General features: G+C 39.3%; 1 protein-coding gene across 1 annotated transcript; it reads right to left on the reverse strand.

Moving 5' to 3' along the window:
• Positions 1-599: 599 nt before the first annotated feature.
• Positions 600-51220, reverse strand: CPPED1 (calcineurin like phosphoesterase domain containing 1). The gene is made up of 4 exons (XM_075719186.1): positions 51157-51220; positions 39641-39859; positions 16598-17020; positions 600-832 (listed from the first exon to the last, which is right to left on the reverse strand). Exons 1-4 carry the CDS (start codon positions 51218-51220, stop codon positions 600-602), a joined length of 939 nt encoding a protein of 312 aa, XP_075575301.1.
• Positions 51221-56090: the final 4870 nt, after the last annotated feature.

Below are 56090 nucleotides of genomic sequence, written 5' to 3' on the forward strand. Positions count from 1 at the left end.
TGTTTGCTCTGCTGTTGCTGCTGGCTCTGAGGAGCTAAGAAAATAAAGTATGGAGAATGGAAGGAAATACAACCTCTGGGTAACAAGATCTGATCCAAAGGTTGCTAAAAGTCAGTGGGAGTCTGTTGATTTCAGAGTTTTTGAGATTTGGTTTCAGAGAGTAAAAAAATGCTACATTTATATTGGCCAGAATGTAACAGAAATGACTAAATTCGATTTTTAAAATACCCTCTCAAATATAAAACTAAAAGAGACTTGAGTTAAAGGGTTATCTAGAAGCTACAACTCTCACTCTTTGATACACTTTCTCTCTAATAAGAAAGTTTTATCTAGGAGCAAAGTAAAAATTCTCAGAACAGTTCTTTTCAATGATACATTACCATATTAGTTCTGCTATTCTTCCATATTCCTCATAGGTCTCATTTTCAAAAGGAGAAACATGTCAACAACTTTCTTGTTATTTAGGATAATAACAAATTAAGAGCACAATCAGAAACAAATGGTACACAATCAGAAATCTGTATCTTCAGCTTGGGGAAGCTTTCTGAAACTGTTTCTCTTTGTCTAATACGGAAAAAAATCACATCATTTGACATAGCCTAATTTTGCTTAGCAAGCATATCTAGCAGCTCTTTCTCTATGCCTTGGCTGCTCAGTTCATTTAAACTGTAGTATCTGTGAACAATCTTTTCATCTGTGACAACAACCACTCGAAGCCCATGTGCATCTTCTCCCAGCTGACATCCTATTGCTGATGAAACCACCATTTCCAGTCCTCGGTAGGAACCCCCAGCATTCCTGTGGTAATGTCCAGAAAATACAGCTTTAACGCCTGTTTAAAAAAAAAAAAAAAGAAAAAAAGAGAGTATGTATTTAGTTAGCAGTTACAATTTATGTATAAAATGTGTTTACAGTAAAAGATACTGCTGAGGTTATATACTGAGGCTTACACAGCTGCTGGGGTTGTAGAGAAAGTTCTATAGCAAGTACAGCTACAGGTGTCATGTTTACCTTGATTCTTTAATGGTTCAGAAAGGATAAAATTAAAAATAAATAATTTACCTGAACGTTCATTTTAAAGAAATAATTAGTAAACAGCAATAAATAATTCTAACAGTAATAAATAATTAGTGAAAACTTTATTCTGCCTCACTAGCTCTGTTTAGGGTTACTGGACTCTGACTTCTTCATGCTTACTGCAAGGTGTGTTTGTCATCTTGCTCCTCCTTCGGCTATAAAGAAGGAACACTCTAGAGAAAAGTGATTAAAATTATAAAAAATTTTCAGTAATAGATAACTGCCTAAAGAATGATGCTACTGAAACATGAGTTGAAAGCCAAGGATTGTGGAGCTGTATTTGTTAATTAACATGCAGAAAATTCACTAAGGAGAGCTTAAACCTGTCTACCCAAAGCTGGTGACCTTAAAAAAAAAAAAAAAAAAAAGGCAAGACAAACAAATAAAAAACATAAATAATGAGAAGATAATTTGTAATCTTTTCTCAAAGACATTGGGGGTTATCACAGATGGAATAGAGCCCGGTACATCAAAGAAACCTAATAAACAGAAGAGGTTCTGAGTTATAAGAGGGGAAGAAAGATGAGAGCAGCCAAAAAAAGAAAGGTTGACAACCTGCAAGAGGAGTCAGGCTTGGTAATGACCTGAATTAACATTTTACCTATTACCTATCATTTACTGATTTCCTCTGTATTTTTAATGACTTAAGGCTGTTCTGTTTGTTTCTTTTTTTAAAATAGACTACTTATATTTCAGACTGTATTGGGGTAAAAAATCACTCCATTATGAACTTGAAAAGAAATAGATACATTTGATCTGTTGCAGGAGACAACAATATGCTATATCAAAAATTTCTGCGTAGGTTGCATACAAGTATCATCCAAGCTTGGTCAGGAGTAGAAGAAAAGCTAAATGACAAGCAGCAGCAGGTAAACAGAACAAACATACTTCATAGTTAAGTCTTCATAATGTACTTTGAAATCCTTGGCTGAATCATTGCCTTACTAATTAGCCAAATGAATGTTTAAAGAAGTCCAACCATTCTTCACCTACTCTCAGAATACAATAATTTAAGAAAAAATTAATTAAGTTTGCAAACACTATCTGATTTTTACCAACTTCTAAAGATGATACATATGCCAGGTCTGCTTTCCTGCCACGCTCCTCAGTACCTAAGGGATTTTTGCAGAAATTTTGAAACAATTTCAAATTAAATGAAATTGTGTCATCCTCACCTCTAAACCAGTAATTTCTACTTTTTGTTTCTTCTGCCTTGCAAAAATAAACAATGAATTGGTAGAAGCGGTATTCACTACTCTGAATGGCCCTTCTGATTGTCTTTACAGGTCAAATTCATGCTACCAAATAGATTATTTTCCCCTCCGCATTTGATGTTTTATAAATTTTAATCAAATGTTTTTATTACCACAAAATAATGAAACCTTGTTTAGTCTCACGAGTGAAAAAAGTAAAGAAAAAGTCATTTTGATGCAAGTACTTATCTTTCATGTCAGTTTGTAAAACCATTAACAACAGAGTTGAGAACCTAGCTTCTTCCTAAAAGAGAACATGCTACCATAGACAAGCATTTCATTTCCAGGTTATGCCAGCATCCTTCACCATTTAGCCATTCTATGCACTGTTGATAGATACAGCTGAGCAGCACAGTCAACAGCATTCATAGCTTGGCAAAAAATTATTCATCAGCTTTCTTGCTAATTTAAGATGGTGCATATTTTATTTTGAATGAAAATGTGGAGTTAGTATAAATAGCTAATTTTACAAACAGGTTTTGGGATTAATTTTTGGCATGCTCAGTCTAAGATCCTTAGATTTCAGACTATTACAGCTTCTTGAAGCTGCATCTAATGCTATTTTATACTGTTGTGAAACAGAAAAATTACTGGACCAGATGGCTGAAAATACTGGGAATTTTGTTGTTTATCATCAAGTGCAAAACGTGATTAATTTTATATTTTGTTACAGAAAATGTTTAGATCTTGTGTTGATTTACAATACTATGAATGACAATTCAAAAATTTTCAGGCCCACCTAAAGGATTCAGGTGCAATTTCTCTATTGAAATATAATAGGTTGTGTGCTCCTTAATCATAATGACACTTAGATGGTTCTACATAAAGCATCTGAAAATATATTACGTTAATACTGAGTGACTCAAAAAACACACTGACAACTAGGACTAGAGAGCCAGCAGGTATCAAAATAACTGGCTACTTTATGAAGCTGAATCTTCCTATTAGTTTGCTAAAAAACTGCTGTGCTGTAATAGAAAAATATTTTGCTGGCACTGTTCTATAGATACTGTACCTTGCTGAACACAATTTGTGTTTATATTGAAAAATAAACAGCCAAAGGTCTAGATGTGTGCCTGTTCCTGAGGAGGACAGCAGAGAAGAGTGAAGCTTAGCGCACGTGGGACCGAGTGCCAGCTATTGTGGGCCACGTGAGGTGCTTCCCGATGGCATTCCTTTCCTCCACACACAACCAGGGTCTTCTCACCACCCCAGGCTGAAAGCTAGCCTTAAATATGCAGCACTGATAATTACCTTTCCAACCATGTTTGTTATCATTACAGAACAATGAGCAAGCCTATAAAGATACACAGGGATGGACACTGATGACACCACCAAACTTCATCTGTTATTTTTCATATATTGCAGCACTCTGCCATTCCATGCTTAACACTTTAAAAGGTAACATGTGCTTAGTCCTGTTCAAGTGGTAGGCCAGAGAAGAGGTAATTTGTGAGATACTATAACCTTAAATGACATTTAAAAAGAAAAGCTAGCAACAACTGGTTTTTACCTTCAGACAACAGAAATTCTGGAAGAGTAGAGGCAATTTAAAGGCAGAAGGCTGTGATTAGGAACACACTGTAACTTCATAAGGAAATCCTTATTTCTCTAGCCAGACAAACCTTCCGCCCTTTCTCCTGCAGTAGATTTAGACTTCTTTCACAGTGATTAAATGAAAAGGGAAGTAGGTGAACCTGTCTTAAGACAGTTGGCTACATCAATGCTTTGCTTTTGTGAGAGTGAGATATTTGAAGACTGATATAAAACACATAAACTGGGCTCACAGTATAGTTAAAAATTAAGCAGCTTGGAAAGCAAAATATAAATTATTCTGCTGTGTGGCTAGTAAAAGCTACACGGGCTTTTATATTTCAAAATCCAAACCCTTCTCAAATAGCAAATGACTCAAGGTAGAAAACAAAGAATGAAGTTACCTTTATGTTGAATAGTGGTATATGGTCATTGTCAGCTAGAACTTGTCTGTTATCCTATTTTAGTTTATTAGTAGTAATTCTCTTTGCTCAGCGTAACTTGCTCATCTATCTGGTGTATGAGTTACACTTGTAAGTCAGCATAATAACTTTGAGAGCTTGCTCTGACTCAGCTGCAGGAACCTAGCAAAACAGTTGGGGTTTTTTTTGTTTGTTTTTGGGTTTTTTTTAAATCTTGGGAGAAACCCAATCAGAATACTACAGAAGACGATGGTGGAATATAAAAGTCCTGTGACATAACGGGCTCTTTGCAGAGATTCTGTACTTTCTAGGTATTATTCTGGTCCTTAAAATCGTAATACAAAGATGTTTTACAACTGATGCTACAGTCAGTTTGAGAGTGAGCAGTCATTTGTCAACTCTACCCATGTTGCAGCTTATTGTAGTGACCATCTAATGTAACATACTTAAGCAATTCAAGCAGCAGAACTGTGTCTTCCTTTCTCATTATATGCACACTTATCCAATCCATGATGCCTACACTCAAGAAGGTATTTTGGTATGGAACTGAAATAAGAGTGATTTGTAAGCAGTTCAAATATGATACCTGACACCAGAAAGGATGTGATTTAAAACCTCTTTTATCTCCTGTTGGCTATGGGAGGCAGATTCTGCCTAAACAAGCTGGTGCTTATGGGTGCTGTTCATCCAAACGCCCCCTTTTAGCATATGTATGTCATTCAGATCCTAATTGCACCTGACGGGTCTTCAGTGCTGAAATGCCCTTGTGGATCTAGCTGCTCCGCATCAGCCTCTGCTAGAATTTAGTACCTGCTTTAGATACCTCCCAGGGAAAATTTTGCCCAGACTTCAGTTTTCAGGTACTCTTTATTTCCAGTGCTAGTATTAAATCTTGTTATTCTTGTGTTACAATATGTTACATCTTGAACAACGAAACAAACAGGTCACTGCTGTGTATTAATAGAAGTCTAACTGATGATGTTTTTTCTTCAATAGCACTTTTTTGTTCACTCAACTGCATTCCACTCACTTTTGTTAGTTAGCATAAGAAGGAAAGCTGAACCAGTCAATGCAATAATACTAAGATGACAAGCAGGCAATTTACTTTGCTCTTGCTTTTGATCTTAAACATAAAAAGAATCTTAGAGATGTATGCACTCAAATTTAATTTATTCATTTCAGATGTTTTTCTGAAGTAATACTGTCAAGTTGCTAGCAACCCCTCCCCACCCCACCCCCCACCCCTTTTTTTTTTTTTTTCCTAAAATCTGTGAGAAAAGAACAGTGTCCTGGCAGGCCTCATTTTTATAGCCCACTTTAAGGTATTCTCAAGTCAGTTAAATACATCCAGCTATACACAAAAAGGTATAGTCCCATCCCACTACAAAAGGAAGAAAAAAAAAAAAAAAAAAAGGCAGAGCAGTGATTTGTTTTTAATCCCTGGTTTCTGAAATAGCAGTTGGGAAAAGCTTTGATATAAAAGCTGTATGAAACACTAAAAAACTACTGTGTAAATAAATGTCCAAAGGATGGCACCTTCACAGGCATTCATTATTTCATTTTTTATGAAATACATACTGATTTGAATTTAAATGTGACTGGAGGTTTCACGGTATCCATTAAACCAAAAAAAGCAGGATCCATTACTGCAAGACACTACTCATACCTAATGGATTATTCATTAAAAGAAAAAGAGGGATTAAAAAACTGTGCAGATAGTTGCTATAAAAAAAAACCCCAAACAAAACAAACCACACGCACTGTCTCTGTGATCCTCACTGTCTGCTGTCAGACTGCGTAACAATGTAACAGTTACCGAGAACCTGCTAGGGAAAAAAGGCCTGAACTGCCAAATTCATTTTTGATGAGAACACGACTGGAAGTCAGAGACTCAGGATGGGCACCATCCAGTGTTAGACACCAGATCTTGCTCTGTCTGTTCTAAAACTGTACTTGGACCATGAAAACACCTACAACCAACGAGCTTCATGCCTGCACACCAAACACGAGTTTTCAGAATCGATCCATCTGCAAAAAAATCAATGTCTTTTTAAAATAAGGTTTAAATACAGGAACTGATTCTGATTTTAGTAAACCAAAGATGCCCTCCTGCCAGCGTGCAATTTACTATCATTTTCTGATCAAGCACAAAAAGTTCTTTTTAGTTCTGACCTGACAAAGCTGAATCTGAAAGACAAAAAAGATCTACTGTTTCCAAAGATTTGATCATAACTCCTTTTCCCTGTAGAATAATGCATTCCTACTAAACAGTGAAATACCTATTATGGCACAAATTCTGTGAGCCCAAAGCAGCCTATTTAGCATAAATAATTCATGACATAACAACCAACCAAAACGTGGATTGTTCAAGAGTCATCTGAAGAGATGTAATTCTTACATATGTAGATAAGCCTTAGACTCTTCATTAGCTTGACCATGAAATGAGTTAATAAATACTTTGGTTTTATACTAATTCACACAGTGCGTTATGTCACTTCAGACTGTAAGGCTACACAGTGGCTCTGGCAAGGCAAGAAGTGCGTGCTGAGGAGGGTAATTAATAGCTCACGTAATTCAGCATGCTACCTTTGATGCTATCTGTATGTTCATTCGTAAGCAGAATATTTCAAGCACAACTCACTTTTTAAAAAATTTCAAACAAAATTCATATTTTAATTTGGATACTTTTTTCCAAGTCAAAAACATGGTATGAACACTTTGCTTGTGGTTTCTATTGCAGACATTTCTCAACGGAAAATTCAAAAACACCTCTGAAGACTATTTCCCCCCTCCCTTATTTCCAGTGTCTGCTTTCTAAAGCCAGCTCACCAAATAAGTAGTCATGGCAAGAGCTTCAGCAAGATCTTGTTGATTTGCATCTTTCTCAGTTTAACAGGTCTGGTAAGACGGACAATTTTTACCGTCATTTCCCATTTTCTCTTTTTCTCTTGGCTCTCTCTTCAAGCTTTGTGAACCAAACCAGCACACTGTGTTAAAAAGGGCTTTTCTTACAGAGATGGTGTAACAGGTATTGTTAAACTGATCTCACCGGCCTAATAGCGGAAGAGATCTAAACAAATATCTGAGATTTGCTTTGGATGCTTCATGGAAAAGATTGGTACAGAAAGGGATGACCAGGCCAACCAGGCTCAGGAGCAACTGCATGTACACAACCATCACATCCTTGCAGACTGCAGTAGCTCTGATTCAGAACAGATTATTCTTTGTAATGATAGCCATCCTACAGCACTTCTGACTTCCCAAACAACCAAAGCTGAATAATGCTCTGAAAGAAACTGAGTCCTATATGAAATATTCACCACCTCTTTCACGCCTGGTGATACTGAAAAAAATTTGAAAGAAAACTTTAGCTACCCTGGTGTTGTTAGCATGCTGTTGATTTTATTTCTGACAAGAATCAGATGAGAAAATAGTCCATTACATGAAAAGAAACTACATACTGAATATCATGCAGAAGGCAGTTTGTCTGTTCACAAGAGAAGCTAAGGTTATTTTACAGAATTTTAAAAGTGCAGCATCTTCTTCCCACAAATCATAGTTTATCACTCAGAGAAACCCTTCTAAACAACAGTTCTGTGGCACCAGAGAAAAGGGTCAGCATGATTTTGACATAATTGCACTGTAAGAGAACAAAGGCATTTAACTGTGTCTCCTGGATAATTCCCCTGAGAGTGATTACAACCCAGCCTTAGCTTATTGTGCAGTTGCAGTCCCATAATTCCCAGACTCTTCTCCCTTACTTAGTACTGTGTATTCATAGCACAGAAAAATGCAGGGACATGGAAGACTGAGCATGTTTTCAACTCCATTTGGGGCAGGAAAGAAAGGGGACTATGGTTGGTCCTTCTCCATGTGGACCAACAGGCAACCACATCTTTTTTAATCAGTGTTTTGACCAGCCTTTCTGTTTAAAGGGTAGTTAAGTCATTATAAAATGTCTCTATTTTAAAAGTGAAATGCTACCCAACAGGCATATTCCATAATATTATGCTACTGAACTGTAATGTGATTTTAAAAATTTTGTATTTTTTCCCTTTTTCTCTGTGTTCTTTTCTTTTACCACATAAACGTTACTATCAGAAATACAATGGCTGGCCTTTTACCATCCCCATTAAGGAAGGACTGAGGGGAGAGAGCAGTTTCATGTGTGAGAGTGGGGGGGTTGGCCATGTCCCTCTCTTTGTGGGAGAAATCCCCCACCCTAGGCAACCAAGACCATGTCTGTGTAGGGGCATTCAGGATAATCTGACACCTGAGCCTGGCAGAGGTGACAGTCAGCATGCATAGGATGCATGGGCTTTCAAGGACCCTGGTTTAAAAAATAACTAAATAAAATCAAGTGTGCCCTTTGGAAGATCACTCAGAAAGCTTATGGTGTTAAAGCATTGTCATAAGCGTCAAATGTCTTCCCACAGAGTGGTATTTCAATAACAATGTGAAGGAGAGACTTGCTTTTTACTGGCAAGATTTCCTCTACCAAATTGTGAATGTTGTGATAAATCTCCAGCTTCTGGTAGTCTGAGCTCTTACAGTGGCAGAGTTCAACAGCTTAGAAGAATAAAAGAACTGTAGTGGAACATTGTACATGCCATAGTAATGAGATCTGAAGTGACAGTACACACTAGCTTGCTATACAGAAGACTAGGTAACAGAGAGGAAAAAATCTCCAACGCAAACGTAAGATTTTGTGAAATGCATGTTTTCCTAACTTCTTGAGAAATTTGATGTTTGCTAGTTTAATTCAAGCAATACAGACTGAGCCCCAATCTCTAAGGAAATCCAGTTGCAACGATTATAGAAATCCAAGTAGGTTACAACAGGATGGAAAATAACACACCCACATTTATCTTGAAATATTAAAAATAATTTCATAAAGAAACATGCACCTAGAAAACATTTTTTCTCACACAATCAGATGATACTGGGCTGGAATTCAGGCTTGATCTAATTTAAATTCCAGGGGTGTCTGACTCCAATTTCTATAATTATACTCACTTCCATGGCTTGCTTCCAAAAAACCCTGAATTCAGAAGAAGCTGTTTTCCAACTCTAGTTTCTAATGTACAAAAACCATTTTGAGGCAGGTTTGCTATGTCCAAAATGCGACTGGCCTGGCCTCAGTTGGAAATCAAACTGCTCAACCCAGCACTAGGGACAGTGTAAAAATATAGGAAGAAAATTACCAATATAAAAATAAACCAAAGAAAAGCAAGCAGATTTTCCAAATTAGGAAGAGAATGCCTGGAATAATCAGCATAGGCAATCAGTATCATACTTTATTTAGCCTGAGCCTTCAATTAAATAAATGCTTTTCTCAGCAAAAGCAAATGAGACTGTAAGAGAACGAGAAGGCTAAATTAGTGCAATATGAATGACATAATAAATATGTAATGGGTACAGTACAGACCTTGCTTCTCCTCCCATGCACTCTGGAGAGAATTTTGGGAAAAAAAGTGGTACTGACTGAGCAATGAAATTTATCACATAGTCCATATTATCACCCTTTAAGTGCTGATTAATGAACTATTTTTTACAGTAACTGCAGACATGAATCAATGTTCACTGCATTTCATTTACAGATTTATGGCCCTCACAGACTACAGGTGAAGCTGAAAGCAAACAAAAGAAGGCTTTTCTTCACATAGCTGTGAAACATGAAACTCGCTCCCGCAAACCACTGTGAAAACTGAGTTTTCAAAAATCAATTGAACAAATCTATAAAAGAATCACTAAATTGCAGTATACTGATAACATTAATATGATACCGTAAGTCCCCGAGAGATAAATTGTTGGACATAGGAACTTGGAAGAAATACAATTATACGCTTTGCTGTCTTGTGCTCTTCGCAAGGGTTTGGCCACTAGGACAAGCAGGAGACTGGGCTATAGGGATTGTCATTCTGGTGTAGTTACTCTGCTTTTACGTTAGCTGTTCAAGTTTAATGATAAAATTAGGTTTAAAATAGAATTATGCTTATCTAAAAATCACTGCTTCACTGGCCAAACCTCTTGCTCAATCAAGAACTGAAGAAAGAGGATATACTAGCAAAAGCTGAACCTATATGTATTTGTCCCCAAAACTGCAGGAGCTAAAGAGGAGCAGCAGTAGAGCCAAAATGGAAGCAAATAGGTGGAGCAGCAGTTCTGTAAAGAAATGAAATTGTACTGAGTGAAAAACCTGAACGTTATCAATACTCTAGTACCCTTTCAGAGTTTTCATAGGCAGGAGAACAAAATAAGTAGTATCCAGACACAGGGGGATGCTACTGTAAGAGACACGTGTGTGTGTGTGTGTACACCTACACACATGTATGTGTAGATACATATTTTTTAAAAGGCAATGTTTCTGGCAAATACAACCGTTTAAGTCACAAGGATAAATTGATCTTGAGCACTTCCCCTGGAGTATCAGGCATAAACTGGCTTTTCTTTCTTCCTTTCACTTGCAGTGTACAGCTGCATTTTGAAGTGCTGAACAACGAGGTCGGTTCAACAGGTAATACCTGTTCTCAGAACAATTTTGCACTCCAAAATGATGTTCTTTCAGCTTCCCTACAAGAGCACACATTAACCATAGGCATTTTTTGCTGTACCTTTTTTCTCCTCTGGGCAGGTGGTGTACATCATTTTTTCAAAACTCCAGTGCTACAAAGCGAATGATAATATTTAATAGCCATTGTAAACAAAATCTCTCATGTGGAATTGAATTTATTTTATCTCATTGCAATTTGAGAGTGCTCACATCGCCCCATTTGCCAAGCAGGTGTTACAGCAGCAAAGACGTGAAAGCATCAGTCACAGCACTATTAATAGAACTGTTCAGTGCTCAGGCAGTTCTCAGACACTGTTCTCCAAACAAAACCCAATCATTTCCCACCAAAAAAGCTCCAGTAGAAGGAAACAGTCCCACTAGTAAGTGCCAGGGATTGTCACCCTCCTCCATTTCATAACCTCTTCACTCAACCTTAAATAACGACATTATAGAATTATTTTGTGTAGTCCTTTAGAAGCTCTGTGTTATCCCACCTTCTTCATCAGACAAGTTGTGTGAATAAAATAGAACTGAATAATTACAGTTTACAGCGCATAGCACCATAAGCATCTTAATAAAAATATCCCGTGTACTGTTGTTTGCAAACATGATCCTGCAAACTTGCAGGAAAACTCTTCCTTAAATTTGCTTTGTAGACTAAAGAATCCAGAGCTTGATGCAACTGGTGGTCATACTGTGTAAGTGGGAGACAAGATATTAAGTTTGCAAAGTATATCTATGTCAAAAGTATTTTTATATAGAACAACACTGAATACAGCTAGACAGATAAGGATCTTGGTCCCACTTGTTTTTCCTGCATAATCAGAGGAGAAACAACAGGCACAGCCAGAGGGTGATTCCAGATCACCTAATTAGAGTGCTGGTCTAAATAAGCCTTTAGAGGTGCTGTCTGTAGAAAGTCACTCTGTACTTCAGCTTAATTTTTGTGAATGCCTCTTGTGACCCTTCAGTGGAATTTATTTCCTGGTCTTGCTACTTTTTTCCATTTGAAAGTGAAGCTTTCTCATAGACCTGACCCAAACAATCTTGGCTTGCTGTGTGCTCTAATGATCAAAAAGCAGTTTTTATCAACCAAAACTACAGCCCAGTGGAGAAAACAGGTTTCAAAAATGTATCTAAGAACAAATATTAATTCATTTCATTACAGACCATACTAAATAAATGTATTTCGTACTTGCTGCTGAATTTCTGAAAAAAAAAAAGTCTATGTGTATCTACATGCTAGATTACATAATCATACCTGGGGAACAGTCTTAAAAACCACTGTTCTTACACAGTGACGTAGAAGACACCAAATTTGGTCACTCTACCTGTACTACGACTGCATAGTTTCAAGGTTGAAAGAGGTTGATCTAAATCACTTAAGTTGAGAGTATTTAAATCTAAACTATCTTAAATACTGAAAAAGCTACGCATAAGCAAGCACTGAGATTACTCACTTGGTGCATGGGCTTTGCCAAAATCAAGGTCTCAATGGCAGGAAGAAGAAAATATTACTCCCTTGTCAACTTTGATTACACAACAAAAGAAATAACGAAACACAGCATATGTTGTCTGGTAAATTTTAGAAACAACAGCTTTCAGCACTCCATGCTTTAATTTTGTGCTCAAATATATCTCAGCTGTGGATGTTCAGAAAGCTGCTTCTTCCTTTAATACTACTCTCCTGTCATAACATTTCTAAGAGGAGAATGTAGGTATCACACTCTCTTAATGAGTAAAGGTGTTAGAAGTTACAGCACCTATAATCACAAATATAATGAAAAAATACGCCATTTAATAAAGCTAGGTTGTTATTTTTCCTCGTATGTACAAACTAAGTATTTTTAACCACATCTGAAAAATTGCTTTGAAGACATTTAGATGAACTTAAAACTTTTTAATTAAAAGAAGCTGGAGACTGCAGGGAATTTCCTTCTATATTTTATATCTATTATCTAGTGATTCTCTCTTGGATGCAAATATCTCTCACCTAGATCGACCACCTATACTCTTCATCTCACTCTGAACCAAAAATTCTTTTCTCAACTTCGTTGGTGAAAAAACAGCTATTAACTTAGGTTTTATTCAACAGAGCTCTTAAACAAGTTCAGACATTTGCTTAAATGTTTTAGTTCATTAAGGCCATATTGTGTTAAGTAATGTAAGTAATGTCAGTGTGTCAGTGATGGTTCTCAGGACAGAAAGTCTTTAAAAGATTGTCCATAGCTCAACAAAAATACCCATACTTTTCAGGTCATAGAAAAAAATTCTTTAACATCCTAAGAAAATTATACTGGAATAAGATATGTAAGGAAAAGTATGTCTTCTATTACATAAACTGCTTAATTTAAAAACTAATTTATTACTTATGTTTATCAAAGACACATGACATGCAGACCAGATTTTTGGCTAGACCACTACCTGGATTCTTTATTTTCCCTACAAAGCTATGAGCAAACCTATTTATATCAGCACTATAAAATTCTTAAAAGCTGAATATGCATTTCACGCAGCAGAGTCAATTGACTCCAGCAGATCTCACAGATGACAACATCAGGTCAGCTCATTCACAGTTCTTGCACGCAGGTTTTTTCTGTACTTAGCTTCTGCATGTAGAGGAGACAGAGCTTTCACAACTGAGGCTAAACTTTCAGAAGTTATACAAATATACCTTCAGAAATATATTTTCACTTAAATGACAAACTATGTTTTGAACTGAGCTGATTTTCACTGTCACTGAAATAACTTTTTCAAGGACAATACTTGTTACAATGCATTTAAAGAAAAAATGGGCTAGGAGGATTTCTTAGGCACGCAGCTTACAAGTATGGTTTAACTTTGCATAGTAGTAATACATATTTACAAGTGCCAGATTTTCAATTTATAAATATTTATCATAAGGACATGATTTTATCTTTAATTAGCCCAACTGTTAAGGACACTTCTAATGTGAGAAATGTAATTCACTATTTCATACCAGATGTAGCCTCTATAGCTAGTCTGTTATCTCTGCTTGTAATGAGCAGATACTTAAACCAAAAACATTATGTAATATGTAAGTGATCAGAAGAGAAGAACTACAGAAGATCTGGGCTCTGAATCTAAAATAATAATTTTCTGAAGTTGCATACCTCACTTCAAAGCACCTGTGCAATATCACCATACTTTAAGTATCTGATTATTTCCTACATATACCCATATGAATTTCTTTGTTCAGGGAAAGACCTGAATTACTAGGTTGTCCTTCCTTTCCTGTCTCTCTCTAACCAGGTGAGTTATGGCTATGTGTTTGACACTTTTAGAAAAAGTATAAATATGAAAACTGGGATAGTTCCAGGTCTGATCCTGGGTTATCAACAACTGAAATGTGAAGCCCATCTAATAACACTGCATTGCCAAACACAGCAACCCTTAAAACATGCGTGTTATACTGAAATTTTTCATAATTACACAACAAACCTTTGGAGTGGTTGGAAACACTGAATCAGAGCACAAGAGAGCAGAAGGAAGGAAGGACTGGTGATAGGCTGTGGGAAGAATAGCAGCAGCCTGGTGGACTCATTAAAAAGGCAGACTTACTTTCTTTTCCAGAATAGTTACAACGAATTTCTAAATTAAGTGCCATAAGGGGTTAGCTGTCTTAAACTGCAAGTCATAATTAAAAAATAAACAAACAAATACAAAGTAGGTTGGGATTTCATTACTAATACTTTGTATTTTAATCTTCCAAGAAGGTATGAAGTGCACTGGGGGAAAACCAATTTCATGTCTAATGATATGCTGAAATCGATTATTCTTTGGCAAAGCAGAGAGTCAGAAAGTAAGTGGAGTCATTGCATATCTGTGCGTCTATCCTACCATGATAACTGCCAGTTTGCAATCCACTGATAACATTTTGTGGTCTCACAAAGACTGTTCTTCAATTGAATAATAAAATGGAAACAGAACGCACCCGTTACTAAGGAAACTCTGAGCCAACTTTTGATTCAGCTAATTTTTCTCAGCAGTCCGAGTTACACTGAGCTGCGAGCTCTCTGTATTCATTTAATTAGCAAAATGTTTGATTATTGGATTGCAAATATTACCTATTGACTCATTTACTTATTGTATAAAACAGCAAGCAAAGGATCAATGTTTTAACATATTCATGAAGGAACCAAACAACACGTCATTTGGGGAGGATTTTTAGGGATGGGAACAAGGGACACAATGCAAAATGATGGAGGGAAGGTAAAAATGGGATGTTGGCACACAAACAAGTTTGGGAATTTCTTCTGTAGAGTTGTCTTGTATTGCTGGCTTCCCATTCTCTCTTCCTTTCCTCCATCATTTGAAGCCTACCCAACTTTAGGTTGAGCCTCTGGATACAGATTAGGAGAATCAGTCTGAAATATCTCTCTAAGAAACATGATAACCTAACAATGATAACTGTTACCATGATAACATTTTGCATAATTTCTTTTACCTCTTGATTAATTATATTCCCAGTACTGTGATGCCAAATGTTAGTAAACCACCTGGATGACAGAAAACTCTAGAACAGAACTGCTTCGGTGTCCACATTAATGCTTATTTACTGGGCTACACCCGTATGGCAACGTCCTCCTGCTAACAAGCTCTCCAATGACCTAGGATGTGTTTTTAGCCAACAGTACGTAAGCAGTCATTTAGCTGTCCAACCTTCCAATAACAATACTTCCCACTTAACACTAGCACAAAAATTAAAAAAGATATTACGAGGTATTCTCACCGTGTCTCCTTATGGGAAAAAAAACCACTTGTAAATCTTGAATCTGCAAATACGTCAGTTCCCTGGAGAGCCCTCAGATAGCTGTGAGTTTTGGCCCCATTGATTGGAAACAGGAGGAGATTCAGAGCTTGGAAAGTAGGCTGGTTTTAAATGAGTCCAGGCTTAACAATTATATGGTAAATTAGGAGCAATATCATAAACAATTTGCAGTGTTCAGTAATCCAAAGAACGTGCTCTCTTATAGATACAGAGCAAATGACATTCTGATGCAGCGATGGCAGGCTGGCAGGAAATTTTGAGGAACTAGCACACCCCAGGAACATGAAGGCAATTAAGAGGAAACAATGGGAACAGCATGGAGGAGTAGCTGCGTACTGTGTCTGTCTCAGTGGCACTCAAGTGTCATCAAAGAAAGCTAAGGGATTTGGTACAAGATACTTGTTTGGTGCGTGTTCCACCTGCCCTTCAGCCCAGAAATGGCCCCTATTAATAACGGATATGCAAAGGATTGATCTTAGCACAGCAAGTTTGGTTTTAACACTGAATAAATCTGGAGTACATTACACTCTCGGTTTAAAATTGTCTCAGTGTGGGAGACAACAACCTCCAAGGTAATTCTGAATTCTGATTACATGTTTTATGTAAAACATAATTCTATATTTTTCTCCTATGGCAATACCTGATCTTCCACTCCTTAAGCAGGAAAAACTCAGGTTGTCTTACAGCTATCAGTACTTGCAGAATGGAATCCTTGCTATTTATTTTAAAGAGTTTTTCACTTTCAGGTTTTTTACTTTTCACTCAAAATTTTAAATTTCATTTGGTACTTTTTACAGGTGATTAGATTCAGTTGATAATTTTGACCTACGGGGAACAATGAGGCTTATAAGCAGTATCTAAAATTCCTTGAAAACAGTACCACTTAAGTTAAATGTATTTTGTCTGGCAGCATAGCCATTAACAATTTGAAACAAAAATTCAAAAATAGGGAAATTTGAGAAAATACCTGCTTTATGAAACTTTTCCATTATCTCTTGACGAACTGATTTTTCCAAGTTGAAATAATCGTGGTCTTCTTCAGGTTTTCTCAGAAACAGAGGGATGTGTTGAAATACTATTACATGCTTACATTTACATTTTTCAGCGACAGCCAGTTGCTCATTGAGCCACACATCCTGGGCTTGCTTTAACTCAGGGCATTTAGAAGAATCGAAGTATAACTGAGAATTCAGCACAAGAAAGAAAACACCTCCAACCCAAAAGCTGAAGTAGTCATCTCCCCAGTTCTTGCAATAATTATCTATTGTTTCTCTTGTTGGAGTATTGCCAATATCATGATTTCCACTGACGAATACCAATGGGATGTCCTCGTCAGTGTTCTTCAGAACATTCTTTAAATCTTGTTCTTGGTCCTTTCTCCACTGAGTTCCTATAGGAAAACAACAAACACATTTTAGTGCTTATGCTATCTTTTCCTACCGTCATTGTTAGCTTTTGTTTATGGAAATATGCATAGTAAGACAGTATTCTATATTCAATGTTATCATAATATGCAGGCATCTAGAATACACCTTCACTTTAATACTGTATGTCCACTCAATGCTTTCCCTCCCTTATCAAGTACTTAGCCATTTTCAACAACTTTCCTTAAGCAAGGCTCTGGATAGGAACCAACAGATAGCATAGCAGTAGGTGATATAACGGTCAGCATTTTGCATCAAAAGCTTTAGCAGGCTGATTCTTTTCATCTATAGACTGATGATCTGGCAAAAAAATGCAGCAACTTTGGATGATGTAACAGCTTTACACAAGGGTAAAAACCGTGTCAACTTCTGGTTTATATTTTATGGCTGTGCAAAGGAATTAAAGGTTTTCTTTTTTCATTACAAGAACTACTTTAACAGCGAAAATATAATTAGTGTCTGTGGCGACTTGTTTATATGATGAGTCTGTTTTAATAATGAGCATGGCATTAATTTCAAAGGAAGGTAATTGTGTATTTTGCTAGTTTTTCCTGCATCTCTGTTTTTATATTAACATGCATACCCTGACAGTTACTCTTCTGGTTGTCTGAAATTTGTCCTTGTCTAGGAAGGTTTATCTAATTGCTAGATTAATTTACAAGCACTGAAAAAAATTTAGAAAGGATTTTTTTAAAAAAGCAGTTATTTTATTCTAATCATGACAGAGTTTTTTTTAAGTTTTCTGAAAAGTAATCTTTAATCAGAGGCCACTGATACGTCTATTCCTCATGAGTTAAAGTGAACATCTATAAATTGTATTTCGTCCTGCAACACATCATAACACATATCTAACACATGCCCATTTCACAAATAACAACTGCATTTTTTAACGAAGAAGCTGTAACAGGATTTTTACAAGAACTCTGAAATCAGGTTTATAACATACATTTGCATACAGGTCTATGCAAATCAATCATCATGTATTTCTAAATTGTGTTCTGTTTTTGTAACTACACATATATATTACACATAGAAATGTATTAGAGGGGCTCCTGTAATGTAACTATGAGATAAATTTTTTTTCTCCATGTTTCTTCAAAATACTTACAATCAATATGCTGACAAACACTGACCCTTAGTAACTATTACTAGCAAACATTTAAATTCCTTTCCCATACCCTATAGATACAGACTTAAGTACCACCTTATTGCTGTTACTAGAATTCTACAGTTTTAGAAAAATACTGGGAAAAAACCATATTCATATTATGTCTAAATGTAAAGACAAATGTGAGATTTGGTATGTGGTGCACAAATTCAAAATCCACAACTCTCTTGTGTTTAACTGCTGTACAGGGTAGAAAGTTATTGTAACAAAATCTTTGAGTAACTTGAGAAATACTGGGTATATGATACCCAGTGTAGTCTAGAAAGTAATGGACAGCAGATCAGTTTGTGGGGTCTGTTAATGTACCAGGACTGTGGTCAGTTTAGGCTGTCCTTCCAGTTATGGAAAACATCCTTATTAATCCTGGAAAAAACAGGGCAAATAACGTCTCATGTTACTTGGAGGAGCTGGATTTTAAAAAATAAAACAAAAAATTTAAATAATCCTGGCACACTTTGTTGTCCATGGGGTGGGGAACCTGGCTGAGAAAGCTGCTTTTCCTGCCACTCCCCACCTTCCTATGCAAAGAGCCGGAAATTTCAAGCTATAAATACGAACATGTATGGGGGAGGGGGCAGAGAAAAGGTGAGGGGGAGGGCTCTTTTAAGATGTATGTAAACACCATGCTAATCTCCATGCTATCACTTTGGGAAATTTAGCTAACAGCTTCAGAGCATAAAGACATTTATGCATGTTACAGAAATAATTTGTAGAATTAAGTATACCTCTTCCCAGTGGTGAAATTCAAGCTCTAGAGACTAACACTTAGATTAGATTTGTTGACAGCAGGGCACTGGTTCTCTCATTTAATGCAATATTATTTCTATAGCAACAGAGAGACATATTCAGTGTTTTATTGCAGAAAACAGATTGCTCGGAATTGAAAACAAGGTCTTTGCCCAAAGAGTCTAGGAAATCATACTAAGTAAAGATTATTTTAGGACAATTGTATCTTGGCTTGACCTTTTCTTGGTGGAAGGTCAAAACAACTTCAAAAGAAGAGAAACCCAGGGAGATAAAGGTGGGAAAAGGTGGAGTAATGTCTCTACTGTTTGGGTGTAGAGCTGGAGAGGAAGGGCTGGGATGTACACACTAACCCTGAGTTGTACTACAGTAGCACACACTATTTCTGCCACAATGAGCCACACCACTATGCAGTGCCCCCCTGAAGGCACCTCCCTCTAAATTTACAACCAAGGTAAGTAATAGATAAAGGAGCTAAAGAAATGATAAAGAAAAGAAGGAAGCCACTAGAAAACTACAGTGGTCACTGCCATAGCATAAAAACTATCCCCTCTAATCTCTACCACGCACAGAGCTAGCTATAATATTTCATCATTCCAATTATTATGAAGAACATTTTTATTTGATGACATGTATTTCTTTAGCTTAGATAGAGGTTTGTTGTAGGTGAAGAGGAAAAGAATATAATGCCAAGAGGTAATGTAAAAAAATAATTTGTGAAGTGTCAGGGTAGATGTAACTGAAATTAATTTCTGTTCTGTTTATCCTGGCATCATGTGCAGTGACATTTTTAAATCCCAGGCTACAACATTATGTCCTTATGTTAGGTTCTGTAAATACAGTCTTGCCCTGAGATAAATAACTTCACAAATTAATAGCCCATAAAGGGCAGTTTGGCTTTTATGAAAAACATGAAAGTGAAAACTGTTGCTATTGTAGTTGCCTACAGTTTTCTGCAGCTTCCCAGTCTATTTTTGAAAGCTGAGTGATGTGAACAGGAGCATAAAGGTGCAATGTCAATGTCTGTTACAGTACATCTTTCTGTGATATATCACTATTTGCCTAAACACTTCCAGTATTCTTTCCTGCATTGCTTAAAGGAGTCAAGACAACCTGCCTTCACTCACTGAAAGAGCAGATTTCAAGAAAGAAAGTACTTTTAAAGCATTTTTGCTGAAGATGGCTTCAGTCAGCAGAAGTAGAATTCACAGATTATTCTGCCAAAGAAATAATCCTTTAGCTACTAATCCAGTTACAGTTTACTTTGGTATTCCACAGAATAGAGCACCTCTATAACAAAGTGTTGGGTTTGGTGTTTTTAATGCACTAGCTATAAAACCAATTTGAAGCACTGTTTACCCCCAAACCGTATCTCTGCAACGTACGCTGATTGCAATTTTTGTGTCTGAGGCAACTCTTCACTTACAGTAACCTCCACCAACATTGTAACTTTTTCCCCGAAAGTATTCCAAATGAAAAATTAGCAATCAATTAACAATAGCGCCCATTTTTCTACTGATATGAATTAGGAGAGGGAAAGAGGGAGATTATAATGGTATCATTAGGTGGTACCCCCAGGCGTTTCTGTGACAGTGTTAGAAGAAAAACTCCAAGTATTCCACCCCCAAGGCGTGAGAAACCTGCCAGCCCCTGCGAGGGGACATGGGTGTGGTGGGAATGGCAGGGGTACTGGCCTGGATCTCCAATTCATGTCATTTTCCAAGAGATGGAAGTTCTAGTGAGGTAATCCGACCTCTTTTAACGACCAAAGCTATTGGTCATAAATTCACAGAGAAAAAGACCGTCAGAGGTCAATTACTCAATATTATGTGATGACGCTGCATTTCAGAAAACTTTCTACTCTCCAAAGATCATCTGAGAAGTCACGCTTAGGGATGTGGCTGGCACAAGCTGACTCGGCCACAGGGCAGAACTGCTGCAGCTCAGCCCGTGATGCTGATGTTGCTGCTGTCGCTAAACCTCCTTTTGAGGGTGGGTTTTCTCAAAAGCCAGAACAGTACCTCTTGGTTTACCTGTTCTGCAAAACTTGACGCAGGCAGTATTGTGTCACGGTTTGCTACAGGAAAGGATACAGACACAGACAATAAAGTGGACTTTAAAAGTTTGGCAAGGGGGGGCCCTAACTGAGCCAGAGTAGATACTTACAACCCCACTGATGCTTTGCACTAAGTTATGGTGGTCTCTGCCTCTGCAACATCTTCGCTCGACTTAGGCTGAGGACCAGCACAGGCACTTTTAGGATGAAGCTACTCAAAATGTCTTCAGCCAATTTAATAACATCTAAAAATGTAGCACAATCATTTCCTGGATTCTAAATTACCCGGTCTCAGTATTTCAATGTATCTTAGAAGTGTCCCAAACTTAGAGGAGTTGCAAACCCATCATTTTTAAAGGAAAGCACAAATTTTAAGCTTGAAAAAGAAGAAAGTTAAAAAGAAAATTGTTTAACTGTGAGCTTTTATGTGAGCAACACTCTTGAAAAGCCCTGATATGACAACTGCAATCTGCCTAATATTTAACCCAAGAGACTGATTATCAAAGAGCAGGTAAGAGCTAAATTGTAGATTAAAATACTATACAAAATATCAAATAGAAATAGTAACTAAATCTGATAAAAGCAAAATAAAAAAAATGTCAAAACACCACTGATGAAAATGGAATTTATAGAAACATTGGGCTCATTCCTTCTGTAATTTATTATGGTATCAGGAGAATTACTCAGACATCAAAAGACAAGTAATTCTTGTTGGAAGCAATCACATAATTGTGATAAACAAAAGACAGATTTGTGTATTTTCTTGGGCCTTACAGTGCATCACAATTGCTTTAATCAAAGAGTCTAATTATTTTGGGCACTCTCCTGTTCTTGAGATGTTTGTCCACTTCTGGTTTTCATGACGGTCTGCAGTTGCTCTACTCCTTTTCCATGCCATTTAGAGGACCTTCCCTACTAGTAATCTCTAACTTTCTAGAGAAGAGAGGAGTCCAAGGCCATATTCACAGCATGTTCCTTTTGTAAGTACCTCCACTGAAATAAATTTAACTCCTACCTCTATCCCTCTATCTGTGGGAAAGCAGTCTTCTCCTGTTCAAGACAGGATTGCCTTTCATCTCTGCTGTTGTTTTGGATACCTGGCTGTTGGCTCCAGCTTAACAGGGCTACTACAACTAAGATCGTACATCATCCCTGTCCTGGTTTCGGCTGGGATAGAGTTAATTTTCTTCCTAGTAGCTGGCATAGTGCTGTGTTTTGGATTTAGGATGAGAAGAATGCTGATAACACACTGAGGTTTTAGTTGTTGCTAAGTACTGCTTATGCTAGTCAGGGACTTTTCAGCTTCCCATGCTCTGCCAGGTGCACAAGAAACCGGGAGGGGGCACAGCCAGGCCAGCTGACCCAAACTGCCCAAAGGGCTATTCCATACCATGTGACGTCATGCTCAGTATATAACTAGGGGGGAGATGGGGGGGGGGGGGGGGGGGGGCAGCGATTGCTGCTCGGGAACTGCCTGGGTATCCGACAGCAGGTGGTGAGCAATTGCATTGTGCATCACTTGCTTTGCATATTATTATTATTATATTGTTATTATTGTCATTACTATTTTACTTTGTTTCAATTATTAAACTGTTCTTATCTCAACCCAGGAGTGTTTCTCACTCTCACTCTTCTCCGATTCTCTCCCCCATCCCACTGGGGTAGGGGGAGTGAGTGAGCGGCTGCGTGGTGCTTAGTTGCTGGCTGGGGCTAAACCATGACAATCCCTCTCAGCACCTCTCAGCTGACCCCCTACCCACTGACAGCCCCATTGCTGCTCCTGCCACTTGGAAGATAGCACAGGCCCCAAACCAATGGTATCATCAAGATCAGACTGCATCTTATGAGCTCCTTCTGCAGTTACATCTTTACTGCATCTAATTTTTACGTGCTACCATAAATAAACATTTTAACTGAGCTCTAATCGTGTCACGTCTCAAATACTGATACACAGTTTTCTCTAACCTTTGCAAATGCAACCCAGCATCCCTTCAGAGCACTGATGCAGATGGAGCTTTCCCACCCCAAAGCTCTGACACCGTTCCTCACCGTGCTGCCTTCTTTCCTAACCTTCCCCATCTCATCAATACCAGTGACTCCTCTTTACTGTCATGGCCAAACTCTTACGCTCTTCTCATTTGTTTACATGTTACCATCCCATAAAAGTAATGATTCTCTCGTTGTCCATGAACAGTTAGAAAAAAACCACCTTGCTCTCTGCTTCACATTCATTTTTCCTAGGATGCTACAAAAATGTGATAATAGACAGGGCACTGGCATAGAAAGAAGAGATCTATCAGGCCACCCAGTTCAGGCTTACTGGTGCTCTTGGTAGTCTGTACTCTTCATTGTTTCTTGTTTTAAACTTAAAGTTTCCCCTCTAGCATCTGCCATAATGAAGTCATGCAATACACTGCGTCATTCCAGATGATTACATGCAAGAATAAGCTGATTGATTTTAATAAACCCAGTATGGTCATGTTCTGACTTATTTTGACTCATTTTCTGGCTTAGTATGTGCTGTAATAGCTAAAATGTCTCCTCTCTCTTCTTTAGACATAGATATTTCTAATATTCAAAGAGCCTGAAAACAATTTTATGATATGCAAAAAAAATTATTACACAGTTAAAAAATAATGCAAATATGACTACTGGACAAACTGACTACTCAGTCTAACTTATGAAGAACCTCATCTCATTAGTTCCACTGAAAAGCAGGAACTGAAATACTCATTTGTCTACAGCTGTAAGCGAATGATTTTTTCAGTACATTAGAAACACTAAAGAATTTCCCTGCATGAAAACACAAATTAAATTTATTTTATAACTTTGAGCATTGAAACAAGAAGAAAATTTAACTCCAGTTTTACCTAATAATTAACAATTATTACATTAAAGGAATGACAAAACCCCAAAAGCGAATGAGGAAGCCTATTAGGGGATCAACTGCTCCTAGAGTTTCAGTGCGTGACATTAACTATAATGACTGCAAATGCCGACATTTTTCTGAGTGCCAGCCACACAGGTGCCCACTTAACCTAATTCGTGGCATTTAGTGTTCCACCTTCTGCTGTGAAAATAAGTATTATGCTTCACTTAAGCACAACTCTACTCTTCTTATCCTTACTCATCTCCTAGCTGTGCAGAGCTGTCACATCAAGCATAGGCCATCACAATTGGGTATGTTCTTCTGATGAAATCATCACAAGCAGGAAAAAATACCACAGTCTTGCAGGAGTTACGACAACAAACTTAATAAAAACAAGCTGAGGGTACGAAAGTCTTGTTTCCAATAACTGTTCTTTTTTAAGAGACAGAGCAAGATTTTAATCTTTCACACTTTCTTCAGATGACTACCTGTGAGAACTTTACAGCTTTTTGAGGCCTTCATCATATTTACAGTTCCATATTAAGCAGTTACAGCACAACTAACAACTCTCTGAAACACTAGTCCCTTAAGTCCGATGAAATGTCCTTACTGTTAAACTGAGAAACGCCTGCAATAAGCGGGTATAATTACTTAAAAATACATGTGCTCTTCCTGAAGTCTAAGGCACTGTCTACCCTTACAAAGACATCTTTGCCATCAGAACAAGTGCAGAATGAACAGGCAGTTAATATCAGCCAGAGTCAATGGTTCAGACAAACCACTTGGAATTCCTTAGAATACGTCTTAGCCCCAATCATCTTTCGCCAGTTTGTGTCTCTGTTCCACACTCATGTTGGCTACGGGGTATTCAGAGAAGAGCTTACAATACAAACAGGCGATGCGCCATGGTCAGAGTGGTAATGCAGCCTGCTCAGAGCCACAGACAGGAACTGGATGCTCCAGCCCAATTCCTACCCATTAAAACCATGTTACCCTCCACTGACTATGTAAGAGTTGGCACTTTGGAAAAGACTTGGTTCAGCTTAATTAACTGGGTCAAAATTATGTGGGCTAGATCTTCTGCCACTGACTTCCAAGGAAGAAGAAGAAAATCCTTTACAACTCAGAGGGATGGAAAAGCCTGGAAATGTGTCTTTTAAAAAGCAAACTCTTTTAAACTGAAAAGACAGTTCTAATCACCCCGTCTGATAGTACCTGCGTAATCTAAAGCACTGACTTTGTGCAAGTTACTCCTTACAAATAGCAAATCCAATTCCAAGAAAACAAATGACGCAACAAAGATTCTAACACAGAGATATATTTATGGTACAATATGCCAAATAAATAACTCACTGTGGATGTCTGCTCCATGTATACATTTTCAAATGTTCATAGACAGGAGCTGAATTGCTAAAGCTGAGAATATGATAAGCTAAACTAAAACTTTCTGGGCTGAGAAAGAAGCAAGAAAGGAAATTATAACCGGACTTTCAGAGATTAAGTTTTTACTAGAACATGGAGAAAAATCTAACTATGCCTCCATATATATTTATTTTTTTATATATATATAATCTAGTACTTGTACTGATACTTGTATCATAAAAGTATATTATTTGAGACAATTGTACAATTCATTACATCTCAAAGATTTTCATATATAGTTACTGTCAACAGGATTCCTTAGTTCAACTGTGGACTGGACTAGAGATTATGGTCTAAAATACTAATAAGTATGTACTTGCTGAAGATTAAATACTTGCTTCTGATGGCCCAGTGGTTTTCCTGCAATATGAGACTGCAATGTACTGTTGAACATGCATGGAGAATCTCTCATGCTTCTTATTTTTGGGCTGATTAAAGCAAATTAAATTTCACACTAAGCAGTTTGGAGGCTTTGAATGCTCCATTAGGTTTTACTAGAATCAGATAATTCCTATAAAATGTTTATTTATGCAACCATAGTGACATTTCTCAAAATAGGTATTATTAGATGTTTGACAAATAATGCGCTACTTACCCAAATTCTCAGACATTATTAGTTAACATTAGCACAAGAGTTTGGAGAAGAAAATACCCAAGAATACTTTTGGCTTGGGTTCCATCCTACTGAACATATCAAAGTTTTTGATAGGTTGCAACAGCAAAAGAAATGGATGCAGTGAGTTTATTTAGATTAAGCTACCTTATTGCCAGGAAATTAGGTCAAACTTAAACACTGCTCCTGTTATTTCAGGTGATAGTACCAAAAAAGCCCCATTCATCAGTCAGTGACATATGTATAAAAAAATTACCTTGTATTCAACAAATAAAATTTTTACCTATAGCCTGATTCAGCACAAACATTTCAAAGCCGCTGCTGCTACCTCGCACTTAAAAAGTCAATACGAGCTTTTTCTACTTTGTGCTCTATTATAAATGTCCACTGACAATGATTCAGGAATTGGGATTTAGCTGACAATTTTGCTGAAACCGCATTGTGACAGTAGAATACAGCTGCCTCCTCCCCAGCTGTGCCAGGCTGATGGGAGTTAAAAAAACTACACAAGCTTGCTTTTGTTAGTAAACAAAGCAGCCAGTTCAAATGGCAAAAAAGAGCAAATATAGCAAAGGTGACCTGCTTAAAAGTAATTTTTAAAGCTGGAATGATATTTTAAGACACCATTTTTTAACCTGCTCATATGCTTGTTATACGACAAATCAAACATCAGCATTCATGCTCTTGCTTTCTAGATGAGAAAGAGAATTTTTTAAAGAAAATTAGAACTTTACAAAATATCTCCCTATATACATGCTTCACTTAAGGACTAGCAGAGCAGCTTAATTTTATCTGGCAACTTTTTTTTTTTAAATTAATGTTCCTTTGTTTTAGCAAAATGGGTTATTTAACGCTATTTTAAAAGCAATAATAAAAGCAGTTCACAGCCAGATTTACTGTGGTAAAATCACTTTTTCAGAAAGATATTAAGCATTATCAGGCATTCTTTTCCTTTGTAGAATGTCTTACTAATTAGCTGGATATAACATTAAGAACTTGTATGGGCCCTGACATTTCTCTGTAATTTATTCAGTTCACAAATGTATAAATGGCAGCTTGTGCATTTGCATGCAGATTTCAGCATTACATTCATATCACATCTTGTGTGCAAAACCCACTAGCAGCAAATCTCCAAATCTCCCAACAACTCAGTTATTGAAATGTGAACAAGCTAGTTCATATCTGATGTAATAAAGCACAAGCACAGCAGCCTGCCTCCTAGAAAGGACATCAGGATGAATCGACTGCAAAACAACTGCAAATTTGCAAGTTTGTACGTTAACACTGTGAAATATTTCCTAAGAAGAAAGAACATACTCATGCAAATGACTGTGGACTTTATCAAATACAATAAGAGTTCTGAAACTCAATATTACCTCAATGTTCCTTTCTAGCGTAGGAACAAAGACAAGTAGGACTCTCTGGAAGGTACCAACTTCAGCTCTTACTGAAACCAAGTATTCACTGACCTTTCCTGGTCAAACCCAAGGCTATTTTTTAAGTAAGAGAATTTAGAACATTCACAATACGTTCTAAACAATAACTCTTTGAGTAGGAACATTTGCTACGGTATGTGCTTTCCCCTTGATTTAGAAAACTGAACAAGTTAAAGAGTTTTCTTAGAGTTAACCCATAAGGCAGGTGTTTGTATTTATATGGTGCAGCCTATGCTTTAAGATTTAGTATCTATAAAAAATACACTTTGGGAGGAAGTCATATTAAGGCACTCAATATTTAACAGAAACAAGAGACAGAAATATTCTGGACTGTGGCAGTTGCACATCAAATGTGGGCATGGGAAAGAGGCTCAAGATAATTCAGTTAGTAATTCTCTCAGGAGAGAGGATGCCTTCAAATGTTACAGTGATTATGAACAGAAATAAAGCCATGCCGCTGTCTGGACACCAGAACCATCAGCTCTGATGTTCCTCAGCTCTGGAGCTGTCTATTCTGAACGTAAATAACTTCAGTCTCTACAGTGTATGTGTCAGAGCTTATAAGAGGTACTGATTGTACAAAAGCCAGCATGCCCAGCTCATCTTGTATCCTGATCACCAAATTGTCAAGCAGAAGTCAAATGGAGAAGTGCTGATTTGAAAATCATGTCCCTTAATTGCTGCCTAAATATGAACTCAGAATCCCAATATTTGGCAGCTGCTTTTAAAAATCTTGGTGCATATAATCGCCTGCATTATTATACGAAAAAACACTGTTTGCATGGAAGACAGATAGGGTACATAATTTTGAGGAGACACATAGCCAGCAGTTTTGCTTTTCACATAAAGCACATAGTGGTGCCCAAAACTGTAATTAGTTGAATCGAGCTGATATGATTTACTGAGGTGTTATGGAGGAGCTAGAGTGTTAGCAAAACGTGCAGAATTTGAATCATAGAATCATAGAATCGTTTGGGTTGGAAAAGACCTTTAAGATCATCCAGTCCAACCATAACCTACACTACCAAGTCCACACTAAACCAATCAAGGGTAGACTAGACTAAACCATGTCCCCAAGTGCCACATCTACCCGTTTTTTGAACGCTTCCAGGGATGGTGACTCCACCACCTCTCTGGGCAGCCTGTTCCAATGCTTGACCACCCTTTCTGCAAGGGAAAGAACATGTGGGGGAAAAAACATGTACCAGAGATGCATACACACACAGAGCACTGTATGCAGCCACGGGGAGTTGCCTGGCAGGTGAGAAGGTCCCAGAAGAGTCGGGGTCCCTGGAAGCAGCAAGCAGAGAGCGAGACAGCCACACATCCCAGCCGGGCAGGCAGGGACCCAGCATTCCTGAAGCAGAGAGAGCGAGCAGGCAAGGGGGGGTGGGGGGTGGGGGGAAGAGAGGGAGGGATGCTGAAGCAGGCAGTGCACTTGCATCTCCAGCAGTCTCACAGTGATTCTCTAACAGTGACAATTCCCTTCCAAATTCATGATCTTGTCTTTTTGCAGGATACCAGACTTTCTAGACAATCCAAACCTTTTCACCACTACACATAGCACGGCGCTCAAAGGCACTGCTTTCCCCAGCTGCAGCACGTGCCCTGCCCTGCTACTTGCCTGCATTTTTCTGCCCGTTACGCTTAAAGCAGCCTTTTTCCAGCTCTCAAGTCTGCACTGCCTCAGTGACCAGTAACAGACCATCAATGAGCTGCTTATAGTTTGGGGACCTCTGTTTTCAGCTTGTGTCTCTATTGTCAAGGCCTTTCCTGTCACCCTATGTTTAAACTGTTCACAGTAACACCACACACCTGGCCCCAAGCTCCAGTTCGCACCGCAAGTTTCTGTAACAAGCTGACGACAAGCCCAACAGGCCAGGACTGCGGCATTGCAAAGTCAGCCCAAAGCACGTGGGTAGTAATGACAATATTCTTCTGACTGTGCTCCTGGGCAACAATGGCATTCACAGCTCTATGTGATCATTATATAATTGCCCAGGATAATTAACATCCTCTTTAAAAATTTGGGAGGTCTTGAGCAACAGAAAAGTATGAAATGGCATTCCCAAAGGATTAGGGGTTTGCCATGGGTTTTAAATTGATACCAGCCAATTTACACCTGTAATGGTTGTAATGCACCCATGGAACAGACTATGGAAAACTGCCTGTAGGTACCATCTCTCTGCAGAAGATTGGTGCACGTCACAATTCACTTTCTCCATCAAGACCAGCAGACAGTTGTTCCCTGCTGTTGAGACCCTAAAGTTGTATTACAAATATAAGACTATGTATCTTCTATGTTGCCTCAGCACGTGGATCTCTGTTGGATTAAACAGCAGTTGTTGCTACACTGCTATTCTTTTTAGCACATTTAAATTTTACAGACAGATATGGGAAAAAAAATGTAGCGGCCTCAACTGTAATTTAGACATTCAGATTCTAACAATCTCCTTTAGCTGCAGCCTAACCCTGTCCAGTTCCATAGGTGTGCCCCTGCGTTCTCTCTGGAAGTTCTTCTGGCACTTTTTTGTGCTCACAGCCTGAAACATACATTAGATGGCACAGTAAAAACATGAAGATACGTAGCAGACACAATCCTGGAAGATCTTACAATCCAACTACTGCCCAACAGAGAGAGTGAGAGACACAGACAGCAAGCACACCAAGGAGCAGTAAGAAAACGTTATCAAATATGACTGTAGCTCTGTAAAACTGACTGAAACACTTCAACAGATGTTTTAACTTGTTCTGTTTACAAAAGAGACATTTATAAAAGCATGTACATTTCATCATGCTTTAAGATACCAATATTCTGACCAACTCCATGTTGTTACCCTCCCACAGAAAACCATCCAGGCTTTGGTTGGCATTGGTGGGTTAAACAAAAACTATCCAACTATCCAAAAAGTTGGACAAAATTAAGTTGAGAAGCTGGGTCTACCCACTAATAGCCTCTGTAGACAAATAATTTTAAACATTGTACAATTGTTTTGTTGAAGAACACAGTTAAATTTTTGATACTGGACTAGTTCACATCCCCCTGCACACATTTCCATGCAATGTCATGGTTGGTAACAATTCCTTATGTTTTCTTCTGTTGTACCACGCACACTAGGACAGCTTTGTTTAAACTCAACAGCTTCAGTTTAATTCTCTCCAACCACCTTCTGTTCATTAAGGTGTGTTCTGGTTTTGGCTGGGATAGAGTTATTTTCCTTCCTAGTAGCTGGCATAGTGCTGTGGTTTGGATTTAGGATGAGAAGAATGTTGATAACACACTGAGGTTTTAGTTGTTGCTAAGTAGTGCTTATGCTAGTCAAGGACTTTCTCAGCTTCCCATGCTCTGCCAGGTGCACAAGAAGCTGGGAGGGGGCACAGCCAGGCCAGCTGACCCAAACTGCCCAAAGGGCTATTCCATACCATGTGATGTCATGCTCAGTATATAACTGGGGGGAGATGGCCGGGGGGCAGTGATTGCTGCTCAGGGACTGGCTGGGTATCGGTTGGTGGGTGGTGAGCAGTTGCAACACTTGTTTTTCCTGGGTTTTGTTCCTCTCTCTCTCGTTATTCTCCTTTTCATTACAATTTTTACTATTATTATTACTATTATTGTTATTATTATTTTATTTCAATTATTAAACTGTTCTTATCTCAACCCACAAGTTTTCTTACTTTTGACCTTCCGATACTCTCCCCCATCCCACTGCAGGGGAGGGTGAGCGAGCGGTTGTGTGGTGGTTGGTTGCTGACTGGGGCTAAGCCACAACAAGGTGTAACTAGTTTGTGTCTGGGGAAAAAAAAAAATCAGTTTATACCATTTTCACTCAGTGTACCATATTCATAATACTTAAAGATTTGAAATGTATTTCTGCATATACGTGAATGGAAGAACACGTGCAAAAATATATATATTGGCACATGGAAACAAAGACAATGCTTATTCTACTGGGCAGACAACTACTAAATGTATATGGCAAAGCTGTCTACTGTTAAGGAAATGTTTTTAATAATAGAACAGAAAAAGTTAATGAGACCTTGTCTTTAGGCTGGATACAAAACTCTTATTGCAATCATACACACTCTACAAAGCTACTGCCCTTCCTCACAGACCCCTTTACTACAGCATTGCAACCACTTGAAATAATACTGAGTATCTTGGAAAGACTGCAAGTATTCCCAATATTCTCAGACAGAAGGAAAAGCCGCTGTAAGAACAGTGTATATCAGTTAGACACAATGCATTAAATGACGTTTGTTCTTTTCTGTGCAACAACCCCCCTGGAACCAGGTGCACCAATTTGCCACTGCTGAGGTCCAAAATGGCACAAAGCAGCTCTAACTCCAGCAAACAAAAGCTTCCCTCCCTCCCCACAGCCTGTGCCTTAGAGGAGGGGGAATGCAGCACAAGTAATTCCAGAAAGGTAAGTTTTAAAAAAAAAAATTACTAAGAGTGTCTGAAATGAGTAAGACCACTTAAATATTTTTATCAGCTATAGAATGAATAAACATCTATGCAAAAAAAGCCCCACAAGACCAGACCTTGGGAATGAATAAGAAAGCACAACTGCTTATCTTCTTGTGATCAAACTAGAAAGCAAGATGGACAACTGCTTCTGAAGCTAATGAGAGAAATGAAAGTATAAGCATATTAATTAAAAAGGAAGAAGTACCATCATAATTAATTCACTAGGCATGTCAGAAGAGCAGGCAACAGAATTCTTGTATTGGAATTCAGTCTATTTCAAATACAATGGCTTAGTCTCCTGCCATCACTTACACAGCTGTCTAGATTGATTTGTTCTTTGCAAATGGATATTAAATAAAAGGTGGATCTTTCAGAGAAAAGACCTTTGAAATAGCAGATGCAAGTGCTGCGGGCATCCTCCTCCTCCTCCCCACCTCTCAGCAAAACAAAGGAATTCTGAAGTAGAGCACAACACTCACAGCTCTCACCTGTCAGGTGCCACTTCCACGCACCTTAGCAGAGCTCAATGTTCCTTTACCAGAATTAAATGTTTCAGAAATGTGTTATAAATAACAGTTAGAAAGCCTTTAATTAAACAATTTAATAATATAAAACAAAGGTAGAAGAGCAAAAAAAGAAAAATTTCACCACTTGGACTTAATTGACTGAAAAAACTGATGCCAGATTATGTAGCACTGAACGACCTGGGCAGAAAACGTGTATATTAGAGATTATGCCTTCACTTAACTAAAAGAATCAGTAGAAGTATTCACAGTGTACTTGAAGTACCATAATACCCAATTCTAGTGATTTTGATTTCTTCTAATTAACATATACACACAAATGAATCTAAAACTGCAAGCATAAACATTACTTGCTCACTGATCCATTATCACACTGCTAACAGATCAAGCTTCATCAAGTTCTATCAGTTTTTTTGATTGTACACATTATTAGACAAGTCTCGTTTCATTTAGTCTCTAAACAGCTACGTTTTATTACAGTCAGAGCTAAGTAAAGTTTGCAGGAGACTTGCTGTCTTACTTGTTCTTTCACCCATGTAAGCAGAGCAATTAATGACAAATAATTAAACACCTGGTCTAAAGCTACATCACATAAAGGACTTTGCTGGCTAGAACTGATGTCTATCAAATTATTGACAGCAGTAGTATCATTAAAAAAAAATGCAGTTTAAACAATTTTCTCCAAAGGAATTCAGCCACAAAAAAATAGCTGCTGGATTCTCAGCTTCACAATCCGTGTTTCTCCATGGCTTCAGCAGGGTGACCTTGGCTGCAAACAGCTGAATTCTCTGCTGTTGGAATAAAAGGCTTCGAAATGCAGAAGCTGTTTCCTGGACACCAATCTACACTTGAGGTATGGGATGAAGAAGGAAGCACAATACTTTGTGTTAAACTGAAAGAGGAAAGACAGGCAAGAAAGAGGGCAGGGCAGTTTGCCCTGTGCTGTTTTTGGCTGGGATGGAGTTAATTTTCTTCTTAGTAGCTAGTAGAGCGCTATTCTGGATTTGTGCTGGAAACAGTGCTGATAACACAGGGATGTTTTAGTTACTGCTGAGCAGTGCTTGCACAGAGCCAAGGCCGTTTCTGCCTCTCACCCCAGCCCACCAGCGAGCAGCTGGGGGTGCACAAGAAGCTGGGAGGGGACACGGCTGGGACAGCTGACCCCAGCTGACCCAAGGGATATCCCAGACCGTATGATGTCATGCTCAGCACATAAAGCTGGGGGAAGAAGAAGGAAGGAGGGAATGTTTGGAGTGATGGCATTTGTCTTGCCAAGTAATCGTTACACATGATGGAGCCCTGCGCTCCTGGAGATGGCTGAACACCTGCCTGCCGATGGGAAGTAGTGAATGAATTCCGCGTTTTGCTCTGCTTGTGTGCGCAGCTTTTGCTTTACTTATTAAACTGTCTTTATCTCAACCCATGAGTTTTCTCACTTTTACCCTTCCAATTTGCTCCCCCATCCCACTGGGGGGGAGTGGGCGAGCGGCTGTGTGGGGCTTGGTTGCCAGCTGGGGTTAAACCACGACAGCCTTCAATGTATGGAGGGAGCTATTCTATGGAATCGACACCAGGTTTGTTGAGCTTGTGAGTCAGGATCAGAGGAGAGGTCAGCCACTAAGAGTGGGGTTTTTGCTACAGACCACCCAACAGGGCCAAAGAAGCGGGTTAAGTCTTCTATAAGCAACTCAAAAAAGTCTCCAGATTACAGATCCTGGCTCTTACGGGAGACTAACCTCCCTGACATCTGCTGACAGCAATCCAGGAGGGAGTCTGGGACAACATCTTGACACAGACGGGCCACCCAGGGTCCACTCTCCCAGCCCTGCTACTCACAAACACTGAAGTGCTAGGGGATGTGTTAATCCCCAGCAGCCTTAGCAGTAGCAGCCACCAGAGTGGATGCTGAGGGGAGTAAGGAAGGATAGCAGATCTGGGGCCTCAGGACAGCAGACTGGCTTATTTAGGGAACTGGTATATAGGATCCTGTGGGAGGCAGCTCTGAAAGGCAAAACAGTTTGAGAGCGCTGAGGCATCTTTAAAGGCATGCTTCTCCTAACACAAGAATGGTCCTTCCTGATACTGGGGGGGCGGAGAAGCAGTAGACTATCAGGAGAATGACTTGGCTAAATGGGGAACTCATGCCCGAGTACCAATGGAAAAAGGACATAAACGGGAGATGGAAGCAAAGATGGACTTGAAAGGAAGAGTATTGAAAAAGTACCTGGGCATGCAGGGCTGGTGTCAGGAAAACAAAAGCTCACTAGGGGCTGAAGCTAGCAAGGGGCATGACAGGCAGCAAAAGCCTACTACTTTAGCAATAAAATAATAAATAAATAAGAAAATACAGGCCCACTGCTGAGTGAGGCAATGACAAGTGACAGATGCTGAGTGCTGCTTTTGCCTGTCTTCACTGAAATGTTCTCCCAGATGTAAAGGAGCAGGGGAAATAACGGTAGTGGAAGAGGATTCAGCCAAGTATCTCCTGAAAAATTGCAACCCAAGCAAGTCTGTGGGACCTGATGGGATGCATCCTGAGAGAGCCAGCTGATGTCACCGTGGGGAACCTCTTATAATCATCAAAAGGTTGCGGAGTTAGGATGTTGCAGGCTAGGTGAGTGGAGAACTAGATGGGTGAAAAACTGGCTGGACTGTTGGGCTCAAAGGGTATTGGTTAATGGAACAATATGGGAAGTTGTAATAAAACAAAACAGAAGGTTCCAACTTGATATGAGAATAAACACTTTTAGAAATAAATTTCCAGAGTTTTAAAAAAAATACAGTGAAACAAACACATTATCCAATCAACAATGTTTTGCATTTTGCAGATTACCATTTTTGCCATACTATAGTTATGATACACTAACTGAACGCACACAAATGTCTTCAGAAGTAAGTCTTTCGTTATCATGGTGTACCTAGGTGTAAGTATCGAGTTTATAGAAATTGTTTTCAGTACCACAGTTGCACTATAAGGTATTGCTTAAAATTCTTGATTATGTACCACAATATTAGCGTTACCAGGAATAGATATCCTACTCTTGATTATGTAATCAAGAAAAACTTCTGAAAATAATATTCAGAGTACAAACTACTTTTAATCAGCTGCTAAATACCAAGATTCTGGTGCTGATTACTTCGTTGCTCTAATGACATCTGTAATGGATTCCAAGTGCTGTGCCTGATTGCTTCCCAGCTGATCAGGATTCTGTTCATCACTTCTAGCTGCTGGAATTCTGAGATTTCTTGGAGTTCCTTGCAAAAGGCTTCAACATTGCTTCAGCTAAATGGCTACAGTGCATGCTTTAAAACAGTCATCATAAACCTTACACTTAGTACTCCACGATAAAACATATTAAGAGAAGAGAGGAAGATCTGGGTGTGTCCCCCCCTTTTTATTGACAGACATTGATTGTAAAGCAGTATAATCCAAAGAACTTGATATGCATTGGCCAATGAATCATATAATATAGCTGAACTTCAGATGATCATAGCTTTCTTCAATAGCCATGCTGCCATAGTAACTATGATACACCTTCATTAATGCTGATGTTTTTGGTTTTAATATAGCTGATATACACACACGATTTAAAAGGCAATTTGAGACATTAAATAAGATACATGTACAAGCCAAATTCACAACTGTTAAACTTAAATCAATGTCTTGTCTCATGTCATTTTTGATTTTTGCCTACTGAAAAAATGAATTTTTAATCCTTCATTTTACTGAACTAACTTGATAAGGGAATTGACACAGCAATTATTCTTGGAGAGACTCCTCAGTGGAGAAGTATGAAATGATTGCAGTACCATTCTACCACAGACATGCATTACGTAGGTCTAAACATCTTTGGCTAGAACAGAGAAAATACTTAAATTACTCCAGGAAAAGAAATATTACTACTGGTCTTCAATTCTGCAAACATTTATATGTTCAAATTGTCTTAAAAGCTATTGGCTATAAAAATTCTTAGATTCTCTGTTTGCTCTTTTTCATTAATGTAGTATTGCCGAAAGACTTCTTACAATTTCAAATTTTTGTTGTAACAAATAATGAAAGTGCTGGCAAATTTCAGTATTACTCTTATAATTTTGAAATGGAACTATTTCTAAAATTTTTTAAGAGTTTAATCAGTTGCTGACAGCTTTTTATCTCATTGTGTCTTCACTTTAAGTTAGAATTGTTTAAATGGATTATGTAAAGTATGAAATCTCAAGCACAGTATTAGTGCTGGAATTAATGGAGAGAAACAGTGGAATGTAATGGCTCCTGCTTTTTATCTGAGTGCAGAAACACACCAGCAGTTCAAACACATACCCACATAAGAGAAGAAATTTAAGAATTCATTCCTCCTTGAGAAGGAAGTCACCTCAATCCCTAGAGTTTAGCATGGAATGTGGCAGAAAACTTGAGAATATGACTGCAGTACTTCCAAGTTTTCCAAAAACTTTCACTGCAAGGAATGTGGAAAGTTTTCATTTCTAACATCAGAGGATTTCTATTTTGATAAAAGAATATGCAGCAAATAGGTTCTTATAAGGCCAACATCTTGGCTCCTGCAACGTCTCATACAGTAACAGCTATTAACAAGCCAAACCAAAGAAATTGTCAATAAGTATCTTGAGAAGACATTTTTATAAGAGGATGTGAGTTATCTTGCTTTAAAATATCTTTTCTTTAAGTTTCTTTAACTTTTTTTGTGTTTTAAAGGAGCTTCTATTCCAGAAGCTAAGTAAGTGAGAGGAAAAGGTAGGAAAAAAATCCTTTGAAAAACTTATTATTTCACTTCCAAAATACACATTCATACAGTTTAAACTGAAGTGTTTTTTCAAATTCTTTTAAACACACAGATTTAGATTTATGTTCTGTGAAGTATTTTTCTGACTCTGCATTTCTGTCTCCCTTGCTGTATCACACATCTCCCTGCCCTTCTAGGCAACTAGCCAGAGAGTGCTAATCCACAGGTATCTGCACTGTAGAGCGATTCACTTTTATCTCTGTCATCAGTTTAGACAAAGACAAATGGCTGAATGTAAAATTGTACTTATATGTACAATTTAATTTTTAAATTGTACTTATATATTTACCAACTCACGGCACAGCAAGCCACCTGTATAAATACAAAGGCAGTAATGAAATAATTGTTCCAGTTGAATATTCTAAAATTCCTTTTAGTAGTACATTTCCTTAACTATTTTATATAACTACATGATAACACAGGCTTACAAAGTATTAAAGAACATAATTTCAATCAACAAGAAATTACTAGATGAATTAAAATATAGTGGTTCAAGTGAGGTAGTCACAGAAACATTTAGGCTGGAAAAGACCCTTAAGATCATCAAGTAATGAACTGCTCTTTCTTGCAGTTTCTTGGAAATTGCACTAGACAGCTTCAAATATTTATACAATGCACAGCACATACATCACACAATGTGAGTGATCTCAGCAGTACAATCTGTTCAGTTTCTTTTACATGTTTGTCAGCAAAATGAATATATGGTAATGTTTTACAAAACCCTGACAAGTTTGTATTTAAAATATTAGGGAAGTCTGAGACATACTTGAGTAAAAGGGATAATAATGACTAGAGAGATCCATTTCTAGAAAAAAACATAAAACCTGCCACACACAAGACTGTTACTTATTGTATCTAGCCAGTATCCAGTAGAAGTCAGAAGACTGCTGGCTCTCTGTAGTTGGCACTTATTCTCTATCAACAGAAAAGCCTTAGAATAACGTTATAGACAAAAGGACTCGGAAGTCTGCATTGTTTTATGAGCCTTTGAGCAATATCCAGGTAAAATGAAATTAACTTAGCTTCCTGGATTATTTAAATTTGTGAGTGAAAGATCCTTTTCAATAGGATATAGAACACCTATTATTTGTCCTGAATTTTCTTCCTCTTAACAAGGGATACTGAAGATAAAATATCTGGAACACTTACACAAATTAAAAGTCCTCATGAAAATACTTGTTAAAACTCTGCTATAGGAAGGCCAGATGATTCTTAGGAAGAGATTATCTTAGGAAGAGATTATTTTATGATTCTGGGTCAAACCTATACTTCCAAAATTAATGGAAGAACATAAACCAATAAAACAACTGTAAAATGCCAGACTTTACATTATGATCAAGATACTGAGTTTTTACACAGTAGATTCTATCAAGCTTAAATCTGTTGGTTTTTACACTTTCCCACTCTATCACTAAAATTGTGCTCCGGTCAAAAGAAAGTCTGTAGTGTATAAATGATGTCAATCAATTTGACTTGTCAATTTGACAGCTAAAGTTTTAAAATCCACTTTGCGGGACACTGAAGGAATTAGTGAAAGGTCTCTAACATGCTCAGAACCTTCCTGTGCAAACAAGAGGTGGGAAGCACCACTTCAGGTGCAAGTGGAGTGCAAAGCAAAGCGCAGCATAAAGCACACAGGACTCTATTTGCAAGCTCACTTGGGTGGATTGTTGTGCTGTCAGCTACATAGCTAAGGCTGTCTGCAGCTCTGCTTCTTATCAAGGCTAAGAAATGTAAGACACTGTGCTTAGATCTGCTTTTGAGACCACTTGTCAACTGGTAACATCACTTCTCCATTCACTTCCAAGAAGAGTATTTATCTTCTTAAAATAGAAAATCTGTTTTAAAGTTACAACTGTCAAACTTTGTAACCCACCTTTCTAGATGGTCTGTTGTTCTTCCTCTGACTGTACACAGAAACACACTGATCCCCAAGTCCCACAGCAACAGGACAGAATGCTAAAACGTGAATTTGCTGACTTTTAGCATTTTAAGAGTTTAAATATTGAAGCAGTTGAATTTATTGAGCATTAGAAAGCCAGAGAATTCTCTGAACTTCACCCACTTTAGGTACTCAAAAAGCTGTAGCTTTTTCTTGTTCTTTTCTTGGCATTGTTCTTCCCCAATGGCTAGAGTCCCTTTTTTGTCTTCTCAAAGCAATTTGTTTAGAAGAAAGAATTTTAATGTGTCTTCTTAGGACATTTATTTCAAAGAAAATTTCCTCAGGCTCACTGAAAGAAAAAGCAACTAACTAAGAAAAGTATACCCCTAAAATGAATGATACAGGAAGTCAGATGAAGAAATCAGAGTAACGTCTCAAGAATCATCTACAAAGCACACTTTTTTCCCCAAACACCAAAACAGCAGCATACCAAATCCTATGAAGGACTATTATGAAGTCAAGGAAATTAAATTAGCCTTGTTGCCAATCTGAAGTATAAAGAAAATGGAGTTACAATCCCCATTCTACACTTTTAATTGCTCTACCTGGCATTCCATGGATGAGGTCTCCGCACAACACAAAGAACTTGGGTTTAGGGATTAGTTTGTTAATGGCCTGCACTGCTTGTTCTGCTAATTTGATTTCTTCTCCCCATTCATCATCTCCATTGTTAGTGTCTCCAACTGCCCAAGCTTTCATCAGTCCAAACTGAGGATCTGCTCCTTGGATGAAGTAGAAGGGCCCCTTCCATTGGTACTCATCATCTAAGAAGAAGAAAGAGGGGGGAAAAAAAAAAGTTAAGCACTACAGAAACTTATAAAGATACTGCTCTTCACCTAAGTAAGTTGACGCCGCTTTAATGAAAGTACAGAATTCTGTAGTCATTTTTATAGGACAAATATAAAGGCAGAAGCACAAAATTTTCCTCTAATGGTTAGCTGCAATAAATGAAAGTATATTAATCTAATTATACCACATGGTAATTACAGACTGATTAGCGGAAAAGTCTGTGAAGAATTCAGCAAATAGTGCTGGAAATTACAAGACTACAACATAGCACAAGTGTGTAACATTAGATTTCAGTTGATTCTTTTAAGGCGCCAATTATTGCTTCTTTCATTAACAAGTTAAAACATACACAACACATTTCACATTTTATGGTTCCAGTAGACTTGTCCTTAAATTATTAAGGAGTTAAATGCTCTTTGTTCTTATACTTTTAGAGAGAAGTTGGATGTAGCACATTCTTTGGAGTTAGAAGCCACTCAACAGGACCAAGGTCAGCAAACACAAAATCCAGCAACATCAGAATTAGCAGCAATAATGAAAATCCTAATTTAGAACTGACACAATAGCTCCTGAGACCTATGATAAAAAGGTGAGAACTCAGAAACAAATTTCCATTGGTAGAGTCAGTACAGACAGAGGGTACAACAGAATTTGTACTGCTACAATTTTCTTGTACACTTGTTTCTCTGATACTGTAATAACAAGTACCACAAAAGAAGCATGATACATATGACTCCAAGCACATTAAGAAAAAAAAAAATCTCAACACTGGGCAAATAAAGCAACAGTTGGCTACAAATTAAAAACAAAAATGAGTACCTTGTTTCCTAGACTCATGTCTCAAGTTGGAATTAAAGTACAAACGTGAGTACACTGTGGTTTCTCCAGCTGTCTAAAGGCATTCATTTGCAACCTGAATATTTCAGTTTTGACAGCAGTATTTGGCTTAATACATTTAGTGTTATTGGGGTTTTTTTTAAACAGCACTTAAACAGTTAAAAACTCACTGACTACATTATTCTATAGTTTAATCTAACAAAAAAGATACAGAAAATTATTTCAAATTAAAATATAATCCAGAAATATACCTCCATATTATGTCAGTCTGATCTGAAAGACAGTTTGAGGCAAAACTAATCTTCCAATAACAGTACATAAGCAAGTAGGATGTCCACCACATGGATTTACTTTTGGTTTTCTTTCAAGTGATCTAGAACTGGAGGGTATGTTTCTTTCAAGGAAGGTTAGAAAACAGAGGTCAGAATTCATCCCTTGCACCATGGATATGGATAGGCTGGGGTAGGGGAGAAGGAATGTGGGCAACTCCCGAAAGCTGCTTGTAATTGTCATCTGTTGCTATGGCATCAGATCATTTTGCCAAATGCAAGCTTCTACATTTTAGTTAAAGTGACATTTAATTTCTAAACAAAATTATTTATAGTCTGTTAACATTGTCTGTTAATTCATACCAGCATTGACTTGTTCTAAATAATAACTGCATATTTTATAGATAAAAACTTTCAGCCATTTGTTAGCTTTTAATTCTGAAATGAAATTAACTTTTCCAATTACATCACTTATTCAGAGACGTGAAATGATCCATCTATCCGTGAGTTTGCAATAGAAGCCTTATGGAACCAGCTGAATGACACGAAGTAATTTAGGTTTTTATTTTGCATCTTGCATGGCAAAATATGACTGCCATAAAAAACAGCTTACGTGCTGCATCAAAGGCATTGTTTGTGCAGAGAAATCAACATAGTTTTTATAAGGGGAAAGCTATAGAAAAAACAGTTAAGGAAGCTTGCATCAGAAATCCTTTATGACCTATACAAAATAAAACTGAAAAAAGGAAAAGTCTGAACCAGGAACTTGTTTTGGAGGAGTGGCACAATCCTCAAACTCATTAAATGGGAAAAAAGCTCAAGTCTTTGAACAATGCGGCAGGATTTTTAACACCTGTCCATTTTCCAGCAACTCGGTAGACGGTATTGACAATCAATGCTGGGTAAAATCTACTTGTTTGGTATCGATTAATCTGAAGCCAGTAATTTTTACCATAGTACCCTACGTAAAACATACAGACATTTACCTGCTTATTTTTACAGGAAATAGAAACTTAGAGAAGACAGCTAGTCTTTGTTTTAAAAGACTGTGTTTCAATTACGGACATACTGTGTTTTCCTTTCCAGAGCCCCAGGGATGGCGTCTGGTGGCCAAAGGCAGCTGGAGCACCTGCAGCAGGCCAGGTAGCTGTCAGGCAGGCTGCTGGCACGGGCAGCGGGACTGGGCCAGGTCCCAGGTAACAAGGAGCTTCACAAATAATGCTTGAGCAGAGAGAAGCCTGGCAAGCAGACAACGCACAGTCAGGGAGCATGCAGAGCTGATGCAAAACAGGTTGCAAGGCCAGACCAGGGGCTATTCTAATATATGCTTCATGGATATGGCTTTTTCCTGCCTTATATTCATGTCAACACAGTAGCTCTCTAGGTTTTAAGTACCTGAATGTTTCCAAGACTGTGCACAGATGCTCTGGTTTGAGTGGGTGAGTGACGGTCATGTGAGGCAGAGAGAGAGACGCTGGCAAGATGAATTTGAAAAGAGTTCAGTACACAGACAGAATCAAGATGTGGCAGAAGAAAGGAGAAACATAAGATGCAGGGGTGGAGGTGAGGAAGAGTGGGGAGAAAAGGAAAGAGATAAGAGGTGAAAAGAGAAAGGAACTGAAAATGACGCAGAGGTATATGCAATATTCTCCTGTAGGAAAGAAAAAGATAAAACGAAGAAAGCGAAGCAGGGACAACAGAAAAGATCCAGGAATCGGGGCTACATAAATAACACTTACTCAAAATGTCAGTTTAATTAACTGATCTTAGCCAAATAATTCAGTCAACAGCTATTTTTGTGGTATTTGACAATTTATCAAATAGTTACAAAAAATATCAGTATGTTTGAATAAATGTTTTCTACGTTTGTATTTGATCACTCCAACTAGAAACCCTATTTAAAAACAAATAAACCTAGTACTTAAACCAAATTCCATTAGCTTACTGCTTATCAAGTGGTACTTACTTAGTTTGGTACTTACTGATTTTGTTCCCTATGAAACAAAATAATATATGGACACTCAGTTTAAACTTACAACTTAAGTTTTTGTTTATCAGGAACGTGTTTCAATTACTACAAAGTACTATAAATAAAAGCAGAATATCATGAATAGAGTTGTATTGGTACAACACCACCAGCGCAAACTTGCACCTCCACCAACTCTTAAGCCTGTTCGGAGTTCAGCTCATCCAGGAAATAACTTTTAATTGCCCTCACTGGTCTGTCTGCAGAGTTCACGGAAGTTTTTCTTTATCTGTGCAAGGCATAACATCAGCCCAGCTAAAGTTTAAAGTTGCAACTAGTGCAATTTGGCTAATTTTACTTAAAACTCCAGGAGCACGCCTGCACGAGTGCTCTTTCAACAGACCAGTACGTTGAGGGTAGCGATGAGAAACAGAATGTAAAAGCATCTTCCACTACCATAGATGGATCCCAAAGTCTTTTGCCTAACAATTAAATGATTTATCAATGGACTATGTTCAAATAATGATTAACAGAACTTCTGTACCGTACCTCTCTCCCTCACCAGCTGCTTGTTAGCACCCTCAAGCAGAACAGATACTGTAGGCCATGCAAATGAACCTCGTCTGCTTATGCAGTAAGTCACGCATCACAAAAACTGTTTGAACCATGTTTTTTTGACTTTGCATCAAATCATAAAAAGGGTGCTCAGACAAATCATTCTGTTGCTATGCTAGGGGAATGCCAGAGTCTGGCAGAGGGTTAGTAACAAACAGCATTGGCCACAAGTGGTGGGAGGGGGAACAGCTGTTTTTGCAGTGATCATCTAGTCATGATCCAGGTCCTAGATGTTACTCCATAAGGTTTCAATTAAACAACACGTACAGTTGCTTTCTTCCCTTCAAACGTAGCAAGCAACGACTTTTATGGGAATGACATCAAAAGGCATCCTTCTTGCTAGGAGTTTCAATTTTCAAGCCTTTAGATGAGCTATGTAGTTGTATTAGAGAAAGTGCATGCTAGCTAAAGCAATAGAAGATTAGGATTCAATTAATAAACAGGTTTTTCTGCCTTCTCCCTTGCATCGCAATATTGAGCAGAGCTGAGAACACCTGCAAATTAGCTCTTCATCCCTATAGGCGCAGAGGCTGTTTGCAACTTTCTGAAATTACTACAGCAATAAGAAAACGCAAATGCCAGACAAAAGACAGCAGATTTCTCAGATGACTGATGTACATACCGTTTCCATTTCTGAAGGACAAATAATGCCTGTGGAGCTGCTCTTACACACAGAGCCACACAAAACTCCTATTCCAAATTCATTTTGTTCCCAGGCCTCCTTAAGAGCTGCACAGCTGATTGCCACGGAAGAAGTCCAACTTCAGAACATGTTGGTATGCCTCAGTTTCGATAGCTTCCCACTCTTATTCTGCTCCCATGCATGCCAAAGTACAGAGAGAGGATCAATGCAATGTATTTTTAGTAGTATAGGCTGAAAAATGGTGCCAGCTTCTAATTTTATCTAAGGATTAATTCTGTGAAGGGCCAAAGTAGTCAGCAACAATTCACAAGAGAGAACCTCAGCCATGTGTTGTGATTGCACACAAAAAGACACTTGAAGGACCTAAGTGAGACTTAAGTCAAAGCTCCCCATTTCTAGAGGACAATAGCTAATATCCTGCCATACCTTCATTTCTTCCCCTTTTGCTTTTCCTAATTTCTCCTCCCTTTTATTCCCCCCTCTCCAAGGATCACAAACGCATATATAGAGATTGCTCATATAAACCACTGCAAGCTGGCCTCCGACAGCTGCACAGTACTGGTGAGATTTCCAGTACTTCCCTGGTGGGATTTTTTTAAAAGTATATTGGTCGGTTTCAACAGTACATTGGTCATCTTCTTCCTCTCCACTCTACAGCATTTCGTAAAAATGAATTAGTTACGAAAAGTTACTCCTGTCCATAGTGTCTCTATTGACACTATTGTATCAGAGGAGAATGGTCATGGACACATGCCTAGTGCTTGCTCAGTATACCGTGGACGGTAATAAATAGAAAAAATACCCTCATTCTCATGTTGGGTTTGCCAGGGGAATTAATTTCACTTCTCTGAAAGATCACCAAATAGCAGAAATAGGTACCTGGTTCCCTGCCCTGAGCTGTCTCTGCCTACGAAGTGTGCCTGTGACTCTTTTTCTAGGTAAAATTGGACAAGAAACACAACCTTGGTTTTCTAAAGAAGCTATAGGCAGGAAGGAAAATGGAAGCTTTTAAGTGAAGGCAGTATTTATACATCATAAACAATACAAAAGGCAAAAACTTTTTCCTTGCAACTTTTTTTTTGCTGTTCACCTGTAAAGGAATTGTTTTTCAAGCTATTCCAGGACTGAGAGGAATGAAAACAATAAAAGACTTGCACTAAATCCTTAATAATTCCTTGTTTAATATTGAAACATTATCAATTATTATGGCTTCAAAACCACCATTGTTATTGTCTGTTTGTCCACATACAAAAGATTTCAATCTAATGACATATGCATTCCTTTCAGCTGTATTTTCCATGTCTACCTGAGAGACTACCAAAGATGACTATTGAGGGTTCTGCTGAATGGCCAAGGCAACCTATTACGGAAGGTGCAATTTTATGCATCGGGGAAAAAAACAAAAAATCAAAACAGGTCTCAAAATACATTTTTTCAGAGAGAAAATAAAACCCTTTAAAAGAGTAATTATTGTAGAAATGATGTACAGTGAGCCTAAACTACAGGGATAATGTCAGTAGAAACACTGACAGAATACAGTTTCTCAAATAAATTAGGCAGTGCTACTATTTTTAAAAGATATACTTCTAAACTTCTTAGATAACTATCAAGGTAGGAAATGCCCCCTCAGCTACAGTTTATTTGTACTGAGGGCTACAGAATGCTAAAACTCTAGTCATGCCTTTATGCCCACCCCCAAATTTAACATGTAAACTCATTACAGAAACTTTACAGCCCAAGACTGTAGGTGTGAAGGGGGGTGGCTTGCATAATGACAAGGTGAAGTCACAGAAAGTTGCTCAAAACCCACGTAAAAATTTGCCTAATTCATATGAGAGTTGGAGACAGTATTGGGAATGGAATATGCTAGCTGGGAAGCAGTTCTGATCAGTGCTCAAAAATATTACTGAAGAGCTCTAGAACAGTAATCATAATGTGCCAAGATAAAGATAAAGAGTGGATAAAGATCCAACACTCATGTGAAAGCAAGAAAAAATAAGAAATCAACTGCAGTTGTATTTAATTTCAAAGGCAGGAGAATTATATGTAATTACGATGCTTTTAAAAAGTGCAAAAATCCTTGAAGGCAGCACGGAAACTATTCAAAGACACTATCCCAGAGGCTCAGACCATATGCACAGCATTTACTAAGAACTTCAGAAAGACCAAAAAGAATCCAGACTGACTAAACAACATAAACAGCAGCTATAAGGATGCTAGTAAAAGCAGGGCAGCATCCTTCAAAAAGCTAAAGCATCCAAATAAAGAAAATAGGCAAGATTTTATACACTGGAAGTTTAGATACAGAAGTCAAGCTAAAAAAGTGAAGAACAATTGGAACTAGCGTAAATCTGAAAACTAATAAAGCCCTTTTTAGAGGCATTAGGAGCCTGTAGCCTGCCAGACACTCACTAAGGCTAACACATGTTCCGAACACGCAAGATGCACCCAAAGGTAAAGGCAGAGCAGAAAAACAGTGTAAATTTTTGTATCCATGTTTATTGTGGAGGAACTTGTGAAGACCTAATGCCAGAGTTCTTCCTTACAAACAGTGCATCAGATCAGTCTCAAATCAAAATGCCAGTAGATGATTCAACAAATAGACATGGACAAGGGAAATCCACTTGATATCGTCTACTTGAATCTCCAAGAGGGATCTGACAGTTACTCACCAAAGACTCTTAAGGAAGCCAAGCTGTCTTGAAATATCAAAGTCCTCACATGCATAAAAAAACTGGTAAGAAAAAAAGAAATGGACAACACACACAGATCCCACCTGAATCTGTACTGGGACCTATACTGTTCAATAAATTCAAAACAATCTGTAACAGCAACTGAACAGAGAGGAAGTGAAATTTGCTAAAAGTAAGCCATTTGGCAGTATGAAAATAAGGCCTGGTTGTGAAGAACTGGGGAGAGACTTCATTACGCAGTGACCATTCAAGAAAGCCAATGAACTTCAATGCAGAAAAGTGCAGGATAGTGCACATGGGGAAAACACCAACTGCATATAAACAGTGATACTTCTAGCAAGCATTAGAAAGAAAAGTCACCTCAACATCCAGTAATGGCAAAAAAGCAGGGGTAGGAAAGGAATAGAGAACAGAACAAACTAAAAAATATGAGAAGCAACTGAATAAACTTGAAGAGTTTGCAAAAGATTGATGAGGGAGGCATGACAGAGGAACATAAAATCACATGTGGAACTGAGAACCTGAGCATGCAACGCTGGTGATCTGCCTCTTCACATGAAGGTTTTGGAACCATCAGATAAAACTAGCAAAAGACAGGTTCAAAACGGAGACATTTCTCAACCAGTTAAGCTGATGGTACTATCACTTGTTTAGTTACTTGAAAAAAGCACTCTACCTACTTTCACAGAAATTCTTTGCACAGCATGCTACTGGCATACTTGGGATAAAAAAAAAAAAAACCAAACCAAAAAAACAACAACAAAAAAACCCTATGGCTTTTTGGGAGAAGTGGTGGAGAAGACAGAATTTACCTAAACATATGGTCCTGTTTCTTCACTAAAATACTAATAAAAGTAGTAGACATCTGAAGCATAATTTCACATGGGTAGAAAAGACACAGAATATACTAAAAAAGTAAAGCCAAAGCACACAGAGGTCTCTTGCCAATAAAGTAGGGTATTTATGCACTGTTTGCTACTGCGCTCCACTGATTACATAGATAATTTCGATCCCTAACGTTGAGCTTCTGATTCACACATGTCACATATCAAGATTAGAGCAGGTTACAGGTATAACCTCTGCATTATGTGAAAGCAGACTGAACAAATGACTATTAGGGGACGGGGGGTGCAAGAGTGATTTTGCAGAAGGGTAGTAAGAAAGAAAGGAAATTAAGCTCTCAGTGGTGACTCTCAAATTTTAAAAGGAAACAGTGTGCCAAGCCACAGCAGTGGTAGTAAATGTTTTGTGTAGCTACCTGTTTAACAGAAGGAGTGAAACCTAAACACTGAGGAAAACAACAAAACACAGATAACTGATTTTCATCTTAAACTGCAAGAAACTTTGCCTTAGTTTTATCAGCCCTTGATTCTGGTCTTTTCTTTTTTTTTTTCCCCAGTTATTTAGTTATTAAAAGGCTGTGTTGAACTTTAGCCTCTTAAGAAAGATCTAAGTAAATTATTGACAAAGAAACATTGTACCCAAAGATGGTAGCTGGACTACATAGCCTAAAAAGTCCTGAACAAGACTAAAAACAACCAGTCGGTAAGAAAAGCCTTAATTAATATTTAAAGAATACTAAACAAGGATACTTCAGGAGAACAAAACACACCTGGAAAACTGATACCCAAATCACATTTTTTTCTTCCACGTTTAAGGCAATTTTCAAGACGTACTTAGATAAAGCTTTTGTTCTGAAATTTTCACACTGCCGTTGAACACTCCATTTGTTACAATTTCACTATACAGTTGTATTGGGTTTGCACGGCAAGGTTTTGGTAGCAGAGGGGCTACAGGCGTGGCTTCCAGAAGCTTCCCCTATGTCCGACAGAGCCAATGCCAGCCGGCTCCAAGACAGACCTGCTGCTGGCCAAGGCCAAGTCCATCAGCAATGGTGGTAGTGCCTCTGGGATAACATATTTAAGAAGGGGAAAAAAACCCAATAGAACACAAAAATGCAGTCGGAGAGAGGAGTGAGAATATGCGAGAGGAATGACTCTGCAGACACCAAGGTCAGTGAAGAAGGAGGGGGAGGAGGTGCTCCAGGCACCGGAGCAGAGATTCCCCTGCAGCCCATGGTGAAGACCACGGTGAGGCAGCTGTGCCCCTGCAGCCCATGGAGGTCCATGGTGGAGCTGATCTCCACCTGCAGCCTGGGGAGGACCCCACGCCAGAGCAGGTGGATGTGCCCGAAGGAGGCTGTGACCCCGTGGGAAGCCCGCGCTGGAGCAGGCTCCTGGCAGGACCTGTGGACCCGTGGAGAGAGAGGAACCCAGGCTGAGCAGGTTTGGTGGCAGGACTTGTGACCCCACGGGGGACCCACGCTGGAGCAGTCTGCTCCTGAAGGGCTGCACCCCGTGGAAGGGACCCACGCTGGAGCAGTTCATGAAGAACTGCAGCCCATGGGAAGGACTCACGTTGGAGAAGTTCATGGAGGACTGCCTCGTGTGGGAGAGACCCCACACTGGAGCAGGGGAAGAGCGTGAGGAGTCCTCCCCTTGAGGAGGAAGGAGCAGCAGAGACAACGTGTGATGAACTGACCGCAACCCCCATTCCCTGTCCCCCTGCGATGCTCGGGGGGAAGGTAGAGAAAATTGGGAGTAAAGTTGAACCAGGGAAAAAGGCAGGGGTGGGGAAAAGTATTTTAAGATTTAGTTTTATTTCTCATTACCCTACTCTGATTTGATTGGTAATAAATGAAACTAATTTCCCCAAGTCAAGTCTGTTTTGCCCATGATGGTAACTGCTTGAGCGATCTCTCCCTGTCCTTATCTTGACCCATGAACTTTTCATTATATTTTCTCTCCCCTGTCCAGTTGAGGAGGGGAGTGATAGAGCAGTTTTGGTGGGCACCTGGTGTCCAGCCAGGGTCAACCCACCACAACAGTTGATATAACTAGGTGGCTCGTCTGCCATCTGTCCCCTCAACAAATGCTAGGCATTCTGTTCCAAACCAACCACACCATCTGCAATTAACAGGTTGCCAGAATGACTGGATACATCTACTTCACATGCTCAGAGTTGATTTTTCGTTATTTAGCAACAAGCAAAGCCAAATATTTCCAATGAAACCCAAGAAAATACCACAAAATTGTTAGGATTGAATAGTCTTACCCATCTTACCAAACCAATGCAATTTGTAATTTATAAACAAAGAAACAAAGTACCTTCCACATGCGGCAATAGGAAAAAAATTTCTTAACACAGAGCTAGTTATGCACCTGAAAAACCTAGGCACAGGGCAGAACCTCCATCCTTGGGAGATTTTTACAAACAGGCAAGATACACAAGATGTTCAACGTACTCCTCTGTTGCTCCAGCCACAAGACAGGAACCAGCAGTCAGCAGGTGGCTGCCTATCTTTGGCTTGGCAGCAGCCCCATTACCTTATTCATCTGGGAAGAGGTAGGTCTAGAAGCATGTCTGCTATGGAGCTGACACGCTCGGGCACTACCAGCCAAAGGGGTTCGCTCTGCTGCCTCTGCACAGCCTGGAAGCGCCAGGGAGGAGCTAGCTGCTGACCTCCACCCTGAGAGAGGCTGAAGCACCTTGAGGAAGCGGGGATCTCATCTGGCCACATCCATTGTGGTACACCTGCCTTTCATTTACGTAACATAAACAACGAGCTACCTGTAACCTGTTAGGTCACCCCTGTAAGTGCGAACAGGTGACAGCATAGTGCCGGCAGCTACGGAGATCAGGTTTAGCAGCACTGACAAGCATTTTGAAACGAATCTGGTGTTGGACGCTGCTGGCGTCTTCTCCACGGGAGCCGGAGCCACCCGCGCTGTGGGCAGGCGGCGGGGGCAAACGCTTCAGGGCGCCTCTGCCCTCCAGCTAACGCGGTGTCAAACCCCGGAGGCTCCGGGCGCGCCCCGGCGCAACGGGGAGCAGCGGGCTGCCACCGCTCCGCGCTCAGCCCAGCCCCCGCCGCCCGGCAGCAGCACGCCGAGTGCCGCCTGCTCCCCCAGGCAGAGCTCCCTATCACGGGCTCCCCGGCGGCCGCAGACGGCCCAGGGCCCCGTCCCAGTCCCTCCGAGCGCCTCCCGCACGCCTCCCGCGCCCCGGCAGCAGCCGCTCCTCCCGCTGCCGCGGGGAAAGCCCCGGCCCCCCCCCCCCCCCCCTCCGCACGCCCCTCCCGCACGCCCGCCCGGCTGCGCGGCGGGGAAGAGAGCCCGCCGCAACCCGCAGCCCTATGCCGAGGTTCCGCCAGGCGCTCCCGCCTCGGCGCGGGCCCCGCGGCGCGTACCTTGGCGGAAGGCGGTCAGAGTCCTGCCCCGGGCTCGCAGAAACGCGTCCCCCTCCGCCGCCATCGCTCCCCCCCGCCGTGCGGCCGCTGCCGGCTGCCACCGCCTGGCCTGGGGCCGGCGAGGGGGCGGCACCGCCTCCGCCGGGGGCGGTGCCTGGGCGCGGGAGGGAGAAGCCCCGCCGGAGGCCTGGCAGCGGGCTGAGCTGGCGGCGCGGGGGGGGGAGGTGGGCCCGAGCAAGGCGGCTGGCCGGGAGCGCGGCCGGGCAGCTACGGCGGGGGCGGCTCCCCTGGGAGAGACGCGGGGGCACGGCCCCGGGGCGGGGGGGGGGGGTGTGTGTGTGCTCCCCGGCGCCGCCATGTTGGGGAGGCGGCGGGGCCGGGGGGCGCGGCGCGGCGACATGGCGGCCGCGGGCGGGGTGGCTTGCGGCGTCTGCCGGCGAGCGCAGCCGGCGGGAGTGAAGCCTGCCCCAAAAATGCGCTGGCTTTTAAATGAATAATAATAATAAAAAGTTGATTTGATTTTCAACTTCTTCCTCATCTGCGAACTGAAGTAAACCGATGTCGTCGATAAAAGCATTGGCTGTCTCCCTCTGCACCTTGAAGGGATGTTTCCCTGGTCAGATTTCCTCTTAGTGTTAATTGCACTCACAGTTAGACAGCAACACCAACTGCTTTTTGAAAAACAGTAAAAAAGTTACATGAAAAAAGAGAAGGCACAGTGTCTCTCTGTCCCCCTCCAGCCTGGCCCTGCCTTGCCCGTGGGCCTTGCCCGCGGCTGCGGGTAGCACGGTGGGCAGCTACCACGGCCCACACGGCTTCCATTTTTCTCAGTAATAACTGAAATACATGGGTAACCCTTGCAAAGCAAGGTTTTCATAATCTTTTCTGGACTGGGGTCCCTTTTTGACCTAGCAATACAGGAAGGATAATACGGTGTGATTTTCCATTATTCTGCACTGTGTGCCATGCAGAGTTTTCAGTGCCTCTTTATTCATGTTGTGAAATCTGTAGTGAAGCACTAGACAAGGTTCCTGTTATCAACTAAAACGCATTCCTATGGCTGGATTATTTTTCCATCTGTAAAATGGGTGTATTATTATCCACAAATGAAAACAGTTTCATTCCTGCTTGTAAACTGCTTGATGATCGTTAGCTGCAAAGCGCTAGAGGAAGTCTTTTTTATTAAGTCGTTTTTGTCAATTCCCCTCTTTATGAGGCAGCATTTGGTACATTAAGCTAGTAAATACTAAAGTGCGTTTTTCACTCTCAGGTGCAGCCTGTCTAAATATCCTAACACCATCATAGGAACGGGTGATCATGGTCTAATGCTGGAGCCGCTCATGCTAACAGAATAGCAATTGGCTGAATGATCCAAAGAGATTTTTGACCTTTTCTGGTTTTTTTCCATTTTCTTCTCATCTGCTTAATAGCGCTGAGCAGTTATGTACCAGAATATACGATTGGCTGTATGACTTCAGCTAAACTCAGGATTAATTTTGCAAGTGAACTACCATCAAGATCAGGCCAAAAGGTGTAGAGAGAACATTACTGTTTTGGCAAGGCAGCATACTGTAGTTTTGTAGCACAGGGATGAGAGCTTGCGATCAGCACACTGAATTACCTTTGTCTTAACCTGGATGTGTTGCTAAAGGCAACCATTTTTCCTCAGTGAAGGTATGCACATCTGAAAGACTGAATCAGACCTGGCAGAGATGTGGATTCTAAGATCTAGATTTATCTAAATCTCTGTAATTTCACAGCTCTTTTTTCTAGGCATGTGTAGGGGGCTCTCTTCTGCAAAATTCTGTCAGTACTGTGTTTGATCTCTTTGCAGGATGGGTCACGGATGAGCCTCAGGATGCTCAGCTCTTTCTAGGTGATGAGTACGGTGAGTGTACAGCATGCCTATGTTGCCTCCTCTTCAAATGGAATCCTCTGATATTACATCAGTTTGAGTATTGTCTACTGTAATGAGGATGCCACAAGAGATTTCCATTTTGTGATTTAAATGTATTTTCTTGTGATTTTGCAGCCTGAGTGCAGAAGTGTGTTCATCTGCAGAAATAAAGGAACATTTGCATATAAATGTGAGAACTGAGGATGGGGAGTGTGTGTGCAGGAGGGGGATTTCTGCTCTCTCCTGCTTCTTTTACCCTGCCAAATTTGAAGTATGCATTTGTGAAGCCAAGATCATGGACCAAATGCTATACAGCTACACTCATTTTACTATGACTAAATCGTTTAAAGTTACTACTGATCTATGTTAGTTTAATTATAGATTTTCATGGACTTATTCCAGATGAGGCCTAGATAAAGCAGCAGGATTTTGTCATAGGACTTGATTTGTTATACAAAGTGTCATGAATGTAATGACACAGAATAAATAATTTACAGTACCATGTGTCTGGTCTTATTTATACGGTATAAATTGAGAATAATTTTACTAATTTTAAAAAGTTAGTGTGAGCATACAGAGGAGAATATACCATTCTGCAGGAGCATGCAGTATATTGAAAATAAGATAGATAAAAAGTGAGAAATGGAGGCATTGAAAAGGAAATGCTTATATAAGGTTTAGCTTGGTAATGGCTGTGATTAGAATAGTGCAGATCTGAGGAGTCCAGATCTTCTAAGACTTATTCTAGTACGCATTAGATCATGCTGCCAATCCTTACAGTTCCTAACAACTTGGAAGCTCTGAAAAATCTGGTAGCAGACACTCTACTTCATTTCTTACTGCAATTTAAAGTATGATTGTATGCACTTTGAGAGACCTAGATAAAGTACTAATAAAACAAGTAATTCATTCTAAAATTTACTATCTCTGATGAGCAGTTCATATAAAGAGCAAAATAGTCAAAGCAGTGGTTGAAGGAGGGAATCCTTTCTCTAGTCTCAGCAAATTACAAGACGACAACAAATTGCAAAAATGGAAGAATACGAAAGGTGAAGAGGACAGAACAGGGTTGGTCTAGACATTGGAATTAAAATTAGAAAGCACAGACAGATATGCAGATTTGAAACGAAACCATTTTAATCTTATACATAGAATAGAATGACTATCCGCCATCTGGAATTCAGGGAATCCAGTGAAGGTTGGAGGTGTAAACAACACACACAGGATTATCAACATCTGTTTTCAATGCATGCTGATATATATGAGTCCTTGAGGGATAAGTTAGAGAAAATAATGGGAATTAATAAAACCTGATGATATAAAAAGGATCACATCATTGTATTTGTTTAGAGACAATATGGGCTTACAACACGCTGAAAATAAATAATGCATACAGTGTATCAAGTCTGTTTTCTATTACTCTCTCCTTCCAGCTCCCATAAGTCCTGTAACAGGACAACATTCCTAGCAGATGCAATGTTTTGGAAGGTTTGGCATATGATACCCCTCCTATTCTTCTCCCCAGAACAGCTGATGGATAAAAATTAGTAAGTTTTGAAAACTTAGAGTAGTATCTCATATTAGCCCACTCTGTCCCTATCTCCCATTCCTTTGCTGAGAGTAAAAGACTCCAGGATGACTATGCCAGTATAAATAAATTGAGCAATCTGAGCCTAAAACATTACAGAATATGATAAAACTTAAGGTCTGCTCCTTTGACATTCTATACGAACATAAATGAATTACTACACTAAAGAGTGGTTATCAGTGTTAGATAAAGGTCCTGTTAATATTTGGCCTTGATACTAAATGGCTTTCCATTTTCAAAGGGCCCACAAACCAATGTCAAAAATATGAAAAATGTTTTGCACAAACCAACTTAAAAAGATTGGTTGACCAGGACCAATATTTTGTTGCTAGGAAGGGAACAATGATGACATTGATTATTTCCACAGTTAAGAATCCACAATGTAATTGATTTTTATCTGACTCATTTAGTGTGGGCAGGCTCCATTTGTTCAAGAAACCTGTAATATATTCCTTGAATCACTGTAACTATGAGAGATATAAAAGTTGATGTAATGAGTTAAACACACTATTTAACTCAATTTGTTTTGCACACTGAATTCCCATTTCTGACACAGATACAGGTCCTATCTAGATCTACTGGTCGTTTTGGTAAGATGTCTCATTCATTTTATGTGCTGCCAAATATTCAAGAGTTCTACTTTATTCAGGGTGGCTCTGATTTTGGATTTCCCTATCCAAGACTTCAGGTACACTGAGTACTTGCAACTTTCATGGAGTAGTTGAGACCTAGACTGCCACCAAATTCAAAAGTCATGACCAGTAATGACTTCAGTGAATGAGAGAGCTAGACCAGGAGCAATTCTTTGATCTGGTGCATATTTTTGACACACTAGGTGTCTACTCCTGAAGAGTCATGGATGTTTGGGTCATGAGTTTGTATTGAAACTGCTAGACACAGAAAAAATGCATAGGAGTCTAGCAGGGCTGGAGCTAGGTGCAAAAATCAAGGCTTTAATTGAAGTACCTGCTTCCAAAATTATGCAAAAAATTTGTGATTGACTGCCACCTCATCCTGAACTATCTAAGAACTTTCTGACTTAAACGTTCTCTGTGTAGGTCCATATCCAGAATTACTCCAGTCAGAACTGGACAGCATTTACCTACTATCTAAAGTTTATGATTCCTGCTACTCATTAAGACCTGTCCAGTTACAAATGGAAGGGCATATAAATAGATCTGAAGAAACTATTCAGTATATATATATACTGGCATGGGAAGGGAAGGGCTGGTTTCATCTCCCAGCCACTCCAGGTGGGAAGCGGGGAAGATGACTCCGTTTTGGCTCAGGGATGTACTCACCACGAAGGTGTCATAGGAGAACTTGTGCCTGTGGAGGAGGTGCTGGAGGAAGTTGGCACTCTTGTAGCTGGGGTCCCCCCAGGGCATGGCTGAGCAGACTGGACACACCTGCAGTGGGCAGGGACAAAGGGGAACCCTGAATCGTGGG

Source organism: Pelecanus crispus, chromosome 11, assembly GCF_030463565.1.
Source record: "Pelecanus crispus isolate bPelCri1 chromosome 11, bPelCri1.pri, whole genome shotgun sequence".
In the NCBI taxonomy this organism is placed as follows: Eukaryota; Metazoa; Chordata; class Aves; order Pelecaniformes; family Pelecanidae; genus Pelecanus; species Pelecanus crispus.

Coding starts and splice junctions, on each gene's coding strand:
- CPPED1 (XM_075719186.1), bottom strand. CDS start 51,220: ATGGCGGCGGAGGGGGACGCGTTTCTGCGAGCCCGGGGCAGGACTCTG. Junction 39,860..51,156: donor TCTGACCGCCTTCCGCCAAG/GTACGCGCCGCG, acceptor TCTTCTTCTTAG/ATGATGAGTACCAATGGAAG. Junction 833..16,597: donor GGAAAAGTTTCATAAAGCAG/GTATTTTCTCAA, acceptor TTTTTTAAACAG/GCGTTAAAGCTGTATTTTCT.